The sequence below is a fragment of the Sus scrofa genome, chromosome 13, assembly GCF_054392235.1.
Source record: "Sus scrofa isolate SSC_HxYL_T2T_F1_AM1 chromosome 13, Sscrofa_HxYL_maternal_Yorkshire_Landrace_v2.0, whole genome shotgun sequence".
Lineage (NCBI taxonomy): Eukaryota > Metazoa > Chordata > Mammalia > Artiodactyla > Suidae > Sus > Sus scrofa.
Window position 1 is genome coordinate 112,485,669 of NC_139395.1, and position 72,089 is coordinate 112,557,757.

At 38.2% G+C, this 72,089-nt stretch overlaps 1 long non-coding RNA gene across 1 annotated transcript; it reads right to left on the reverse strand.

Annotated features, from left to right (window-relative positions):
• Positions 1 to 7,369: 7,369 nt before the first annotated feature.
• LOC110256535 (uncharacterized) lies at positions 7,370 to 59,513 on the reverse strand. Its single transcript, XR_002338149.2, has 3 exons — positions 59,245 to 59,513; positions 53,328 to 53,540; positions 7,370 to 9,637 (listed from the first exon to the last, which is right to left on the reverse strand). It is a non-coding gene; the product is annotated as an uncharacterized LOC110256535 (long non-coding RNA).
• Between the last annotated feature and the right edge of the window lie 12,576 nt (positions 59,514 to 72,089).

Below are 72,089 nucleotides of genomic sequence, written 5' to 3' on the forward strand. Positions count from 1 at the left end.
AAGGATAAAGAACATTTATTTAAAATGTAGAGCATATTCATTTTGCACCACTTTTGTAGTCAATAACACTTTATTAAAAGCACAGCTATAGGAGCAAAACCAAACCAAAAGGCAAAGACAAATAACCATATCTTGAGTATCATTAGATCATTTTCATTTAGCAGCAGTCGACCTAGCTCTGAACCCTGGAGGTCCATTCACCCTCAGCCATTGCCTTTCCTTTGGAAAGCTACAGCTTTGCTCAGCTTGTGGCAAAAGATGCTAATTTGATCACACTGATTCCTTTTAATGCAAAGAGTGAATTGTTTTTAGACCACTGGTGATTAATGTGGGTATTGATTAGCTGATCAATAAGGCCACAGTGTCTAATTATTGATAATCCCTCTCCAAATGAAAGATCGAGTGTTAGAAGTCCTAGTTACAGAGTTCAAAATATAAAGTGATTCAATGTGATGCCTGGTAATTGAAAGTCAAACTAATCCCATAAATTAAATCACAACAATCCATAACATTTACCTGACAAATCCTTTGGAAGCTGTATTTAACTTTCTCTATTCTCTACTTTTTTTTCCCCTTACAAAGCCCTCTGAAACGCACCCAACTTATTGAAGGAGGTAAAAATCATTCTAATGTGATTTATCTTTATGAAGTAAGGGGTCCAATGACACCACCACTGAGGTTACATATTTTAAATAATGGCTCCATCTCTGTATCTTATCATAGAATGAAAAATAAGAAAACTTACCATGAATGCTCAAGAGAATGAAGGCTGCCCCGAAAACATAGGCTCACAAACATGGAAGAAAATTCAGAGATCACATAATTACCTTCCCACTCTGCCACAGTTTAAGGGACCTGATGATTGTCATACAGCTAGTCTGAGAACAGGACAGCATTGAGGATCCAGGTCTGTTACAACTTCTGCCCTTTTACAATGTGTATGTGGTACGTAAGCATTAGTTTGTACCAGGGTCAAAAATTTACTCATAAAGTCAACTGCTACGATGTTCAATAAAAAATAAAGCTTCTTTTATGTTCTGAGACAGATCTCAGCTTGCTCCAGAGTCCGTGCATTTCCACTGGCAAGAGGAGGGAACCATGTTAACAAAAAATGACTAAATCTCTTCCTATTTGGGGTTACCTTAGTCTCCTTCAGATAAATACTCAATTTGGAAATTTTTCTCCTTCTCCCTTGCTTCTCCTCAAGATGATATCTGATCTATGAAGGGCTTCTGTGGTCCCACGGAAATGAGGGAGCAAAGCCTCAAATCCACATGGTTTTTTTGGCTGGCCACTGGAATTCACTGAAATCTGCTGGGGACGGCTGGGGACTGGTCACTACTAATTCACAGCTGTTCCTGCCTTTATTCTTTTTTTTCCTTTTATTTTCCTCCTGCATTTTTTATTTTGACACATTCGATCCGTGCAAAGTAACGCACATAATAGATAGGTTAAGTTAGCATAACAATGAATACTCACAAATTCACCAACCAACTTAAGAAATAGAATGTAATTATTACAAAGTCCACTAACTGTCCCTTCCCAAATTCTTCCACCCACTTTCTTGAGTTTTCTCTTCATCATTCCTTTCCTTATCTGTACGAATTTAGGATGTGGGCAGATGTGCCTGAAAATATAGTTTTTTATATTTTTTATAGTTTTTCATTTTGCTTGTCTTTGAATATGGTTCCTCGCTCATGTATGCCTTGTGGCTTTTTTTTTTTTTTCATTCAGCATTCTAAGATTCATCTATTCTTATTTCCATGAATTCTTAAGCCAAAGTTCAAGATAGTGAGAACAGAGTCTCTGAGGAATCAAGGCTACATTTTCATCATGCCTTTGCTCCTCAGAAAAATCCCTCTTCCTCCCACAGTGGTAAGCTTTCTACATCCTCTTCCTATCTGGTGAGAACATCTCTTTCATCATATTTGGCCCTCTCTGCATTATGGGTTATAGTAAAACTCTATTATACATAGATTGATCAAACTGGCTGTTGATATGTAAAGAGAAGTTTTATAAAGTTTAGAAAGCCTTTCTCTTAGGCAAGAAAACCAAGCTTTTTGGACTTCTTTTTCCAACTAAGACAGAGTAGCTTGTATAAATCCAACCCTCACACCAAAAATAAATCTAAAAACTGCCTCTAAAAAAATTTTGAGGCCATCATAGAACAACCAACACATCCTGAACTTGAGAAGCTAAGATCTTAGAGAACAGACAAAAAGCACTGAGGTGAACTTGACTTTCTCTACCTCTTCGCCTCGCAAGGTATTTACCAATTTGTAAGAGATTTAGGCAAGAAGCTAGAAAAAAAAAAGTGGCACCTGGAACCTTCTACTCTCTCACAGGACTGAGACACTTGACAGTGCCTGCCAAGGCAGCCAGGACTTGAAGGATCAAGACCTAAGAGAGAAGGGGAACTCAGGGATGTGAGGCTGATGGTATGAACTGCTCTTTTTTCTCAAAGTATTTGCCTATTGGTCAAATGTGCAGGCAGAGAAGTGGGGAATCCAAGCAGAAAGAGCTGAGAGACTGAGAAGCTGCACAAAGCTATCCAGAGCCTTCAAGGTTGGGGATATAAAGATTTTTTTAATAATTTTATTTATTTTTTTTTCCACTATACAGCATGGGGACCAAGTTACACGTACATGTATACATATTTTTTCCTCCCACTGTCGTGTTGCGATGTAAGTATCTAGACATAGTTCTCAGTGCTACACAGCAGGATTTCATTGTAAATCCTTTCCAAGAGCAATAGTTTGCGTCCATTAACCCCAAGCTCCTGATGACTCCCACTCCCTCCCCCTCCTCCTGGGCAGCCACAAGTCTATTCTCCAAGTCCATGATTTTCTTTTCTGTGGAAAGGTTCATTTGTGCTGTATATTAGATTACAGCTATAAGTGATATAATATGGTATTTGTGTTCCTCTTTCTGACTTATTTCACTCAGTATGAGAGTCTCTAGTTCCATCCATGTTGCTGCAAGTGGCATTATGTCATTCTTTTTTATGGCTGAGTACTATTCCATTGTGTATATACACCACATCTTCCTAATCCAATCATCTGTCAGTGGACATTTAGGTTGCTTCCATGTCTTGGCTATTGTGAATGAATATGCGGGTGCACGTGTCTTTTTTAAGGAAAGTTTTGTCTGGATATATGCCCAAGAGTGAGACTGCTAGGTCATAGGGTAGTTCTATATATAGATTTCTAAGGTACCTCCATACTGTTCTCCATGGTGGCTATACCAGCTTACATTCCTATCAACAGTGCAGGAGGGTTCCCTTTTCTCCACAACCCCTTCAGCACTTCTTATTTGTGGACTTATTAATGATGGCCATTCTGACTGGTGTGAGGTGGTATCTCATGGTAGTTTTGATTTGCATTTCTCTAATAATCAGGGATGTTGAGCATTTGTTCATGTGCTTGTTGGCCATATGTATATATTCCTTGGAGAAATGTCTATTCAGGTCTTTTGCCCATTTTTCCATTAGGTGGTTGGCTTTTTTGCTGTTGAGTTGTATAAGTTGATGGTATATTCTAGAGATTAAGCCCTTGTCAGTTGCACCATTTGAAACTATTTTATCCCATTTTTTAAGTTGTCTTTTTGTTTTACTTTTGGTTTCCTTTGCTTTGTGGATAAAGATTGAATTTAAAGCCTAAGGAAGGGATGAAAGACACAAGCTTTCAGTGTGGATCCCTGAGGGACTATCTGTGGGAGTATGAGTACATTGGAAAAACACATGGCCTTACAAAGTGCAAAGTCAAGCCCTGAGACATCTCAATCTGAGACTTTAGGGCAATGTGATTTGACTCCACTTAAGCTGCCAAGAAGGCAACAAAGGAGTTCCCTCATGGCACAGTGGGTTAAGGATCTGGTGTTGTCACTGCAATGGCTTGGGTCGCTGCTGTGGTGTGAGTTAAATCCTTGGCCCCAGAACTTCCACATGCCACAGGGATGGCCAAAATTAAAAAGAAAAAAAAAGCCAAACAAAAAAGGCTTGATATGTGTATATGTATAACTAAATCATTCTGTTGTACAGCTGAAATTATCACAACATTGTAAATTGACTATACTTCAATAAAACTTTTTTTTAAAAAAAGGACTTTTAGCATTTCCATGAGGCCAGAAAGACAAAAATCGAAGGTCAGGGTTACTAATCCTGAAGACAGGATTTAAGGGACTAGAATCCAGGAACAAAGTGACCTTTAGATAAGTGAGTTCTTCTTGAAGCATTTTCTAGTGTCTAAGCCCTACAGGGCAAGAAGCCAAGATGCCAAGAAGAAAACAGCAGCGAAGTGGCTAAAAAGCCAAGTCAGATCTAACAAGGGGGAGAGGACTTAGAAGACATTCCAGGATTCCCCTTGAGACCCCTAAAGCCCAACCCTTAGTAGTGATGACAAATTCAAAATCAGAGAGTTCTTTACAAACACTGAAACCCACCTTCAAATCATCTCAATTCCTGACTAGATCAAACTGCCCACCAGAAGAAAATTAAATTTTCCCGGGAAAATACTGTCACTCAAAGTCTCTACAAATTTTCATTTACAAAATCTAACATCCAATCAAAAGTTACTAAATATACCACTATATGAAACAACAACCACAATCCAAGATATTTTTTAAAGACAAACAAGCCCACAGGTGATTCAGATATTAGGATTATTATAGATTTTAAATATCTGTAGATTAATATGTTCAAAAAAATAGACTACCAAGTAAATAGTATTACCAGAGAGCCAGAATCATTAAAAGAGAATTAAATGGAAATTCTAAAACTGAAAAATACATTGATACTAAGAATGCAATAGATGGGCTTGATAAGTAATAAAAGATCAGACATAGATTCGATGCAGAAGATAAGAATAGGAAGAGAGGTCATTACAAAATGTCCAGACTATGGTGGACTATAGTGAGAAAAACAGAAGGAAAATAAAACTTATAAGAGGCACATGAGACATGATGCAAAATATGTGTATATTTGGAGCTCCAGAGGGATAAGGAGAGAGAATGTGACAGAAGCAGTATTTGAAAAGATAATAGTTGAAAATTTCCCAAAATAGAAGAGAAACATCAAGCCACAGATTCAAATGTGTATATGAATGATCCTAGATAAAATTACAGAGGGTAAGAAGGAATGAAGAACACAAAAAAAGTAAAATTTATGGGGAAATAAGGATTACAGAGCATAAAAATAATAACGTTTGATGATTTTAAATATATGTAGAATTCAAATATATGATAAATAGCAATTACACAGAAAAGCTAAGATGAATATATGGAATTAAAATTTTCTAAGATCCTTGCATTTTCCAGGAAATTATTTTAAAATTCTAATTTAATGTAGGATGATGAAAGGTAATTCAATAAATTCAGAGTATTCAATAGTTGTTAAACATGTGGCTCAATATTGGAAACATAAAATTATATCTTACCATACATCTTCACAGAAATCTAAGTTCTGCAAGGCTTAAATGTGATAGCTAAATAATAAAATTTCAATAAAATAAGTAAGAGTTAATTTTTTTATTTGAAAACTGTTCTAAAAGATTTAATATTTAAAATTCTCATTCATAATAGACACTAATGAGTCAAGGACACATAGTGTATTCTCTAATAAAGGACTAAAAATGACTAATAAAAGAATAGAAAGGAAAGACAAAAATAATGAATCCAAAAGACAATGAGGGAGGAAAAAAAAAGCAAAGGACAAACAGAAAACAGAGTAAGACAGCAGATTCAAACAAACATAGAAGTAATTATATAACTCATAGGCTAAATAATCAATTAAAAAAAAAACAAGCTTATCAGACTGAAAGTGGGGGAAAAAAAGACACCTGTAAGGCAGAAAGTAAAAGAATGCAAACACACACCACACAAACATTAGCAAAAAGAAAACTGAAAGTTTTACTGATAAACAAATTATATTATACTTAGGGCAAGAAGTCTACTTTAATCAAATAAAAAGGCAATACACATAAATTAGCAGTTTTAGCGGTTAAGAAGAGGCATTTCTTAATAATAAAGGGTCATTCATCAGAAAAACATAGCATTTCTAAAACTGTTATGTGCCTAAACACATAGCCTCTAACCATATAAAGCAAAAACAGACAAAACTAAAAGGATAAACAGACAAATCACAACATAGTAGATTTTAACTAATATAACAAATTGGTAGAACAAACGAACCAAAAAAAAATTTGAAAATATAGAAAATTTGAACTAAATGACCAACTCATTTGACCTAATTGATTAGATGTAATCACATATATGTGTATATGTGTATGTATTCAAATACATATGTAAGTATGTACATATGTACATGTATCACTGTGTCCAATGCATATTCTTTTCAAATGACCATATACATTTATCAAAATCATCTAATCATTGAGGCAAATGAAGTTTCAACAAACAAAAAAGTATTGACATCATTTGAAGTAGTTTCTTCAATCAGTAGAATTAAAATAAAAATCAGTAACAAAATGATAACTAGAAAATCCCAAACTCTTTGGAAATTAAGCAGTATGCTCTTAAACAGCCCATCAATTAAAGAGAAAATCACCATGGAAATTAAAAAGTATTCTGAACTGAGTTACAAAAAAAAGTAACTTTAAAATACAACATAACTTGCATGATACAGCTAAGTGAAACTGAGGGATATGCATAGTATAAAATGCATATACAGGAAAGGATGAAAATTGATGGTTTTAGGATTTATCTCAAGACCCTTTAATTAGGAAAACTACATAAAAAGAAAGTAAACAAATGAAATAAATATGAGAAGAAATTAAATGAAATAAATATAACAGAGAAAATCAAGATAAAATTTGCTTCTTTGAAAAAATTAATATAATTGATAAACTACTAAAGATATCTTCAGAGGGAAAACGAATAAATTAGCAATATTAGAAACAAAAAGGAACGTTGCTACAGAATCTATTAATATTAAAAAGGTAGTAATAAGATTACGAACAACTTGGTGCAAATAAATTTTAAAATTTAGATCAACTAGATAATTTCCTTGAAAACACAACTTACCAGATATACACACAAGAAGAAAAATGGTAATGTGTCTATCAAACAATTTTATGTTAATCTTCCCCAAAATAAAACCCCTGGCCCAAATGTCTCTATCAGTGAATTATTTCAAATATTTAAGAAGAAAATAGTGTAATCTTACACAAATTTTTCCACAAAACAGAAAAGAGAAAACATTCCCCATTTCATTTTATGAGGTCTATACAACTTCGTAAATGAACATAATAAGCCAAACTATCTCATGAACACAGATGCAAAAAAAAAATCTAAACATAACTTAATAAACTAAATCCAACAGTTTTTTTAAAAAGGATAATACATTAGAACAAAATTCAGTTGTAATACAAGGTCCATTTTATTTAGAAATCAATCAGTTTATCTTAATTAATCTATAAAAATATAATTCACTGTAGTACTAAAAAATTGTTACATGATAATCTTAGTAGTTTCAGGAAAAACATCTGATGAAAATCAACACTTATTGCTAATTTAAAAATAAAAACTCTGAGCAATCCAGAAATAGATTTTTATTAATCTGACAAAGAATACCTTTAAGTGATAAAATATTGGAAATTTTCCCCAAAAGATCAAAAATGAAAAAGAATCTCACTATTATCACTTGTAGTCAACATTTTACTGGAGATTCTATTTAATGTAATTAGAAAGGAAAATATTTAAATTCATATAAATCAGAAAGAAGAAAAATAAAACTCTCATCATTTGTAAATGATTGTGAAGGTAGAAAATCTAAATAAATCTAAAGATAAACTTTAGAATTAACATGTGAACTTAGGAAAGTTCTGGATACAAGGTCATTATACAAACATCAAATTTTTTTATTTTGTAGCTGTATACATTTGAAGATGAAACTTCAAAATTTGTATTATTTAATTATAGCACCCCCAAAATTTCTAATGGCAAATATTTAAGAATAAGTCTAATGGAAAATGTGAATTACTCCTCCACAGAAAACTATTAATATTTCTCAGGGAAATTAACATAAACCCTAAATGTAAAGATAACCACACTTAGGACTTGAAACAGTCAATGAAGATGTCAATTCTCCCCCAAGCTGATCTGACTCAATATATTCATCATCAAAATCATAATGGATTTTTGTGTGTGAAAATTAACAAGCTGGTTCTCAAATTCATATCAAACTGCAAAAAGCCAAGAAAAGCCAAAACAATCTTCAAGAATAGCAAAGCTGAAAAATTTGCATTATCCTATGTCAGGACTTAGTGTGAAGCTACATTAAGAGGACAGGGTGGTATTGGTCCAGTACAGACAAATAGAACAGAAAGAAACCAAAGAAACAGACCTCACACATGCAGTCACTTAATTTATAACAAAGATGGCACTGCAGTGCAGTGGGGGGAGAAAAATGATCTTTTCAATAGTGATGGATCAATTAAGTATCTATATGGGGGAAAAGTAACCCTGACCTTCTAACTTGCACCATTGGGAAAAATAAGACAATAAAGTTTCTAGGAAATAACAGAAGAATGTCTTCATGACGTTGTGGTGGGCAAGAAGTTCTTAGACAAAATATATCCTAAAAGAAAAGACTGATAAATAGGACCATTTTAAAATTAAGATTTTTTTTCATGAAAAGATACAAATGAGAAAGTAAAGCTATACACTAAAACACAATATTGTAAACCAATTATAGTCAAATAAGAAAGAAAGAAAATGAGAGAGAGAAAGAAAGGAAGAAAGAGAAAGACAAAGTGGAAGAAGATGATTATAGCATCTAACAAAGGACTTATATCTAAAATATATATCTAAAATATACAAAAGAACTGAAAATCAACAAGAAAAATACTGACAACAATTTTCAGGGACAAAACAACAAACCAAAAAAAACCCCACCTGAATAAGCATTTTATAAAGGAAGATATATAAATGACAATAAATATGTGAAAAGTGGTCAACATCATTTGTCACTAGGGAACTGCAAATGAAAACCACAGTAAGATACCATTCACTATGCACCCAACAAAATAGCTAAAATGGAAAAAAGTCACAATTTTAAGTATTGCCGTCTGGAATTTTCATTCACTGTTTGAGAAATAAACTGTGGTATATTTATAAAATGAAACATTATATATTAATTAAATTGTACAAATTGAACACTAATAATATGGATAAATCTCAAACCTAATTTTGAGAGGAAGAAGCCAGACATTAAAATCACATACTGAGTGAGTCATTTTATGTAAAGTTCAAACATAGGCAAAACGAATCTATGGTGATATAAGTTAAGACTAGAGGTTAAGTTCTATGGAGAGTAATGACTGGAAGGGCCAGGGAAACTCTGGGGTGCTGGTAATGCTCTTTATCTTGATCTAGATAATGTTTGCACAAGTGTGTTCACTTTGTAAAAATGTATCAAGCTGGACACATGATTTGCGCATTTTTTTGTCAGTAAGTTATACTCAATTCAAAAGTTTATCCAAAAAAACCCCATCTTTTGAGACAATTATCTTACTGCAGATCAGAAGTCCTATTTTGGAATTCAAAAGCTGAACATTGGATCTTTCTCTTTTCATTCTGTTTTAACAGTCCTAAGCTTCCCCAAAGCACTGGATGCCTCTGGCTGGATAGCAGAAGATCATGTAAAAGGAAATAGAAAAAAGAAAGAACATTAACATATTTCAAAAAAATATTATCCCCGCTACACTTTTCATAAAGCCTAGAATCAAAAGAACAAACAGATGTAAATTAAAACTGTGATATAATTTTTCAAGATAATGGCAAAAATATCTTTGAGAGGATATCCTTCATGGTAGAGAGGATGTTTAGAAATACCCATTCCTTTGGGGTTAGTAGATGCAAACTGCTAAATTTAGAATGGATAAGTAAAGAGGTCCTGCTGTATAATAGCACAGGGAACTATATCCAATCACTTGGGATAGAACATGATGGAAGATAAATATGAGAAAAAGAATGTATATATATTGTACTTTGCTGTACAATAGAAACTGACAAAACATTGTAAATAAACTATACTTTAATATAAAATTTTAAAAAAACCCTATTCCTTATAGTAGTGGCACATGCATTCTGAAGGAAAATTTACAGAAAATCTGTAAACAGTGCATACTATTTGACCTAGCAATGCCCCTCCCAAAATATGGCTTAAATTTAAAAGGATAAGGGTTGGTCTACAGGGCTCTTCTTTGCAACTTTAAGATATAGAGAAATGTGGAAAAATCCAAATGTCAAAAGGTAGAGAAATTATGATACATTCCTATATAAAACTGTAGAAATAACTGATTTAAAAAAGAAGGATATTCCTATTTTAAGTGGAAAAAAAAAGTCGTAAAACATAGGTAAACACCATAGAATTCCATTTAAAAAATATATATTGAATTCCAATGGCCAGGAGGAATTTGCTCTGGATGATGGAGCCACTCATTAATTGACTAATTAAATGTTTATACACCAGGCCCAATGTTAGAGAACAGGTGTACAAAGACAAACATTCTTTGCCATTGTGAAGATTAAAGCCACAAGCACTCACGTGTCTCACCTCACTAGAGGCCTCCTGAGCAGAGACCCCTAAACCATCAGACACAAGGGTCGTTTTTGTTTGAGAATTAATTTGTTTTACATGTCAAGGCAAGCATCAAAATACATAAAGAGAAAGCCAAGGCATAATGAAAATGAGAATTTCACACTAAGATTCTTCATGATCTGGGTAACCATGGACTAATATTTCTATACCTTTAAACACACTAGAATGATAACTTAGTGACTGAAAGCAGAGATACTGGAATTAGGCTTCCTGGATTCAAATCCTAGTTCACTTTTTAAGCTTTGTGATTGAGGGCAAGTTGCTTAATATTTTGAGCTTAAGTTTCCTCATCCATAAAATGGAGATAATAATAGTAAACATGCTGTTGTGTGGATGAAATGTAATGATTTAAATAGTTCATGATAGGACCTCATTTAAAAAGTAAGTTCTCAGAAACTACTGCTTATTATTGCATCTGAAATATAAAGTGACTCACTTCTTTTAACAGAAATAAAGGATTTCTGCAAACACTTTAAGTTCCAACAGATTCAAATTAAGGATTCATATGAAGGAAAAAGTGTCACTTTGCAGCACTATCTACTAGGTTACATCTGCAATTACTTGATTAACCTGTTCAACTTAGATAGCCAATACAGATTATTAAAATACTTTTCCTCAGAAAAAATATCTTTAGTTTCCTTAAAAAAATACAAATTCCGTCCTCCAGTTCATATTTACCACTGGAATGGCGATTTCCAGTATCCTGTGATGCTCAGTATCCACCGAAGCCCATACTTTCCTGGAAACTTCTATCCAACTGTGGCTTCAGAAGAGCAGGATAGTGCAAAAGACTGCTTGGAAGTGATGCAGACACTGAAGAGGTCATGTTTGACAATTATTTTTGCCCTGCCAGTCTCTGAGCTCATGGATTATTTACATAGTGCTTTACAATTGCTATATCAGATCATATAATTCTCTCTCCAGGTTTCATGGTTGGTTAGATAACTGTCATAGCTTCATTCATTGAAGTCACAATAATTTCATACGCATAACTTACACATGGCAAAGCAATCCCTAAATCCCCTCAGCCCCACATTGCCCCCATGTAAATTCTTAGAGCATCAGATTTATTCCTTCCTTTGGATCATTACCTATTGGCACACATATGTGCTTTTATAGCTATTGACACACATATGTGCTTTTATAGCTATTGACACACATACATGCTGTTGTATCTTACATCTGGAAGGAATCTCCTGACTCCATATACCCCTCTAGATCCTCTCCATTATGTTTTCCTTTACAGTAAAACTCCTCCATGTAAGTTACTCAACAGCCTTTCTTCCCATTCCTTCTTGAACTGCTTCCAATCAGAGCTTCATTCCTACCATGCTATCAAAACGGCTCCCTCCATATTGCTAAAAGCAATGATCAATTCTCAGCTACTCTAACCTCTCTCTCAGCCACAGTTGATATAGTTGATCACTTCCTCCTTCTTGAAATGCTTTCTTTACAAGCACATTCACTTGGTTTCCCTCCAACCTCACTGCCCACTCTTCCTCAGGCTTCTTTTTTGTCTCTTCCTCCTCTTTCCAACATCCAAGTATCAGAATGCCCCAAGGCTCCTGGGTGACCTTCTCTAGTTCCATGGCTTTAAATACTATCCATACACTGATGACTTCCAGACGTGTTTCCAGCCCTAACCTCTCTCCTGAGTTGCACCTGCCTACTCAACATCTCCCCTTTCTTTCCATCACCGCTCAGACTGGTTCTTTTGTCAGCCTTCCTCATTTCAGTAAATAGCACATGCCATTTCACCCAGGTGCTCTGGCTTAAAACTTTGCTGCCATCTTGACTTTTCTCTTTCTCTGAAACATCACATCCAATTTATCCTCCAATACTCACCATTATTCTTGAAAAATACGGCCCATAAATAATCACTTCTAGGCCTCCACTGCTAGCATCCTAAGCCAAGCCTCGTTCAAACCACCATCATTTCTCCCATGAATCTCAAGAGCCTCATCCAGCATCCTTGCCTACATTCCTGTCCCTCTACAGTCCCTTCTCCACACATTGTAATCAATTTAAAATGTCAATCGTATTTTGCAACTCCTCTGCTTAAAAGACTCCAAAAGCTTTTAATTACACTTAAGATAAAATCGGAACTCCTCACCATAGTCTCTAGAGGCCCTGCAATATCTGGTCCTCGCCTCTTCCTTCCATATGCCAAAGCCATGTTTGCCTTAGGACCTTTGTATTCACTGCTCACTCTTAGATGCTCTTTTCTGATATCTACATAACTGACTTCTCTTTGACATTCAGGTCTAAAATCAGATGTCATCCCCTGGCCTTCAGAAAGGCCTTCCCAATCAGCCCCTCCCTGCCCACCCCTACCCCCATCATTTTCTGTGACATCACCCTGTTTTCTTATTCTCACCACTATCTAGTGCATATATTTATTTACTTGTTTCTTGACTAGTTCCCCACTAAAATATTAAATTCTTTGTGAAGAGGAACTTTACCTGTTTTGTTTGCTGCTATATCCTTGAGTCTAGAGCAATGGCTTAAATATAAATTTATTGAGTGGATAAATGATCAATATTTAGCTTGATTGACTATGGAATGTATAGGAGAGTGGTTGGAAATTCATTCAAGAGGTGTTTCTTTGCCCTATGAGAAAGCTGAGATGTGAAAAATGTGTGGAGTATGTGTTCACTTCCTACTTCCACAAGCTCTGACTCCATCAAGAGGGAGAGCCTCTCCCGGGGGCTGCTGCTAGGGAATGTGGGAGTTTGCCTGGGGGACACAGCTCATGACCTGTGGACCCATGCTAGCTTCAGAGGTTTCACAGTCAGCCCAAACCAGTATTCAAGGGTTCTTACACAGGTTTCTAACCTCAGTGCAACTTTTGAAAACACCTTCATCTCTTTCTCTCATCCTTCCTCACAATTTCTGCCCCCTCCTCCCTTTATTCTGCAGCTTTACTGCCTCAATATGAGCAGGCTTTTTGTTCACCTGGAACACTGAGGCTGTTTGCCACTGACTGGACCTTCTGCTCCTGAACCAAAGGGAACCGTGTGATTCTGAAACCTTGTAAAAAATATACATAAACCCAACTTTCAGTCAGTGGCAAATCACCAACACATTGGTTCCCTCTCTCCCACAAACATAAAAAGCCTGGTTTGAAAGCAATCAGGCAATAAGAAACTCCTGAATAGATCAGTGCTGGGAGATTTCACCTTCTATTGGCTCAACCACTGGTTATAGGTAACTCAATGATCTTAGTAAACAAAGATAAGAATATAAATGATTAGCGCCCATTGAGAAGTAATGAGACAGAACTTGTTTGTTCACAATAGTTCTCTTCTCTCTCACCCATTAATGAAGATAGAACAAGTGTATCAGGAACGAAAACTAAATTAAAAAGGGAGGAAAATTACTTACTGGAGGTCTGCTGAGTGTGTTCTAGCTTCTCTTTCTTTCTCATTCCTATATGCTCAAGTAAAACTTAAATTTCCAGATGGGAAAAAAGCATATAACATCTTATAAAAGTATCTAAATTTCCCAATAAACTCCCCATTTGTGGTCATGGACATTGTAAATTTCTATATGTTAATTTGCCTCACTAGCTGTTTAGGAAATGCATAATGAATGAATTTCAAAAACAAGCTATTAATGAAACTTGAGAGGTTTTTTTCGTCAAAGTAGAATGACAAAATTTGATCTTAGAGAATCACTACAGTAAGGTGAAGCATTTTTTAAAAAGTCAGTGAACCAATTAAAAGTCAGCACTGATTGATCAGTGTCTCGTTTTGATAGTTAATTCATCCCAACAATATTTATTGCATCCTAAAGTCCAATAACCTAATCACTCACATCATAAGCACTTAGAATCAGATACTTTTAAAGATAGAAAATGAGGAGTTCCTGTTGTGGCACAGCCAGAAACAAATCCGACTAGGAACCATGAGGTTACAGGTTCAATCCCTGGCCTCGCTCAGTGGGTTAAGGAACTGGCATTGCCATGAGCTGTGATGTAGGTCGTAGACGTGGCTTGAATCCTGCAATGCTGTGACTGTGGTGTAGGCCAGCAGCTGTAACTCTGATTCCACTCCTAGCCTGGGAACCTCCATATGCCACAGGTGAGGCCCTAAAAAGCAAAAAAAAAAGAAAAAAAAGAAAAGGAGAAATAAAAAGATGCAGCTCCCACCAAGGCCCAGCAGTTGTAGAACCCCAGGCCCTCACCTGAAGCAATGAGATGAATGGAAGCCATTATGTATGAACTTAAACTCCAAACTTGAACCTTTGCTAACATATATCAATTCATCCTACTACAGAACAACAAGAGCAACCCAACTCCTTCTTCTGGTGGTTATTCACTTATAAATTTGAGCTAGTCAAGGTCAAAAGTTTCAGGGCTAGTAAAAGGGCTGCTTTATACTCCTGTAGAAAAACTCATAGATGTTGTCATACCTGCAGAAAGTATCATGTGAAAATATTGAATAGGAGCTTTCATTTAATCATAGATTGAGGGTAAATCCCTAAACCTTTTTAGCTCATGTCATGGAGAGCAATTGGGTTCCTACTAAACAACTCTAGGTATCATTAAAAGCCTAAACAAAGTTTGGATCCAGGAAAATAATTTTTATAAATTATATTTTATGAAAAAAAAATCACTTCATCTTTAATCAATATCCAAAATCATCTACTTTAGCAGATCAAAGTAAATTTGATGTTGCTAAATAACATTTTCTTCCCTCATTCTACAAACATTTATAAATTTCTCTTCTGTGTCAGGCTACATGCTCAGCTTTGCATAATGCTGTATAGTACATATAAATGCATCATCTCACTTGATTCTCCTACCAGCCCTTTGGGGCTACTGTTATTATTATTTCTACTTTATAGTCAAGTAAACAGAAGCCTTGAGAATTTAAGTCCCCAAGATCAGTAAATAAGAATGGAACTCATTCTTAACCCATATATTTCCCATGGAATTGGATATCTTGCTTAAAAATGTATAAGTACTAAATTCTAAAATAAAACAGTCACCAGATTTTAAGTTTCAATAATATAGATTTTCCAAGTTCCTTTCAACCAATCAAAGCCTGAAAGATTCCATAATAAAACCACAACTCTTCAGAGCATTTTTTTTTTTTCAGTTGTCCCTCTCTAAGTGAGACATGTTATTTTGGGCAGTCTCGTGTGATGAAAGAGATAATGGCCTCTTTGGGTGGTAATAAAAACAAAATCACTACTCTGACAGTAAGTAACACAGAAATTGAAACTTTAAAAAAATAGGATTTTCTGATTTCACAAATGAGCCATCAAGAACTTTGGGTTTAATTTCTTGGTGTTATTTTCTGTCACTTAAAACAATAACATGTCAATTTATGAAGTCCTTTGGGCTCACTTTAACATGTAAATGAACAACTCAAATTCTATTTGAAAACCTAAGCTTTCATATATAGGATCAAAAATAGAAAATCATGGGAAGAAAGTGTTCTGATCTGGGTAGGTCCCCAAGCCCAAAGCAGCAGGCTAGGATGGGCTGAAGGAAGGCCCAGGCCGCAGGGGAGCTGGGGCTTCAGGGTCACAGTCAATCAGGAAAGCCTGATTATTTGAGGCAGAGTATCCTGGGGCCGTGCTTTTTAGCTGTGTGGTTTAAAACTGCATAGGTTTAAAGTGGAGATTAAGGTGGCATATGACCAAGGAACAGATACCAAGAGTGGAGATCTGAGGGAGAAAAGTTCACATCCAATGGGTCAGTCAGAAAACCTTGCTCTGCCAGATTCGGCAAGATAATGAGTAGAACAAGATGTCCAGCAGAGGAAAAGACCCACCAGCAATTCTTGTGCAGAAGAGTATCAATAACAGTGAAAAATCTGATATTTTATGCTATTTTCAAACTAAGAAGTTCACTTGCCACAGTGTCATGGATACTGGCAGGAGACACAAGATTCCTGAATCAGAGACAAAGGACTTCCCACTCAGAGGACAGCAAACAGCATGAGCATCAACATGTTTGCATCAATTCCTCTAGTTCTCAAGTTCCCTGGAGCGACATTCATGGACTTCCTTGCATGCCTGCATATATAGTGGGTTTCACCACAGGAAAGAAATCCTGACCCTAGAAATCATACATCTTTTATAATGAGCAGTAAGCTTGCTGGCCTTTTGTTCTAAAAGGAGACACAGACAAAAAAAAAAAAAAAAAAAAAAAGGAGTTTCCGTCGTGGTGCAGTGGTTAACGAATCCGACTAGGAACCATGAGGTTGCGGGTTCAGTCCCTACCCTTGCTCAGTGGGTTAACGATCCAGCGTTGCCGTGAGCTGTGGCGTAGGTCGCAGACGCGGCTCGGATTCCGCGTTGCTGTGGCTCTGGCGTAGGCTGGTGGCTACAGCTCCAATTTGACCCCTAGCCTGGGAACCTCCATATGCCTCGGGAGCAGCCCAAGAAATAGCTAAAAAAAAAAAGGCAAAAAATAATAATAATAAAAAGGAGACACTATCTTCCAAGGCTGCTCACTATACAAATAACTTGAACAGAAAATCTAGAACCCAAAGAGTGATCAGTGTCTCTCTTGCAAGACAAATAGAGATGCAAGAGAGATGCAGGGAGACTTATCTCTTTAAAAAGCTGCCTCCTGCATGGTTCTACATCCAGTTCCTCAGCTGTGGTCACTTAAAAGGACAACTGTGACCCAATCAGAAGGCATTATCTGAAAATCTGGACAAAGAGAGGGAAATCTGCCTTATGTTGGGCTCTCCAAAAGCAGACCTTGAAATGAAGATTAATATGTGAATGATTTAGGAGTTTCCATTGTGGCACAGCAGAAACGGATCTGACTAGGAATCATGAGGTTGCAGGCTCGATCCCTGGCCTTGCTCAGTGGGTTAAGGATCCGGTGTTGCCCTGAGCTGTGGTGTAGGTCACAGATGTGGCTCAGATCTGATATTGCTGTGGTTGTGCTATAGGCCAGCAGCTGTAGCTCCAACTGGATCCCTAGCCTAGGAACTTCCATATGCCACAGGTGTGGCCCTAAAAAACAAACAAACAAAAAAGAATGATTTATTAAATAAATTATCTCAAGACAATCCCGTAAAGGAATAAGGGGGGAGAAGGGGAGATTTTAGGTAAAGTTCTATGATAGCTTCAGCCTAATCCTGAAGGAAAACTCTGGAGCATAGATTATGCCTTACAGTTGTCCGGTCTGAGCAAAGGGATCCAGGCTTTAAAACTCCTATCCCTTTCAGTCATTGGCTAAGGCCACTCCAGGAGAATGTAAACTCTCAGGCAGCTATAGCTGTATTTGCAGGAAAAGCAGCTCCAGTACCCTGAAGGAAGGTTCCTAAGGAAGAGATACAAATGAGGACTATAAAAAGCAAAAGTATACTGAAACAAGGGTAGAGGCATTCAGAAATGATAAAGAGGGCTGAGGTGATCTAATTGCTTAGATTCACTTACATCTCACGTTACGTTCACTTTACACTGTTATGGTCTCTTCAAAATGATGGATGGTCAAAATTTCTAGGGAAAAACTTATGAGGAGAGTTAGTGGGATGAGTAAAAGCCCACTGCTAAAGTTGATCTCACGTTCATAACTGATATTCATCATCTCATTCCTTTACCATCCGTTCTAGATTTCCTTTATCATTAACCAGCACTGCTGCTGGTACAGGCAACTTGCCTGATGGAATGAACTAGACCTTCATCTTTGAGGGACCTGAGCTCAGTTACAACTCTTATATCATACTTCAGTTGCTGTAATTGCCCATTCACAGATAAAAATAACCATGGGAGCACCAAGAGAAAGCCCAGTGGATCTCTTAGATCTCTTTCCCATTTTGTAGTAGCAATGTTACCTCTTTATGATACTCAGGGTCAATTACCCCTGCCAGGATGATAGCTCTTTTCTTTTCTACTGTTACAAGGAGCCCTAAATGAGTAGGCGGAGGCCATAGCTTTTTTTTTTTTTTTTTATGGAATTCTTATTGTGTCCCTTGGAGGAAGCAACCTCTAAACCCACAGATGCTAAAGTTGTATGGCCATACGCACATGGACCCACTTGCATTCCTATAAGTGAGTCCCTGGGTCTGAGCTATTCAGCTTTCTGACTCCAGAATAGCTATTCTGAGCTATTTCAGCTTTCTGACTCCAGGAGCCCAGCAGCAAACTTTCAAAGAATCACAGGTTCAGATCATTGGATGAAGTCAGAAGAGAGGTACAGAGAAATGATAAAAGAGGTCCAAGGGACTGTGGGTTGGGAACCAATAGTGTTTGCTATGGAATCAAATAAGAAGGTTCCAGGCAAATTATTGCCTCAAGACGATTGCAATTTTCTATCATTATTTCATCCAATGAGTACCCACAATGCACTCAGTATACTCCTAGGTGCTGATTAATATAGAGATAAATAATACATCATCCTTCATGCACAGAGTTCACAGTTCATTGTGGAAGACAGACAAGGAAGCCAACATTTGATATTCTGGTGATAAGGAGCACAAGAGGGAAGCAGAGGTGACCAAAAGTCAAGGGGGTTCATGGAGGAGGTGCCTTCTTAGCTAGGTAGGCAAGATGAATACAAGTTTGCCAGCCCAGAGTATGAGCACCAGGAGAGGTATGAGAGAGATGATGTCTTAGTTTCAACTGCTATAACAGAAGATCATGGACTGAGTGGCTCATAAACAACATAAGAAATGTATTTCTTATAGTTCTGGAGGCTGGGAGTTCAAGATCAGGGTGCCAGCAAGATCAGGTTCTGTCGAGAGCCCTCTTCCAGGTTACAGACTGCCAATTTCTCAGTGTATCCTCATATGGTAGAAAGAGAAGGAGAGAGCAAACTCGTTTGTTATTCTTATAAGGTCACTAATCTCATTCAAAAGGGCTCCACCCTTGTAACTGCACCTGAATCTGATTACCTCCCAAAGGCCTCACCTCTTAAGACCATCATACCGTGGGTTACGGCTTCAACATATGAATTTGAGGAGGAGGAAGGGCACAAACATCCAGTCCACAACAGAGAAGGAATTTTCATCCAAATCCAAAACACATATACATAGCCCCTTTCAGAAGTATGGCAACAGTGGTGGGTAAGGCCACAATTAATAATTAATTCTCAACTTCTAATGGGATCTCAGCTCTTGTGCTCATGCCTAATTCTGCCATGCAGAATAGAAAAACAGCATGAGTTAAAGTCAAGGTTATTTGGAGACCTTTATACTAGGGAATAAAGTATTCAATGGAATGTTTGAAAAAGTTAAAAACTGTTCCTGCACTTAATTTTCTTAAAAATGGGAATAACATTTGCAGGAAACTGTCCCTTGGTGTTTTGTTTCCTAGGTTTACTCCTATCTCTATTCTATTGCTTTTTTTCCTTCCTGCCTTGAACTCTGATAATATGATGGAGACCTCCAAATCTTAAGGCTAAGTAAGAATGGGAACTAGGACTAAGGGAACCCCAAAACTTCGCTAGAGCACCTTGAGAAGAAGGAAGCTAGATTTTATAGAAATCACAAAAACTCTTTCTCCTGCTCTGGCCCAATATTTAAACTAAAATCAATCTGGGAGTTCCCATCGTGGCACAGCAGAAATGAATCCAACTAGGAACCATGAGGTTGTGGGTTCGACCCCTGGCCTCACTCAGTGGGTTGAGGATCCGGCGTTGGGGTGAGCTGTGGTGTAGGTCGCAGACGCAGCTCGGGTCCCAAGTTGCTGTGGCTCTGGCTTAGGCTGGCGGAAACAGCTCCAATTAGACCCTGGCCTGGGAACCTCCATATGCCACGGGTACAGCCCTAAAAAGACAAACAAACAAATAAATAATAAAAAAATAAAATCAATCTGCTTGATTTATTAAATTCACATTAATCTTGCCCAATTTATCGATATTCTATATAAGTCAGGGTTCCAACTGAAAAATATACGGCACATGGAGACGGCACATGGAGACGGCACATATTCAGATATTTGATGCAAACAAGGCCACTGTACCTCTAATAGGAGATACTAATTCCAAGCAGCTCAGGCCATCCCCCGACCAGTGTAAAAGTCACAAAGAAAAATGTCATATTTAGACTACACACTTCCTAGACCCTGTCTGCCTCCCACCATGGAACAATCTCAGGAGTACAGATAAAATACTCTCTATGACCACCAATTATGCCCTAAACTTTCACAATTCCTTTGTCCACAGAGGCACAACTCTGTAAGTCTTACCTGAAGTTTGTGCCTCAACAAAAAAAAATGGACTTATTGAATTTGAATGAACAGATATTACAGTCAATATTTTCAACAAACATTTATTAATTAACTGCTATGTGCCAGTGATGAGCTCTATGATAATTATTCAGTGGTCAACAAGAGAGGCATGTTACGCTCATGGAATTTAGACTAGGGACAAATAATAAACAGATATACAAATAATCATGATAACAAGTTATGATGTGTTATGAAGAAAAAGGATAGGATTTTACGAGTGACAGCTGCAGTGCATACAGTGAGGTCATCTACTTCAGACCAGTGATCAGGAAAGGCCTCTCTAGCTGAAGCCTGAAAGGTGAGTGGGAGCCAACCAGACCTCAAGCTGGGAGAAGGGCATTCACTGCAGAAAGAACAGATAATGCAAAGGATAAGGAATAAAGAGCTTTGGGAGTATTTGAATGGAATAAGGAGCAGTATAGCCAAGAAATAATAAGCAAAAGAAGACAGGCTAGTAAAAGAAGATGAAACTTTGTCAATTGTGAAAACATAGATAGAACTTGAGGGTGTTATGCTAAGTGAAATAAGTCAGATGGAGAAAGACAAGTACCATATGGTTTCACTCATATGTGAAATAGAAATAAATACACACATAAACAAACAAACAAACAAAAAACAAACACACAGACACCAAGAACACAGTAGTGGTCACCATAGGGGAGGGGTTGGGGAGAAGGGTAAAAGGTAGAAGGAGTCGGCTACATAATGATGGATGGAAACTAAATATTTGGTGGTGAGCATGTTGTAATGTACACAGAAATAGAAATAGAATGTGTACATATGCAACGTCTATAATGTTATAAGCCAGTGTCACTTTAATTTTTTTAAAAAAAGAAAGTCTAGAAAGGGTCAGCTGTGGTAAAGAGAATTTGCTCTGAACGGATCATAATGTTTCAAGAGAATGGTGACATGATTCAATTTAGGTTTGTGGTGGAAGGGGAGAGATTATTATCTTTCTAGCTGATGAATAGAGAATAGATTTTCTTTTGGCCACAACTGTGATATGGGAAAGTTCCTGGGCCATGGATTGAACCTGTGCTGCAACTGCGGCCCACACCATAGATGCAGCAACGCCAGGACTCTATGCTGCACCACAAGGGAACTTTCCCCATTTTCTAATTTCTTTATCTTTACTCTTCTACTTTTTGCCTGAGTTTTATCATTTTTAATTTTAAAAGTGGGTTGTGACCTAGTCTGGGGCCATTAAAGACAAGTTATCCAAGCTTTTTCCATTTGTCTGAGATTGTTCACACCCAAAGACAGAATGTAAGACCAGAAGCAGTGACTTTACTAGTCGTCTTTTCCCAAAGTAGACTTGGAACCAAACAGAGTCATACACATGAACGCCATGTTCAAGCCTACCATTTAAAAATGAATGGCTAAGAGTTGACTGAATAGACCCTCTTTTATTATCCACAAATTAATTTCTGAATCTATCTGGGTAGGGTATGTGGGGTGGGGGTGCTGTTAATGCAACCAGAATCAGGGAATGGTTTTGACTTTAGCAATTGCCCCACACTTGGTACAACATAAATTATCAATAAAGTGTTTTTCCACTGGGAGATTGTATTTTACATATACAAAACTCATAATTTGTGTTTATTGAAAAGATTTAGACACTGGAATGTTATTTATGTTTTTAATTTGTCGGTACCAGTAAATAACGTCCCACTTAGCTAGCAGTTCCTGGGGAGAGCATTTACTTCTGAAATACACTGTCTGCGACCTGTTCTGGCCACCTCCACGCTTGGGGCTGTGGATCCATAAAACCATAATCAATGTGCTCAATAAATATTTATAGAGTAGATGGATGAATGAGTGAATCCTTATATCTTTTCTATTTACCAGAAGAATCAACCCAATTCAGATCTTCTTTACAGATTGTTGTACCATTTAATTAACATTGGTACCCCTTTGTATTTTGTGACTTTAACTTCACTGCCACTACATACCCGTTTGTCATCTTTAATATCACTGTACATTTAATACGCACTTTTCACGTTACAGTTTCATTAAGTGTATTTAATCAACGTTCACATTCATGGTTTATACTTATTTCCTTTTAAAACCTTTATCTCTGAAAAGGCCAAATGTGTACAAAACAAATTTATAGACCCTGAGGGTAGCTATAAGAATGAACAAGGTTGAGCCCCATTTTCAAAGGCCTTTAACTGGGAGACAACCCAGCTGGCGACTAAAACCTATTGATTCTGCTCGTTAATATTTCTCCAAACCATCCCTGGAGCCAAGGTTCAGTCCAGGCCTTTAGCATTGCTTACCTGGACTATTGCAATACTCTCTTAACTGTCACTTTAAAAAGAAAGCTGTCTTTTCTTTCCTCTTCCCTTCACTTAAGACTAAAATATATTTTGAGAAAAGACAATATCATCAATCCAGGGCATACAGATTTTAATAAATGGGCTTTTGACATGTTACATCATAAATGAAACTTCCAAGTTTATAAGTGGTCCTTTGACAGGATGCATCATGTCAATCTATAGCTCAGAACTTTACTGATTTAATCCATAATTCATATAGTAATGGATCCTGAAAATTCCATTGCTTCCTTGCTTCTTGCAAGGGCAGCTCTGCTCACACAACTTGAGACTGATCAGTTGGTGCTATGTGGCTAAAACAGCACAGTGTCCTCTGAATGAGCTAATCACTGGACCCTCACCCAGTGTTTCTCAAACAGGTCATTACTGGACAACCTTACTACTTCAGCTATACCCACTTACCTTTTGTGGTATTAACCACTTCATTTTTAAAAATTCAAAACATTTCTTGGAGTTCCCATTGTGGCTCAGCTCTAACGAACCCAACTAGTTCCATGAGGACATGGGTCCAACCACTGGCCTCCCTCAGTGAGATAAAGATCCAGTGTTGCGGTGAGTTGCAGTGTAGTTTGCAGACATGGCTCAGATCCTACATTGCTGTGACTGTTGTGTAGGCTAGCAGCTACAGCTCCGATTCGACCTCTAGCCTAGAAACTTCCATATGCCTGGGTGTGGCCCTAAAAAGACTAAAAAAAAAAAAAAAAATTTCTTGATTTACTTATAAAGGTAATTTTATACTATTAGCACAAATGGAAAACCAGTGTCAACTGCTATTAAAAGAAGCTTCCATAATTTCATAAAGGTCACGGCTTATTCACATAGCAACAGCAGAAAGAACATAATTTGGGAAAGACTCAACTAGCCCATTCCATCACCTCCACTGATCAGGAAGGGAGCTAGGGAATAATAAGAGGACATTATAGTAAATTCAAGACTGGCCTGACTTAGCATAAATAGTCTAAAATTGAATTGGGCGTGTGACCCGTTTATCATCCGTATCTCCCATGAGTCCCATGGTATCCGTTTTGGCCAGACCTCCCAGGCTAGTCTGGGCTTGGAAGCATTTGTTTCATTGTCTGCTTTTTAATAGAATCAGATGGCTTTCTTGAAAAATTGAAATCCTGGGAGGATCAGGGGAAGAATAAGGAGAGAAAAAAATGATTCGGGGTGTATAATATTGAAGATATGGAAAAAGAAGGAAAACACAAAGATATGGCAAGGAATCATAAAAGTGGAGCATGTGTGGCCAAGAGACAACTTGATAGCAATTACACTCTGCTGTTCCAAAACAACTGTGGCTTATTGCACAGGCACAAACCTGGAAATACTATTCATACAGAAGAATATAAAAAATCTTCTGAAATGTTAACTGTTCTTCGCTATGTTAACTAAATCCTAACAGCAACTTACTTATTTAAGAAGAGATAAGTGTTCTTTTGTTTGGAGGGTCTGGGCAGAGTCAGACTAAATTTTAAATCCTATGAATTTCTTTTTGTAATTTTGATGCTTTTAAATAATGTTTGAAAATGATATTGATACATTTACATTGTTATTATATTGACAAAAATAATAACAATTTCTAGCATTAGATAACTTTATATAACTCTAATCCCTTTTATTGACATTTATGAGGGCACTCAACAAAATCTCTAGTTTAACCTGTATCTCCTCAGCTAGCCGAATTTTATTCTTCTTTCTTTGGCTTCTTTCATCATTTTTCTACCTAGCATATGTTTGCCCCTTCAACTATGTTTACTATTGGGAGAATCGCCGACAAAAGCATTCACACACTTCTTCTACCACTTCTCCTGCCAAAAGACCTGCAATATTCCAAGCCTGAAGCCAGGGTCTTCCTGCAGATACTCGGTCTTCCTCCAGACAAATCCACCTACAAATGGAGAGAAGCAAGGACCTAGAGGGTGTAGCACTCTGCAACACGGCACCATATGGCTACCAAGCATGGTAGAACCCCCCAAATTTTGGACCGGAAACCCACCTATAGGCCTCTCATTACTTCTTTTCTGGGATATGTGGCTCACAACACTAGCCCCAGGTCATTTGTTTTCTTGCTTGAATTTCTGATGGAACTGAATGAGAAGAAACCCTGTCCCCATAAAACTACTGACAGCTCCTTGGCCAATGGCCATCACTGAATCCTGTTTAGAGGACATTTTTCAACATGACTCAGAATAATCTTCAAGAACAAAGTGTCCTATGAATAATATCAACCTCATTTAAAATGAAGGTGACTAATGGCACTTGTTTTTGGATTAGCAACTAAAATGCCTCATAACACAATTAATGGTTGGATTTGTAGACCTTGTTTTAACTAAAGAAATGGGAATTTTTTTATTAGAAATAACTCCAATAACCATGCTAGACAAAAAAGACCCAATGAAGAGATATTTTTCACTTTTGTTTTATTCTAAAGAAACTTATTACCCTGGGATTTCACTTAGGAAATCTATTAATAGAGAGATTCAACTCATTCACACTAAAATAGGACAGATTTCAGTCAAATAACATCAGCACATGTTTGAGTGCCTTCTACTGGAAGACACTAATTGAGGTACTGGAAGAACCGAAAAGAGGTACAATACCATATGGTGCCTGCCCTCCAGCCATTGATAACTTAGATTCAGGTTGTCAAATACAATACAAGATGACTAGATAAATCTGAATTTCACCTAAACAAAGAATTTTTTTTGGTATAAATATTTAATATAAGGATGTCCCATGTAATATATGGAGCACACATATTTTTAAAACTGTTCATTGTTTATCTGAAATTCAAATTTAACTGAATGTTTTGTATTTCTATTTGCTAAATCTGAAGGCCCTATCTAGAGCAGAATAATTGTTTAACAAATAGTTATGAGTGCCAACTGTGTGCTGATGACTGTTTTTGATGCTGAGTAGTTTTACAAAAAGTCAACATGAGTCCCTGATCTTATGGACTTGAGTATAACAGCAAATAAGGAAATAAAGAAATAATGACAAATGCTGTATATCACAAATGCGCACTATGAAGGGAGTCAGAAGGGAACTGTATAGTGAGTAATATTTGAGGGGTAAACATCAGCATTGTATAAATTTGTCACCTGCAAGATGAAGAACTGCTAACCAAAAAAGACTGGAGGAAAAAGCCTTCCAATTAAAACAACTTTGTGCATCTGGGCTCCGATGTAGGATAAAGCTTGTTGTATCAAAATTCAGGGATGCACAATACTCATTCATTGCTAGACTGTTCTGTACGTTATAGGACAAGAGTCTCTCTGGTACTTCCCAATCACTGAGACAACAAAAAATTTTCTCACACACTTTCAACTCTCCCGTCTCCCTACTAGCATTAAAAATCACTGAGTAAGAAGAACCAGGGCCCAATCACACCAAGTAGTATGGGCCACACTATTGTATCAAGCTTTAAATGAGGGGTTAAATAATAATTCTCTCAATAATTAGGACACAAGAACAGATGAGAAACAGGCCACCTAAACACTAATTATTGGCCAAGTTCCTGTTTTAGGCAGCAATGCTTAGAGGCCAGAAGTAGATGAGCTCACACTTGGCCCCATAGCTTAGGAAGGTCATCTAGAGAAAGAGAATTCAAGACTTGAAGGATTTATCTCAGCAGAAGAGATGCATAGAAAAAACAGGCCACTGCCAGTTGTAGGAAATGGTGTGAGCCCAGGCTCAAAGGCACAAAAGAATGTGTATCTGCTTTGGGACCCAAAACACATCAAGAAAGCCCTCTGCTCAACACATGGCCATGGCTGAGTGTTATGGTTGGCACAAGGCTGATTCCCCATGGGTCCCCAAAGTGAAGAAAGAGGAGAAGGGCCACATACTCTCCTACCACCAATCTGGTGGGAAGCAGACCTCCTTTGCATCTCACTATGGGATGCAAAGTTAATAGGCACTAAAAGCCTGCTTTAGCCAGTCCAATGTTAAGACCCCATATGTACTGAAAAGATGAATGGGAAAGAGGGATACAATTTGGTTTAGATAATAAGCCTTGCCTTATGACAAAATTTGCCAAGTGGTTTACTGACATTAGAGCATGGGGCACTCAAGATCCCAAGTGATCTTCTCTCTTTGTCTCCTGCTGCTCTCCATGTGCCCTGGTCAGCTCATATCACTTGCTGTCATTCCAATCACATTTTACACATTTGTTCATGTTGTTCTCTAGGCCCAGAAGGCTATTTCCCAATAGTCTGTCTGGAAAACTCCTATTCATCCTTCAAAGCTCAACTCAAATATTCTCTTCAATGTGAAGTCTTCCTTCCTGCTTTAGCCCCACATCCTATTACCACCCTCATGCCCTAACATGCACATTCACACAGGCATGAATCCATGGCCTCCTCCTTAGGGCCTAGCACTATTTTTTACATAGTCCTCTATTATAGCACCCACCATATAGTATTACCTGGTTAGCTGGTTACATCCCACCATATCGTATTACCTGGTTAGCTGGTTACATCCTTCTTCCTTTACTTAACTGTGAGCTCCTAACAGATTAACCAATCCATTCCTGATCTTGCACTAACATAAACACAACACACAGTATATGCTCAATAAATACTGGAAGAAAGGGAGACACAGAGAAAAGGAAAAAGGGGAAAGAAAATGAAAATAAGGGAAGAATAACTTTTCTATTGAGTTTAGTATATTATTGAGAACCACAAAAAAACTTAATTAAGCCTAATTTAAAGAATACATGTGTAATTTTTCTTTTTAGGGCCATACCTCCAGCATATGGAAGTTCCCAGGCTAGCAGTCAAACTGGAGCTACAGCTGCTGGCCTATACCACAGCTATAGCAACACTGCACCCAAGCCACATCCACAACCTATACCACAGCTTGCAGCTATGCTGGATCCTTACCCACTGAGCAAGGCGAGGGGTCAAACTCACATCCTCATGGATACTATGTAAGGTTCTTAACCTACTGAGCCACAATGAGAACTCCCTATATCTGTCCTTTAAAGGAATACACAATTGTTGATTATTCTTTTTGTTTGTTTGTTTGTTTTCGGCCACATCCATGGCATGCTAAGTTCCTGGCCAGGGATAGAACCTGAGCCACAGTAGTGACAATATCATATCCTTAACCACTAGGCCACTCCTGAACATTCTTTTTCAATATATAAGAAGTATGTTGCCAATGATTATCACAGATTGGAGATTCTCCAACTAGAAATGAGTCTTAACCGGGGACTCTGTTCTGAAGAGAATAGAGTCTAAACCAGGGACTCTGCTCTATTCTCTTCAGAGCAGAGTCCCCGGTTTAGACTCATTTCCAGTGGAGAATCTCTGATCTGTGAATAGTCAGGAGAAAGGAAGGAGGAAATTTTCTTTCCCATATGAACTTGGGGAACACATATATATCTCAGCATGCAAAAAAAAACTGGTAAGCCTCTGGAGTAAATTCCAATAAAATTTATATTTTTTGCAAATAAATTATAACAAATTTTAATATTCATGTACTTTATATTTTAAGTCACAAGATAACTGCTTTTTTAAATTTTTTTTTCTTTTTTGCCTTTCAGGGCCACACTCATGGCACATGGAGGTTCCCAGGCTAGGAGTCTAATCCACGCTACAGCTGCTGGCCTACGACACAGCCACAGCAACATCAGATCCTAGCTACATCTGCGACCCACACCATAGCCCACGGCAATGCCAGATCCCCAACCCACTGAACGAGGCCAGGGATCAAACCCACATCCCCATGGTTCCTAGTCGGATTCGCCTCCACTGTGCCAGGATGGGAACCCATAAGATAACTGCTTTTATGAGCAACACTATTTTTAACCTAGTTCTGATTTTTTTCCCAGCCAGCTATGGTCTGCTGTTACTAAAACCAGGAAGGACTTAAAAGAAAATTAAGAGAAAATGTAGTATAAAACAACTGGCAAAAAATAACTTAATCTTTTCTACCAATTAAATGTTGGGTTGTGTTATAAAAAGATCACATAGAGCACGCTTGACAAATATAACTAAAAAAATAATAATTTCATTTTTCTTGTTGAACAATCAGCAGTTAATGATGAGGTAAAAAAAATGAAGGTACCTAGTGAGGGTGGAGTTCAGGAGGTCTTATTAGTGGCTTCGTATTACAATCTAGAAACGTCTTTATGTAGACTAATTATATTGTGGGTCCAGAGGAGATTTACAATCTGATTTGCCACAGAGAACTCCATGTAATCTTCGTTGAGGACTGACACCATTTTATCTTTGCACGATTCCCTGTTTCTCACACAAGTAATTCCGCCCTTTCTACATTGTCAGCTCTGACAGGCTGATTTAATCTGCAGGATTCTGAATGCCTCTGACCACTGCAGCGAGTCATTAACCTTGACTCGCATAATTGAATTCAAGGTTGATTGCCTGTGACCCTCTGCGCTGAGGTCTTCTAAATGTACATATTCATTACGAGCAGCCTCGCTAAACGGATTGCACAGGGAAAGCTGTAGCAGTCGGCCTGTTTGGTATGCAGGGGGCGAAAAGGGCACTAATTGCATGTTAGAGCTGAGGATTAGATTATGAAACGAGTGAGAAAATGAAGATAGATCCTCTGACACTGTCAGATTAGGGGCAACAACGTGCGGGAATATGACATCAAAATTTACAGTGACATTAACAGAAAGAAAATTAGAAATAAATAGACATTGGGCATTTTTTAAAATCTTCATATTTTCTACCAACACCTAATAAACAGGATATGGGAGCAAGGGCCTGTATCTTTTTTTCATTTGCACAATCACAGCAGAACAATAGAATTTTTTTAGGTAGATTTGGAGACTAGGAAAGTACTTTATGGTCGCTTTAACATTACATGTTATTCAATATCTGGGCTTTACACACCACATGCCATTTTGGGTTGCCCAGAAAACATGTTCATATAACTTCAGTAAACCTGGAGAATGTACAAGTATTTAAATGTTCAAAATTATTGTGAACAGTTCTGTCAACCAATACTATCAGGCTCAATTTTAGTAAAAAGCCAGCTTGTAAAGGTATCACTATTTCTACTTTTTTATTCATTTTTATGTCACTTCATAGTTAAAACAAGCATATAAATATTCAAATCAATCACGTCTTCCATACACAATCAGATGCTTAAGTCAATATCAAATAGCTGTACAAATCACTTCTATTTTCCAGAAGCAAATGCCCATAGTGTAACAAACACAATAAATAACTTGGTCAGAGGTGAAGCTATGTCTGTATTTCAGGAAACTTTTTCTTTTCCATTTAGGTGTGAGATGCTACTTGGGCAACCTTTCCTTGTACTTTTGCTAGTTGTTTTATGATTTATTTTAGAGGAAAATGACAGCCTATCTTTCTTAACAAAAAAACATACACAACTTAATGGCATAGGACATTTAAAAACAAAAAACCAAAGACCTTGGTGTTAAATCAGAGCTAGAAATGAGTGTTAAGTTAGATAAAAGTTAAAAGATTCTATCTCTGGAGAAGCTGAGTTCAGTTTTGATTTGATTTTGCTTTGTTTTTGAAACAAGCCACAGAATGGTCCCTGTGGTACCACAATATAATTCTCCAGAAATGTTCTACAGCATTCTTAGATGGTTAACTTGGCTTGCACTGATCTTTCAAAATGAAACTTATTTTTGCAACTTCAAGAAACTCTACATGAAAGAAGTAACTTTCTAATAATTATGCCTTTTGGAGAAGTCCCTCCCAGTGTAAGCAATGAACTCATTGAACCAAGCCTCATAGTAAAAAGAAAAAGCCATGGATGACTTCAAAGACTAAGAACACTCCCGCTTTTCAGAGGCTGCCACAGATGGTTTCTGAGGCACCTTTCTGAGACATTTAAATGATTACCTACCAATAGTTGTATTTACTACCTGTTTTTCAAATCTTTTAAATACATAATTAAATCAACTTCCAAATGAACCAGCAGTATATTTTCTTAGATTCAAAGGAAATAAGGAGTTCATGCTCCAGTATTTGACACTTAACATCAAGAGCCAGGTTCCAATACCAGTTCTGTTACTTTTCAGCCACGGGGCATTGAGCCAATCACTCTCCATCTCAGACTAGCATACCTCAAGCTTTCTAAGAAAAGAGCTGTGAAATGTTACATAATTTTAAGTATTATTAAAATCACCAAACTATTATCTCATTGCATAACAAACCACCCCAAAATGTACCAGCTTAGCACCATAGGGATTTGTTACCGATCATGATTTGGTGAGTTGCCAACTTGGGCAATTCCTCTGCTGGTCTTGCCTGGATCATTTATGAGGCTGCCACCACCCATTCGGTGGCTTGACTAAGATTAGATGGTCCAGGATGGCTCTATTCACATGTTTTGCAGTTGGTGCTAGAGACCTCAGTCTATTCTTCAATCTACGACCTCCCATCCTGTAATAGTCTAAAATGGACTCCTTCACAGCTTAATAGTCCCAGAGTTCTAAGATGGTAAGAGCAGATGCCATGAGGCCCCTTAAGTTCTCAGCTTGGGAGCCCACACAACATCACTTCCACCATACTCTACTGGTCAGAGAAAGTCCCAAGGCAGCCCACATTCAAGCAAGTAGAGAAACAAGACACCACTTCTCGATGGGAGAAGTGGCAAAGTTACAAAAGGGCAAAACACAGGGAGGATTGATTCATTCAGGGCCATTATCATCATATCCTACTCACTAAAACACATATGGGACAATGCCACATTAATGTAAAAAACACATTCATTAACATTTAATTTGTGTTTTCTTGCACTGCTATGGTTGATGTTCCTTGCCATCCTCCTCTCCTCCCTATGCCTCATTCTGTGTGTGGATTGTTGACCTTTGCTCACTGAACCATAGTGCTTGATCCTGCTTCTGATTCTAACAAAATCTGAAGCCAATGAAGATTCCCCACACACGCATACCACCAGCTTTACCATCAGCATTTGACTGAAGGTAATCATATAGCACAATGATTAAGCATGTTGAGTTTGATTAAAGTCTGGAAGCAGAGATTTAAATCTCAACTCCATCAATTAATGCCTAGGTGGCCCTTAATAAATTATCTAATCTCTCTAAACTTCAGCATCTCCGTCTGTGAAAGAGAACCAAGGATTGTAACTAGCTTGGAGTTACAGTAAAGATTAAATTAGCATAATGCTTGTCAAGTACCCAGTGCATTGTCTGACACATCATAAGTTCTCTAAAGGAAAGCAGGTTTTTGGTTGTTGTTTATGTTTATTGAGGTTTTGCCCAAGTTTTACTGAGATTTAATTAACATGGTATGAGTTTAAGGTGTACAACATGATGATTTGATATATTTATATGTTGTGAAATAATGACCACAGTAAGGTTAACACATTTATCACCTCACATAATTATCTTATGTGTGTGTGTATATGCATGTACTAAGAAATTTTAAGATCTACTCTCTTGTTAACCTTCAAGTACACAACACAGTGTTAACTACAGTCATCATACTATACATTATATTCTCCCTAATTTATTCATCTTATTTTTTTGGTCATGCTATTCATGACATGTAGAAGTTCCCAGGTCATGGATCAAACCTGAGCCACAGCAGCAACAACACTAAGTCTTTAACTTCTAGGCCACCAGGGAACTCCTTTTTTTCAAATTTATTCATCTTATACCTAGAAGTTTGAATCTTTTGACTTTCTTTCCTCATTTTCCCCACCATCCCCAAGGCCTATCTACCAATCTGCTCTATTTCAGGAGTTAAGATTTTTTAAGATTCCATATATAAGTGAAATGACATCGGTATTTGTATTTCTCTGTCTGTCTTATTTTACTTAGCATAATGCCCTTAAATTTTATCCCTGATGTCACAAATGACAGAATTCCATTCATTTTTAGGGCTGAATAATATTTAATTGTGTATACACCACATGTTCTTTATCTATTCATATGGTCATTGTCATTCATGGTACTTGCCTGCATCTGGACCCTGCATGGACATTGTTTTAGAGAACCAGGCTTGTCAGTTCATCATCCAAGGATATAGGACAGAATCTGAGTTACTTATTCCATAACTTAAAATATGCTTTTGGAGTTCCTGTCGTGGCTCAGCAGAAACAAATCTGACTAGCATCCATGAGGATGGGGGTTCCGTCCCTGCCATTGCTCAGCAGGTTAAGGATCCAGCTTTGCCATGAGTTGTGGTGTAGGTCACAGACACAGCTTGGATCCTGTGTTGCTGTGGCTGTGGCATAGGCCGGCAACTGTAGCTCTGATTTGACCCCTAGCCTGGGAACCTCCATATGCCATGGGTGCTGCCCTAAAAAGACTAAAATAAAATATGTGTTTACCAACCTTTTACTACTTATCAGATAGTTAATAACAGTGATATAAAAATACAGAGCTCCTGGAGCCGGTTAAGTATCTGGCATTGTTACTTCAGTAGCTCAGGTCACTGGCATTGTCACTGCAGTAGCTCAGGTACAGGTTTGATCCCTGGCCTAGGAACTTCCCAATGCCACAGGCATGGCCAAAAGAGTAAAAAATAAAAAATAAATTAAAACACAGAGCTCTCTGTGCCTGCCCTAAAGCCAAAGGTGCTGTGATAGAGCAGCCCATCCGTCTCAGATCATATCCAACACAGGGGCAGCTTCTGTTTCCCTGTCTTAAAATTGCCTCAATTTATCCAAGTACATACCCACTTAGAAGAGATAAAGAGAAGTCATTTTTCATCAAAGGCATGAAAACTAGTTTTTTTCTTTTTGTTGAATTTAGTTGCCTATATACCTGGCTCTTACCCATTTAATCTCTGGCTTCTAGTCTCCCCTTTATCATTCCCCGTATAATACAAATAAACAAAAATCAAACAATAATGATAACAACCAGAAAAACAAAACCCCTCACACAAAGTAGAAGCAGCTAGTGATTCATGGTGACAGGAAGGATGGTAGTGAGTGGGTATAGAAGGAACTGCCCAGAGCTGACTTTCTTCAGGTATCAGGTTTTGGTTGTAGGAGTGAAGATGTGGGTAGCCTATGGGAGGAAAAGAGAGGAATTCTTGGGAGTGTCTGTGCACATAACCATTTTCTTCTTCCTCGGTCCATTCCAGGCTAGTGGTTAAGGACTACTGGTAGAGGCCCAGGTCCTGAACATACATTTTATAACGTTCTCTGGATCTTTTTGAGTTCAGAATAGGTGCTGGGTAAATCCAAGATGGCATTATTTAATCCAGATGGGTACCAGGCCTTTTTCTTTTTAACTGCCTTAAATGCCATTAGCATTTGTTGAAGCCTGTTAAGGGCATAGTAACACTTGATGCCTAAGTTGTCATTTCAATTAACTTTAGCACTTAACACCCCCCCCCCCCCAACAGTTGCCTTTTGTAAGTATTTTGCTAGTTTCTTTGTTTTCATGAGACGTGACATTGCTTTCGGGATGACTCATTTTCAAAACATAGAGTGGTAGAGGCTGTGGATGTGCCAGTAAAGTGAAAACCATGGATTTGCCCTGTTCAATTTCAGGGGGAGATGAGGCTGTCTTAAATAAGAGGTAATAATAATCATATACTTCATGTGTATACAGCACTCTTAGTTTTCAAAACAGTTTCACATTTTTTAGTCTGCCTGGACAGGAAATAGAATAGTAAACAATCACGATGGGTGATCAGTAAGATGAAGGCAAGACATTTTAGGCAGGACTGAAGAGAATGTGGATGATCTAAGCTGTTAGCTGGACAAGTGTAGAACTTATATCATATTCAATTAGTGAGTGGTAGGAGAGATTCTAGGAAAGGTGTGTCTTGAACTAGGCTTTGAAACAAGCAGAAATTGATGAGCAGAAATTGACGAGAAGAAAAGAGAGCTTCTCACACAAGAAATAGCATTGCACATGTTTACATTTGCAAAATTACGCAGTTAATAGCCCTAGAACAGAGAATTTTCAGAGGAGAGTGAAGGGTTATGAGACGATAAATTTTTTAAGCAACCCAGTAAGGTATTTAGGTCATATTATCTCATTCAGGACTCACATCCTTCTGAGGCAGAGAAGCAACACATTAAGAAATTAGATGATGTGTACAAAGTCATCAGTCAGTAAATGGCAAAGACGGAACAAAAATCCAGGTCTTCTGACTCCCTTTATCATAGAGTTTTTGTGAGGTTTCAGTGAGGTAACCTATGCAAAGTGCTAAGAACAGTGCCTGGCACATAGTGAGCCCACAGTGAATGCTAGCTATTCTTACTATTTTAATCCTTTTTATTAATACAGATCTGACTACAAGGAGAGGAGTATGGACTCTGCTCTCTAAACCTGGGATTCCTAAACTTGAGACACTGGAGTCCTGCCTTCTTCACTTTGGCACATATGCCCTATTAGGACACTTTCAGCTGCACGTAGCAGAAAACAAGACAATAAAGAGAATATATGGACTAGGATTACCTGAAAATTCCTAGGCTAGAGTCTGAGTGGGGCTCTAGCTCCCTTTCCCTACAGTTCTCCAGAGTCTGTTCCCCTTGATATGTCTTCTTCATCCTGAGGATGGCTTTCCTGTAGAGGGGGAAAAATGACTGCCTGCCTTCCTGCAAAGACCTCCCCTCCTCACATAAGATGGTCCGGAAGGAATGAGAGGGTTCTTTCCCTCAACCACCTCAACCACTGAGGAATAGTCCTGAGTTTCACTCTAATTGGACAATCTTAGGTAACGTGCCCATGCCTGGACCAATCACTGTGGAAAGGGGTTGGAACTCCACTAATAGTTTAGGTCATTCAAGGATCCTTTCCTAGCCCGCCCCCATCAGCCTGGCTGCTCAGAATGGGAGAAGAAGAAGAGTTCTGGGGACACCGCACAAAGTCCCACAACTGGGCACCACCTAGAATATCATTCTTATTTCAAAGATTATTTTTCTATAAAATAACTCTTTTAAAAAATATCATTGTCTGCATTCTAATCCTTAATATAGCTGTAAAATTGCAGGTGTATATAACAGCTGTTTTTTATTTAAAATAAATACATAACTATAAAAAAGTTTTAAATTGTTGATCCAACTATAAATATCATTCCACTTATATCACTGCTGAAGGCTTATGTTCTGAGTTCAGTCTTCAGATTTCTGTTCCAGAACTCCCTAATCTGAAGACCATACTAAAATCCACAGCCCATTTTTTCCATTCTTTTCAAGTAATATTTTCTATGCTCTGTCTGTTGAGATGGAAAAAAACAAAACACTGATCACACTGCAGAGCCAGCATAACCGTTGCCTAGTTGACTTTGCAAACAAAGGAAGGGAAAAAAAAAAAAAAACAGAATACCCATTACATTAGTGAAGCCAGCATCACTGCTGCCTGGTTGACTTTGCATCCATAGAGGGCCATGGCTTAAAGGGCTAGAGTCACTGGCAGAACCTCAAGCAATAGCCCGCAGATTTCCCTGGCCTATGCAAACACGGTCTTGGCCAGCACTTGCTTTATGGTTCCAGTCTTCTAATAAAAGCATTCCATGTGGCTGCTAGTGAAGATGACAATAGGAAAGACAGAGGAAAAAATTGGGAGAGGTGAGCCTGGAGGAAATTCTAAAACTGTTATACTTTAAACTTTCCACTTTTAAAAAAACGTGTTGTCCCTTCTCCTGGGAGGGCATGAGCAACTCAAACCCTCCTAATCAATTATTTTCCATTGATTTTTTTAAAAAATTTATTCATTTCAAATTATTAAATTACAACGCTAAATATGCCTTGTTTTTCAAGCTGCACATACACTCCGTATTTTGGTATAGTCCCCCAGGGTGGAAGAACGTCCACAGTCACACACCAATCACTGTCCTAGAGCTGGAAGATGAGCCCAGCCCCCACCCCTCCCTAAGTCACTAACTAATGGCCACCCAGTCTCTGAACACCTGTTGAGAGGTGCTGTGGGAAAATCCAGGCCCCTCTCCACTACTTACTATAGCAAGAAGCTGAAACTTTCCAGACCTCAGGGGTTTGCAGAAGGATTTCACCCAGTTGAAACTCAAACACACACACACACACACACACACACACACAAAACCTCTCCAAACAATAATGGATAACTTTCATAAACAGACAGGGGCCCAGGATAAGGATAAGGAACCCAGGATTAAACTTATACCATTCAACTGCATCTCGGAATCACTAGCAAACTTCTCCATTCTCCTTGCAGCTGTCGTTCAGGACCAGCTAGAGTTTCCCAGGCCAAAGCAAGCAGCTGCAACTCCACCCAGAGAGTACTTTCTTTAGACTGCTAAGGAAATCTTTCTAGGGATACCAGCTGTAAAATCTACATCAAAGGGATAAGAGAGCCAAACTCAGCCTTCACACCCCAGAAAATAGCAGATATACCAGCTTTACCCTAGGGGAAGCATGCTTGATTAACCTAATTCTAGGCTCAGAATCAAGACAACTATTATCCTCACTCTGCCACTTAAGTGCCACTGGTATAACATCTTGTCTATTGGTGGCTCACAGTCCTGTCTCTAAAACAAGATTTGGCATCATCTGAGCAAATACAATATGAATTGGGGTATCAATGAGGAAAGTTAATATACAGTGAGACAGGCTAATTGTATTATTGAAGACTATAACCAAAAGTAGATTTTGAAGAAATGTGTGACAAGATGCTTCCCTTTAACTAACATTTTAAAAATTGGCAAGAATTTCACATCGTCCCTGTGGTGTAGGTGCACCAGCATACATATAAATACATCTACACACACACACACACACACACACACACACACACCTGTCACCAGCTCCTCTCTCATAATCATCCTATATATCCCTCTCAGGACTGGACCTCTCCAATGTCTCCTCAGGATAAGAGCATCTTCCCTGCCTCTCTACCTCTGGTTCCACTCTACTACAGACTGGCCCCCCTACTGCTTCCAATGGAATCTTAATAAGATGTAAATATGATCCTGTCCTTCCCCTGCTTAAACCCCTAAGTAGGTCCAAGAGTTTCCAAAGAAAGTCAAAATTCCTTAGCCTAATACCAGAGCCGTCTGTGATATCACCTGTTGTTCATCACTCATCTCCCACCTCTCCTCCTTCCATCCCAAGCACCCTTCCATTGCACCAAATGAACTGTAGAAAGCCATGTCGTGTTTTCAAGCCTACATCCTTCACACATGCTGGCCTCTACCAAGAATATTAATTCTCATTTGTTTTTCAAAATTCAATTCCAAGAAACTGTCACACACATACACACACACACCTGGTTTGGGTTCCATTTCTTAATGAGTGTCCATAATACTTCCTACATGCTTGTTCAGTGTACCCACCATAGTGTCTCATAAGCGGTGACATATTCTCCTCCTCTTTCATTAAACTACAAACTCTTTGAAGGTAGGGATTTTGTTCCATTTGACTTGGAAATTTAGTATCTGGCCTACCATAGTATCTGGCACATACGTATTCAATAGATATGGTTCTCTGGTTCTACACGTATTTTACAGAGTGCTAGAGTAAGGAATTTGACATCTGACTTTAAATAAATTCCTCTGTATGTGTTTGCTACCACTTCACACAAGGTGCCATTTTGGTCGGTCATTGTTTACTGAAAACATGGGAAGGATTTATTCCACCTTGAAAGACAAAAATGTGGTTGTAAATTTACCTACGATGGGGTCTTACTCTAAAATAGAAGCCAAAAAAATGCTTAGGAAGGAGGTAAACATCTCTTCCTAAACTCAAATAAAGTGATAGTTAACATTACACAGGTTAGAAAGAGACATTTCAGGGACTTATTGGAGGTCATAATTAGGACAAGTGCCACAATCTAAAGTATAACTCAATGGCCCTTGAGAGTTTCTGCTCACAGATCAGTCTCCTTGCCTTAGACCCAAGGCTTCTCGCTCAAAGAAAGCTAGAGCAAAGCACTTTGAGCTCTTAGGATGAAAATAACTTGGATTCTCCTGCAGCCTTGTTATGCCTTTACTGCCATATGATTCCACTTTGGACTGGTATCTGTCCCATCTTTCATGGATCCAGCATTGTTCCATTTCTAGCCTCCAGTCCTTCTAGAGACTCTGAGGTCTCCCCAGTGGGCCTCCTTCTGAAGTCGCCTGATGTGCCAAACCAAGATGGTTCCAGTGTCAGCCCTGACATGCAGCCCTAAATCTTTAAGACATCTGTAAACAGTACTCTGAGCTTTCTGTCATCATTTTATTTTGTCTACAGCAAAGAGTAAGCACAACAGTGAACATTGTTGTTAGGCTTTTTTTATATTTGAAGTCTTTTCTAAAGTAGCAAATGGAATTCATGGTTTTATCCCTTCATAATTCTCCAAAATCTAAGTCATGAAGTTTTTTTGGAAAACAACTGCTCTTAATATCTGCTAGATTTTCTTTAGTGGGAGTTAAGGTCAAAATCTGAATTCTAAATACAGAAAATCACCAGGTTAGTAAATTCTCAATGATATGTGGCATTTTCAGTTTCTGTTTCAGATGGTTCCATTCAACTTATTCACATATTCATTCACTCAACAAAGATTTATTGGGCAGCAGTGTTCAGGAGTTATGTTTTATGAGTTGTAGATACCCAGAGGAAAGATGCCCTCCCTGAACTTGGTCAGTTTATAGCTTATTGGAAAAATAGACATGGAAAAAATTATAACATAACCTCCTGCTTGACTACAGAGAGGACACTTCGTACCATGGAAGCAGAAAGAGAGGCCTGAATTTTTGGGAGAGGAAACTGCGGGAGCAGAAAAGAGGTCAGTCCAGCATTTCCAGAAACAGAATGATGCTTGAAGAACAAACAGATGCTGAACATGAGAAGAATGGAAGAAAGGGCAAACCAGAAGAGAGAAAAGAAAGAACATACACAAAGGCTCAAGGGTGGAGGGTTCCAGGTAGCTGCTTTAACAGAATGGCAGTATCAGGTGGTCATGGGCCAAGTCAGAAAATGTTTGATAGCCATATAAGGGGTTTCAATTCCCTCTGGCAAGAGATAGAAGCCATTGGAGGATTTCAATCTTGAAAATGATCCAAGAGGACCTCTGAGATAAAAATATCACTCTGATGGCTGAGCAGAGGGTGACTTGAAAGTAGGTAAGATTATAGACATAAAGTCAAGGCAGTTGTAGTCCATGAAGGAGAAGACAAGGCTGGATCCTAGGGAGCAGCAGTGGACTGGAAAAGAGAAGCAAGAAAGGAGAGACTCAGGAAGTAAAAGGGGCAGGATTGTGCAGTGAAATAACTTCGGGGATTCAGAAGAGGACCCATTAGAAGATCACAAAGTGGAAATACCTAGACAGAACGCAACCATATGAGGGCACTGGCTAACATCACCTGGATTTGGCAATCTTTAGGAGAGGAAATTTAGGAGGGAGAAGTGAGTCTCAGCCCTTCTTTTCTTCACAGGAGTCATAATTTCCTGCATCCTTTCCTGGTTACACAAAAATCAGGATTAAGCACTTGTATATACCAAAACCCAGATCAACATATTTATCTATTTATCTATTGTTTGTGCAAAACAAATAACACAGAATTTTGGGGGGGGGGTAGGGTTGGGAGTGGTGGTTGGTATATCCATGCCCTGTAAATCAACTCAGTTTGATTAGAGTTATTTTACCTCCCAGTTCTTTTCTTTCTAACAGATACTGCTAAGAAGTAGGTCACACTGAAATGCTTCAGTTGTCCGAAGATGGCCATCTTGTCATTGTTTTAAAAATACATATCCTTTTTTTGTCTTCATTCACCAGCATAATTTAGCTTCCTTGCACACCATCGCATATAAACAGGCAAATCTTACAAAGTTTACGTACTCTTCAATCCTTGAAATACTTTAGAAAATTTGCTTTATCCCTGTGCGATGACTTTAAAATTTTGATAACCCAGTTAGGAAGTAGGAATGTTACTTCCCCTTTCCACTTTTAATAATACTCTTGCATAAAGAAATCAAAATTGTGTGACCCCAGAATTGTTCTGTGTCTTTGATCTCCCAAAAGGGCAGTTGACATTTTTTTTCTTTTTTGGTGTAATTTAATTTTTTTTTTTTTACTCAGAAGTAATGGTAAATCAGAGGCACCAAATAAAGCAGGTAGCATATTAAGTTTAAACTGGCTGAGGGCAGAAACAAGGTACAAATATTGGAAGTAATGTGTTCATGGACCAATTTCAAATCATGGCAGCACATTATGAGTTGGATATATAAACCCAAGCTCAAAAGGCTTGTACCAATTCCGCTAGCACCCATCAGTTTTTTTTTTTTATTCCCTGGAAAGTGGTGATTGCAAGGAAGATGCATGGATTTAGAGAGAGATGCCTAAATTATAATCCAAACCAAAGATCTTCATATTGAAATTGGGCCTGAAAGAAAAATTTAAAGCTTGCCTTTACTTTAAGCTAAGTAAAACACATGCTAACTTTAATTTGCATTTTTATACAAATAGTTTGAGGTACAGAAATAGCATGATTTTGCATTGGCAAATTCTCTCTATACTCTTCTTTGATAATTTATTCTCTTGAAGGTATTTTTCAACTCTTACCATTTAATTTTTTTTAGAAGAGTAATTCTACCTTCCATACAAAAGACAGGCTTTCCATTTATAAGCCTGTTACCTAGAGGCACAATTAAAATGGAAACATTAAATAGAAATAAAACATAATTCTTCGGCTCTTTTCATCCACCAGCTGGCTCATTTCATAGACTCCCTCTTCAGTGAGTTCTAAATACATTAGTAGTTAGTGGATTACCTATTTGCATATCCTCCTTCAAAATAAAATTTAATTGTCCGAGTTCCAATTCAGGTAATCCTAAATGTTTTCATTTTATAAATAAAGCTTTTCTTGTGACTGTGAACCGGGACTTTAGACCAAATTTCCTAATCAATGTTTTCTCCAGATAGAACTTCCCATCTCCCAGTCTTTAAGAATTCCTTCACCAAGCCCTCCTGTTCTCTCTCTGGCAGTGAGCCCACCTCAAGATTTCAACCATCACTGGAAATTTCTCATTAGCATCTCAGAGAAGGCTTTGAATTGTTAGGAACAAACTTAAAATTAAAATGTCCCCTTTTTTGTACATAGGAAGAATAATACTGATTGCTTTTATATATTTTTATTATTAGGCACCTTGATGTGCTTCTGATGAGACTGCACTGCATTGATTTAAATATGTGGTGTTGTGATAGCTGGTTATGATTTTCTGATGTTTTTCTGCAACTCTAACCATATGTAATCTTGAATTAAATGAAAGTTAAGTACTAAAACATTTTGCCCAAAGGGAATTCGGATTCTCAATGTGCTTTTAATAACTGTTTGTAAAACATTTAGGAAAATCTATGGCAACACATTTTAGGGGAAAAAAATCAAATTACTATTGCCTTAAGATGTTATTCTAGTGTCTAAACTTTATGAAACATCCTGTGTGGCCCAATTGTTGAACTAATCCAGTCAGTAATACTTTAAAACATATTGTGTATATGGGCTCTAAATTTGATTTATATAATATTTTTTAGTAATACTTCTTTATGAAATTCCTTTAAAACTCACTGAAAATGTTATAAATAGTGCAAAAGACATCAAATATTTCTGGAAAATTGAAAATAGAGTCTAATTAGTTAGCATTAAAATTAATTAGTGGAGTCATATTAAAAATCATTAAATGAACACTTCTTTTATTTAAAAAAAAAGAATATCAAGGTCTCAACTCTTCTACAAAATCTAAAATAAAACATCATGGCATACCCAGGGCCTAAGGTAAACAAACACAATCTTCAGTGGATGTTGGGACAATGGGAGAGGGCTTTCTGGAAGGCTAAATCTGCCAGTTGGTTGTGTAAATGTTCTTCTGACGGTGCAATGTAAAAAGTGAACTCAAGTTGAAATGTGACCTGAATTTCCATTTTCTTCACAAAGAGAAATGGCTATGTAACTAATTTGGGAAAAATTCAAACCATAACCTTCAACGTACAGCTCAGAATCTGTGCTAAATGTGAATACTGGAATCACCTTTTATCCAGAAAGACAGTGTCCTTGAACCTAAGCAGGAGATAATGAGCCTTCTTTTTCTCACATTTGTAATCCCTTACCCAAAGCATCATTAGAATACAACCATCCCATAATACAGGTGTAGTCATTTATTTTGCTATTTACGCATGTCTTTATTTGCCTCTGTAGCCATTACAGAAACGTGTAAAATCTGTCATCCATATCTATCAAGAAACAAGTGAATTATGGTGATCTAAAACAGAATAGCAGCTAAAGGGCTTTAATTCTGAAAAGATCAGATTTTCTAAGTAACTGATATGTCAGAACCATCTCCAGCAATGATCTGACCAGAATTTTTATCCATCACCCATTAAATTATGACACTGTGTGACTTTATAAGCCCTGTCTGAAACAGCATCCTTATTAAAGGTTCATTTTAAAAATGATTGAAAGTATGGGCATTCTGTTTTGTATTATTTGGATGTTTTTTAACAACAAGAATATATCACCCTAGTGTAACTGGAGTTCCTTTACCTTTCAGTTATATGACACTTTCAAATGTCTGCCATGCCTAAGCATTGTTAATTGTGGAAGTTGAGCAGTGAACACATGTAGGTTCATTTGCTATTCTCTGTGACCTCATGGATTATGGATTGTTTGACAATATTCATAAGAAAATTTTTATAGAAAATATCATTTTTAGTTTAATATATGCAGTTCTAGGGAAATGTGTTCACTGCAATCTGTACAAGTTTATTACTTGATAGTACACAAGGTGTTAATGGCAATTCCATACTTAGTTTTAGAACCTAAAAGTTGTATGAAATGCTTCCTTTCATATGCTCTGTATGGAAGGGAAAATCAATAACACAATGATGAAAATAAACTCCAAATAAATTTTTTTATAAATATTGACATTTCTTTGACTTGAAGCAGGTGTCTAAAAAATGTACCCTGAGGCTGGTTGAATTACTACCCAAGACTTTAAAATCCCTTAAAATGGGCCACTCAGGGTACAATTGTCCTTTCAACCATTACCCAAAAATATCTAATCTGGCTGGATTTTTTAAGCACCCACTCTATCTATTAAGAAGAAAAACTAACAATTCCTGAGTCTCCAATACGTAAGGACTGTGCTAAGTGTTTCACAATCGTTACCTCTTTTACTTCCTTTTTTTTGGGGGGGCCACACCTGCAGCATATGAAAGTTTCCAGGCTAGGGGTTGGCCTACACCACAGCCACAGCAACATGGGATCCGAGCTACCTCCGAGACCTACATCAATGCCAGATCCTTTAATCTACTGAGCAGGACCAGGGATCGAACCTGCATCCTCATGGATACTAGTCGAGTTCTGAACTCACTGAGCCACAACAGGAACGCCCCTCTTTTAATTCTCAAGAAACTATGGGGTAGGTTTTTTTATGTTCATTTTACAAAGGAGAAAACTGAGGTTAAAGGAGGATAAGAATGGAAGGTCCCAGAGCAAATCAGTGCCTGGGCTGGGATTGCCCTCAGGCAGTCTGGCTCCAGAACCAAAGCTCTGAGCCCAATCAAAAGAGGAAAAACAAGATAAAAATGAACCCCAATTGTACTTGGTAAAGTGAGGCCAGACAATCCTAATAAAATATGATGAAAATAAATAATTAGCAGATGTAAAATGCTCTGGAAAAAAATATTTTAAAGTACTTCTAGGTAGATCATCCCTTTGATCTTAATACTATCACAAGCAACAGTAAGCCCCTAAACTACAGCCTGGAAAGGCCAAGCTGGGAGCAGACTGTTCATGAATATTCATCCAGGACAGAGTCTGAATCCTTACCCTGATATCCTGAGTCCAAATCCAAATCTAATTCCAAAATTTCCCAGCTACCTCTAAAGTATGGCTTTCAGGATGTGCTTTTTTACTTCCTGTTATAATTATTTTGGCCTGTTACTTTCAATATCTTTATAACCTCAAGTATTAAATTTTGAAAAATCTATTTTGGGAACAAGAAAGAAGGCCCTCAGCCATTTTTGCATTTCCAAAGTCATCTGAGGCTCTGGCCTAGGGTGGGACTAGAACAAGGATATTGCTCAGGAAGCGATTCTAATGGGCATGCAGAGTGCGGAAGTCCTACTCCCAGAGGACACCCACCCTACAAAGCTGATATGATAAGTTAGGTCTGGCACCATGCAGAACCCAGAGAAACTCAGCTTCACAGGCACAACCTCAGGCCATGAGGGCAAAACACTCGGGAGAAAAACAGGAGAGAACACAAGCATAAGTAAATCTGCCCTCTTAACCAAAGGAATACAAGAACTCTACACTGTGAAGGGTGTGAAGGAGATGGTGAGCACTTCTAGGTGCCTGGAGGGAAATGCTCAAGGTGTGACTATCATGTCATTAAACTCTGATTGTTGAGCTAATTCTAAACAAATATACTTTGTGGTCCTAAAAGCTGTTTGTTCTACTCTATGACACAGGAAACCAGAGCTTTTGCTAGGAACACATAAACATCTCTGAAGGATGGATTGCCAAGGGGATTAATCTTTGAATCTACGTCAGCATTATTTCTTGACTATTTGCAAATAATTGATCAGCATTAAGATTGATACAAATGAATATATTTGCAGTACTAGCCCACGCAGCTAAAGGCACAAGTTGAGAAGAAAAGTAAGAGAGTAAAAAGGAAGTGGACATTTAAAAGAGAGAAAGTAGGGAATTACCACTGTGGCTTAGCAGGTAACGAACCCAACTAGTACCCATGAGGACGTGGGTTCAATTCCTGGCCTCATTCAGTGAGTTAAGGATCTGGCACTGCCATGAGCTGTGTGGTATATGTTGCAGACACATCTCAGATCTGGCATTGCTGTGGCTGTGGCGTAGGCCGGCAGCTGCATCTCCAATTCGACCCCTAGCCTGGGAACTTCCATATGCCACAGTTGTGGCCCTGAAAAGCAAACAAAATAAAAATAAAAATAAAATAATAAAAAGGAGGAAGTACCTTTACACCCATTAGGTAGTCTATAATCAAATTTTGGTAAGGATACAGAAAAATTGAAACCCCTATATATATCGCTTGTGGAAATGTGAAATAGCAGAGCCACTTTGGAAAACTGTTTGATGGTTTTTTTTAAAAGTTAAATATACAGTGACTATACAACCCTACAATTCCACTCCTAGGTATATATGCAAAGAAATGAAAACATTTGTCAACACAAAACTGAGAAGCAAATATTCATAGCAGAACTATTCATAAGCACCAAAAAGTAGAAGCAATCCAAATATCCAGTACCTGGAAAATGGTAAACAAAATGTATGCTATGGACCAAATGTTTGTGTTCCCCTAAAACTCATGTGTTGAAATCAAATCACCAGTGTGGTGGTGTTTGGGGTGGGGCCTTTGGAAGGTGATTAGGTCATAAGGGTAGAGCCCTCATGAATGGAATTAGCACCCTTATAAAAGAGACCCCACAGAGATCCCTCTCTCCTTCTGAGTGTGAGGATGTGGCAAAAAGACAGCCATCTATGAATAAGAAAGTGAGCCCTTACCAGGTACCAAATCTGCCAGCACCTTGATCTTGGACTTCCTAGCCTTCTGGAATAAATTTCTGTTGTTTATAAGCCACCCAGTCTGTGGTGCTTTGTTAAAGCAGCCCTAACAGACTAAAGCAATTTATTACATTCATATAATGGAATACTACTAGGCAACATAAAGGAATAAACAAGTGATACACATATGTGGATGACTCTCAAAAGCATTATGTCAAGTGAAAGAAGCCAGACACAAAAAACAACATACAGTTTAATCCCATTCACATGAAATTTCTAGAAAAGGTAAAGCTGTGGAGACAGAAAGCAGATCAGTGGTTTCAGGAGTGGGAGCAGGAATTGACTGTAGACAAACACAAGAGAATTTTTTTGAAGTGAAAGAAGTATTTCAAACTTGGATTGCAATGATGGTTCCACAATTACAGAAATTTACTAAAAATCATTGAATTATCCATTTATAATGCGTGAATTGTACAGTACATAAACTATACCTCAATAAAGCTGCTAGAAAGAAAGAGAGAGGGAGGGAGGGAGGGAGAAAAGAGGGGAGAAAAGAGAAAAAGCATAGGAAGTATGAAGAGGGTAAGAGTGTTCATGGAATAGGAAAAAAGAAAGACATGCACAAATTCATGAAGAAGCCCTATCACCACAAACTGGATGCAGGCATAGTATGTCCTTGTTTTCCACGTTTTATCCTTTGTGGCAATATTTTAGACTCAAATTGCACACTACCAGAGTTTACAAATTTTTAGAAATATTTGGTATGAAGAGCATGATTTCAAACGCTCTAACAGCTCGAAAATAGGTGCAATAGAACACCATCTGTATATATATCATTTACTGCTTATTTGTATGATGCATTTACCTGATAATTTGGTTTCTTAAGTCATATACTTAATATTGTTTTTGCACCAAATGAATCATATCAATGTTTTACACTGTTTTCAGTAGCTTGCAGTACCTGTGGAGTTAAGTTGAATTGCTGTGTCTTGTTATTGCTGAGTACCATTTCTTATGACTTGAATATCTCCCTTTCCAATCACTTTTTGTATCAGTTTCCCCTGGTGCTCAAATATCCTCTCCTTTCCTTTGTCAATGGAAAAAAAATTAAAAAGATGGAGAGACTATATAATAATAGAGAATTTACTCTGTGTTAAGAAACAAAACTTTTCCTTCTTCTATTCATGAAAGTGAAGACAACAGCAGCCCCATCAAAGAAAGTTTGGAGAAATACAGTTTATTCCCATTGCCTTACTCTTCCTTTGGTTGGGTCTCCAGTAGCTCACCTGCCATGTTCTTGCTGGGCAGACTAGCCTATGAATCATCTCCCTCCAGGATTCTATGCTTTGTATTTCTTGCAAGGTACATTGTATTGTTGCCAGTTGCTGTGCAACACGGAAAACATGATGCTTTAACTTTTTCACCCAAGCCCTCATATAATTCTTCCTCCACTTAAAAATATATCTAAGCTAGACTAAAGAATATTTTAAGCATATAAATATTTTTATTTTTTATTGCAATATAGTTGATTTATGAAATCATGTTAGTTTGATGTGTGCAGCAAAGTGATTCAGCTATTTTTTCCCCAGGTTAAATTCTTTAAAATATGGGACATAAAAATATTGCCTCTTTAATAATAGTAAATAATAAAACCTCTCAATTGTCTCTATGAATTTTTTAAATAAAATTATCTTGCTCTAAAAAAGTTATTACAAGATAATGACTGGGAGGGTGATAAATTAGGAGTATGAGATTAAAAAGTACCCTTTATATCAAATAGATAAACAAAAAGAATTGGCCTATAGTCCAAGGAACTATATTCAATAACTTGTTACTTATCCACCTTATACATGGTTGTACCTCTTAATCCCATACTCCTAACATGCCCCTCCCTCCTACCCTCTCCCCATTGGTAACCACTAGTTTCTTTTAAATTGAAGAGTATCTAGGTGACTGACATTTGGTACCAGTCATGTTGGAAAATTTGTCATTTGCTGAAAGTATAACACTATGTTCTCTGTGCCATTGACCTAAGGACTTTTACAGAGGGATGAATTGGAAATGCAATTTTTTTTTTAAGGAGAATAGGGGAGTAAACAGTTATCTCAAAAGTCTTTCAACAACAAGACTAGGAAGTCTTTGGATTGTCTGCCTACATTCCAGTGCGTACCCATCTTGCATTCTGTGGGGATTGCATCCATGCTGTGTTTCTGCTCATTCAGTGCATGCTTGGTGCTGATAGGACAGGGCCCTCAACATCAGCATTATTGACATTTTAGGTCAGATTGTTCTTTGCTGTGTTGGATGTTTAGCAGCATCCCTGGTCACTACCCAGCAGATGTCAGCAGTCACTCTCTCTCCCCCAACCTACATTTGTGAATTGTGACAACCAAAACTGTTAATATCCCTCATGGGACAAAGTCACCTCCAGTTGAAAAACTGCTAGAGGGTATCCCCAGTCTTACCAGTGGACCCCAAAACACTGCAATCACGGCTAAACTGTGGGTATAGAGGACCCAGCCAGTGCATCCCAGGGTCTCTATAGAAAGGTATGAGCCCAGATTCAAACTTCTAATAAAATCTAGGAGTTCCCGCCGAGGCGCAGTGGTTAACGAATCCGACTGGGAACCATGAGGTCGAGGGTTCGATCCCTGCCCTTGCTCAGTCGGTTAACGATCCGGCATTGCCGTGGGCTGTGGTGTAGGTTGCAGACGCGGCTCGGATCCCACGTTGCTGTGGCTCTGGCGTAGGCCGGTGGCTAAGCTCCGATTCGACCCCTAGCCTGGGAACCTCCATATGCCGCGGGAGCGGCCCAAAGAAATAGCAAAAAGACCAAAAAAAAAAAAAAAAAAAATCTAAAAGTATTTAAACACCCTGGGGAAGGATAGGGTATCAAATCCTACAGCAGTTGCCAAATTATCATTCCTTCCTTATGAACATATCTGAAAAACTGCAATTTGGCTATTGTTGGGTCTCTAAATTATCAAGCAGCAAAGGTACAAACATCCACCGTGGTGACTTAAAAAAGAAACACGAACCACAATTTAGCAACTGACAAATAAATGTTCCAAACTATTCAATATACCTATTACTAGATTTTGCTAATCTGGCAGAGTTATTTTTTTAAGAGAAGTCTGATCAAGAGTTATAAATGGTTAAAAAAATAATTAAAGGACTTGACAAAAGAAACACGTGAAACCAAGCAGCTTAGCAGACAAATGAAAGCCTCTCTCTCATGGGAGAAAATTGGCTTTTGTTTCACTCACCCAAGCCTAATATACAGACATTTAAGAAAATCTGTCCCCAAATGGCCATTTCTTTCCTCATGACAAAGATCCTAAATATTTTTATTTGTGGGGGAAAAAAATACCCCACTAACAAAAAACAGTTGTAGACATTTTGTGTTCTTTTTAGAAAAAATAACCGAAGACACAAAGTCTAATTCACTGCAGCTGAAATTTCATTTACTAACTAACCACAGTAATGAGCAGCTGCCCAGGGACTTCTAATTAGAGTCACTGTATTTCTGTCACTGACATTAATTTCCTTACTTCAGCTTCTAGAGAAAGTTTGATGTTCTTTGGATTTCTTAAATAGCTAAAATTTAAGGATTTCAACAATTTTTAACTGCTGAAGTTTGATGGCAAAATATTTCTGAATTGAAAAAGCACAACATTGACATTCCTATACATGTTAATACTCATTTTATCAAGATAGCTGGTAAGCTTGTATTTAAAACTGTTTGTCAATATACTATTTTTTGCTCTTTATGTGTACTTAAGGGTTAGGTCCAAAGATTAAGTTAACACGGTCACCAAATCATTTCCTCCAAATCAAAATTACATTCAAAAGACTTTCAGAATATCAGCTTCCAACTAGTTTTCTACTTACTAATTCCACAATTGAAAACAAAATGTTGTTTTGCTACCATTTTATTATAATTATATTATACTGAACTTCCTCAGCATGAAATTGAAAGGCGTACTTTTCAAATGACTCTTCTGTGCATCTTCTATTACATGATTGAACAAATAAACACAATGCGAGCACCACCTAGTTTATAAACACCAGATTTACAAAGCACTCATCCTTTTAAATGGCCACAGCTGCCCTAACCCAAACCCAAGCCACGTGCCATCCCCACTCTGGAAGCCATTGTAGAAAAACTCAGAACTTTCAGAAAGAACATGGAATCCCAAATCACAGGCATGAAGAGATGACCCCGCCCAGAACCTATGTGGTGTCCATTCCCTTCTCGAAAGTAGCTTGCACTCTACAAGTCAGAAGTTCTGTATATCTCTTTATCACAGTGTCTAATATTCTTCAAACTACAAATCTCTTTGAATTAACAAGCTTCTTTAAAATGCAAATGACTCCCAAAGAGGTAATTATGTTCTTTAATTAATTAAGGCAGATTGCATTGCTCTTAATACCTAACTAACGTTAACCAGAATGAAGGATTACCAGGCAGTAGCAGCAGCTGAGCTGCTGTCCTGATGGCCATGATAGTGGCAGCAACAAACATGGACTCTGTGCCGGGCTCTATGCTAAGACCTCTATGTGGATCTCCTCATTTCACCCTCTCAAAATCCCTGGTGAAGAATTTCAGAGAGGCAAAGTAGGGTCATGGTCTCTGAACGAGCAACATCCACATCACCTGGGAATCTGTTACAAGTGTAAGTCTTCAAGGCCCCACCACAGACCTACTGAATCAGAAGCTCTGGGGATGAGCCCAGAAGTCTTCATTTTAACAAACCCTCCAGGTGATTCTGATGCATGATAAAGTTTGAGAATCACCAGGGGTACAGGTTTGTAGAAAAAGGCCATATGAAATCACAAGTGCACACATTCACACACGCAAACTCACACTAAGTTTCCAACTTATGTCTAAAAGAATAGAGTCTAAGCAGATGATTGGTTCCACAGAGCAAGGTCAGACTACACATCCCATAATTTGCTTCCCAAGACCCAAAAATCCCCAACAGCAATTAACAATGTCTGTGCAAGTCAGATCCAAGGAGTTAACTTCATGCTGTACCAGAGTCTACTCTTTCAAAGGAATTCAAACAACCTCTTTTATTAAGGAAAATGGCGGGTGATGGCTAGATCTTGGGATAAACCACATTCTCAAACAAGAAGGAAAAGCCAAGTCAGCTCTCACAGACTGACTTGTGATTCTCTGTCCCTAGCTGGGTAGAGTCCCAGAAAGCTAGTATCACCACAGGAGTCCTAGTAGAATCCCTGTTTCACAGGTGCATAAACTCAACTCAGAGAAGTTAACCAAGTAGCCTAATAGCACAGACAGGAAATTACAAAATCTAGACAGAGAAACTCAAAGTCAACACCAAAATCCAAACTCTAAACATCTTATGATGGAGGAGAAAGGATAAGTAGGTAACTGGGGAGCATGAAGCATTTCATAGGGAGAGCAGGTAATTGCCACAGCAATTATTTTAGGACAGAATAAGAAGTATACCTAGCAAGAGTGAGGGTGGGATAGAACAAATCATCTGGTTCAAAACTCATTAGGGTCACTCTCGTGACTCATCTTTTTCCTTCTTTCACTGTATGACTCTGCTCTTCAGCCCTGTCCTACTGGTATGAGATTTCAAGTAAAAGTGAATCTCAGCGCTTTAGAGGAGTAGGTAGAAATGAGAATCAGTATTTAAAATGCATCTAGGAAAAATGTTCTCTGAGTTACCACTGAACAACTGAAACACAAAGCTTTCCAAATATTCCATTCTTAAAGTATGAACATTTAATCAGTCATTAATCTTCTTTTACATTTAGATAGTATTTATGCTGGCCCTTCTCATAGTCTTGAACTGGTTCTCCCCAAGCTGACCTTACCGGTAGACTCCACATTGCTCTGTATTCTGGGAGACTGACCCCTGCGCTCCCTGGCCCTCTGGCTTCTGGTTGGGTTTAGTGAATGAGAGGCCAAGGCAGAAGATCAAAGAATGGGAGGAATCTGAATATTTATTCTCTCCCATCCTCTCTGCTGTGCCAGCTTGACAGGAGCTGCCTTCCCATGGTTATAGCTCTCATGGAGGTTTGGTGACAACTCCCTCTTCTTCTGACTTGGGGTGCTAACAGCTCTCCCTGTTCCCAGTTCCTGGGTACTGCACCATCTCCTGGTGATTACCTACATCCTGCCCACCTAGGGCAGGACCACCAAGTAGCTGGATGGAACCACCAAGTAGTTCCATCATTGAACTGTTTCCAGAGTGAGCTGTTAGCTGCTAAGACCCTGAGTAACGCGGACCACAACCATTGATTCATAGCCCTAATATTTTCTATCAGATCCCTATATGCTTTTTTTAAAAATGAATCTTCTTTCAATACACCAGCTTACATCAATATGCTTCCAAAGGCAAGTCATATCACTCCATAAAGATCATGTGAGCAATTAATGTAAAACACCTTGTATAGTAAGTGTTCAATAAATGGCAAATGGCATTATTATCACCACCATTGCTGCTACAGGTAATTAATATTTATTGCTGGAACTATACTCAAGGGATATAATTTAGAAGACGACGGATTTTGAATGAACAAAGATAAACTTTTTAATCATTACAAGGTCCAGCAATGAAATTGCTAGCATTATTAACAGAATTTATTAAGTACTTTCATGTCTGTGTTCTCATATCATTTTCACAACAACCCTATGAGGCAGATGATCTCTCGGCTTTTGTTCAGATGTGGAAACTGAGATTTAGAGGGTTTATTAGGACTTACCCAAAAGGAGAGCTATTGAATGTTGGAGCCAGCATTGAAATCTTGCTGTAGGGCCAGGTTTACATACACTATCCATCTGGAAGTCACAGGGGGCAGCTGATGAAGGAGCAGTGTGGGAAGAGAAACGAGGGATGGCATTCATTCCCTCTGCCTCAATCTGCCCACCTGAGCCCCAGTTAGATGTACTCAGGTTTGCCATGTTGTAAAATCTTGCTGTGACAAGAAAAGGGAAAATAAAATGGATGTAGGTTAGTGCTTCAATAGATCATCAAGTCTGTGATGACTCAGGCTAAGAAGGAATGAAGGCACTGAGGTGAATGTATATGATAAAGTCATGATGAAATACATACTTCTTAAATATTTGGCCAATGCTGAGAGCCACCTGGGAGAGAATGAGTAATCCATGGCAAACAACCCAGCAGAGTGGAAAGTGAGGGAGTACATAAAACAGCAGTAAGTCATGGCCTCTTTTCATCTTAAATCTTTCTACACAACAGTGGAAAAGAGCTTCATGGGTAATGATGCAAAATTGATCCTCTGTATCTGCATTTCTAAATGTTATCAAGAGTCTCAGAAATTATGGTGCATATCATGAAATTTATGTTAGGCAAAATGAAGAAGGGCAATAGCCTTAGTAAACACAGTATTAGTGGGGGAAAAAAAACTTGGTGCTCAGCCTAACATTTGATTTTGTTAACATAAATAATATATTAACAAGTGAACAAGTTGGATTTGATCCAAACCACTCTAAGTGCTTTGCTAAAACTTACCAATGGTATTTACTTCTATAAATAACAGCCATAATTGTAATAGTTTTCTAGATATATCAGTTCATATCTTATGACAAATACCCCTTCAAAGATCTTTATCATTACAAGCATTTTAGAGGAAACTTTGAATTAGATGGTTTTGGAGTGGTGTCTGACCACCCCTCATGTGGGACGAAAGATTTCAGAGTTTAGACCTGAGCTGGGTCTTGAAGGATGCATAGGATTAAGGCAGGTAGATAAGAGAGGGATAAGATCTTGCAGATTAGACGTGGAGAAATGCTGATGATGGGGTCTTAATGTAGAAATGGTGATTGAAAGCCAGAGTTCTCATTAATTAATAGACTCAGAAGGTGAGAAATTCCAGCCTTTTCTTCTTCCCAGGGTGAATTCATCTCTAGGGGTCACTCAGATGCCAAAGAGCATTTTCTTCTGATTGGTGGAGAGACTGAGACAGAAGAGAGAGGCCACTGGAAATCTGAAAGGATGTGAGCTTGCTGGCAGAGGAACTGGCCCTAGTGCCAGCTTCCTGCCCCTTCCTGACTGAGTGACCATAGGTAATCCCGTTAGTCACGTTCCAAATGGACTGTGAAATGGAACTAATCCTAAAGTTGTTTTGAAGATTAACTACAATTACATATCTGAGTATAATTTATGAAGGTCAAAATATTATGTGAATGTTAGTTGTTATTCCACGTGGGTGGAAAGGGACATTCTATTTCTTGGGAAACTCTTTCAATGCTAGGAAAATGACTAGAGAAGTATCTTAAACTTGAGATGAACAGGACAAAATGATTAATGTAGCCAGAAACTGCAGAGAGAATAACATTAGCAATGACTGCTATTTATTATGCACCTAGTATAAGCTATTCATTTTATACTCCTAAAATATGAATCTAGTCCCACAAGGTACTTATCATGCTCATTTTCCAGAAAAGAAAACAAACTAATAGGGGTCACTTGACTCTCCAAAGGGCACGTGTAGAAAGTAGCAGCTAAGATTTGAACCCAGGGATGTTTGACTCAAATAGAGCATATCCTTTAAATTTAGCGTAAAATCCAATGCACAGAAGAAACAAATCTCCCAAGAATCCTGTATTTTTATTAGTTGTCCTCTAGACATTTAGAATATAATAATAACTATGCCCACAATATAATGAGGACAGGAATAAACCATAATGGAAATGAATACATATATGTATGTATAACTGAATCACTTTGTTGTACACCAGAAACATGACACCCTAAATCAACTATACTTTAAGTTTTATAAATATGTATGTGTGTGTGTGTGTGTGTGTGTGTGTGTGTGTGTGTGTGTTTTACAAAACCTACAAAACTAGGAGTTCCTGTCGTGGCTCAGTGGTTAACTAACCCGATAAGGAACCATGAGGTTGGGGGTTCAATCCCTGGCCTTGCTCAGTGGGTTAAGGATCCGGCATTGCCGTGAGCTGTTGTGTAGGTCGCAGATGCGGCTCGGATCCCGTGTTGCTGTGGCTCTGGCATAGGCCGGCAGCAACAGCTCCGATTAGACTCCTAGCCTGGGAACCTCCATATGCCACGGGAGTGGCCCCAGAAAAGGCAAAAAGACCAAAAAAAAAAAATCTACAAAACTTAAGAAACTTACTAAAGGACCCTGAACTACTAGGCAGAGATGTCAGGATTTAAAACAAGCTTGTCTTACTCTGAATGCTGTGTTTCTTCTTCTACCCCACATTGTCTCCCTTGACGCCTCTACCAAACCTTTTCATGTTTGGATAGATGCATGCAAGTTAGAGGCAGACTAAGACATCCAGCAGCCTCTTGCAGAATCCACACTGCTCCGGTCTCCATCACTAGCATTTCTCTTATCCAATCATCAGTATTTCTAATCTCAAAGGTCTTCTCCCTCTCTGTTGCACCTATCCTTCAAGCTCAGGTTTCACTTCTCCAGGAAGCCTACTTTACCCACTCTCAGCCAAATACCTTTTGTCCTTGACCTACTAAATCATTCTTAGCTGTGCACATATACTTTAACACATACAATAGGACATAGTCTTTTTTACTTATTACATGATGAAGTAGCATAGTTCAGTGGAGTTCTAGCCTGAGTTGACCACTAACTAGAATTGTGACCTCAAGTAACTCACTATAACCTCTCTGAGCTTCAGTTTTCTCACCTTCAAGTAAGTAATCTCTAAAGTTCTAAAAATGCTGTTTTCGTGGCCATAGATCTTTACTCCTTAAGAAAAATGTAAGTTTCTCATATTTTTGTTTTTCTATATAACATCAGATAGAAATCACTGCATAAATACTTGTCAGTAGTTTCAAACGATGATCAAATAAACAAAATAAATAATAACATCCAATAGCAAAGGGGTATGTGAGAGACCTAATGTAAACACTGTAGTTCTAAATAGGCAATCAGCAAAACAGAATGAAATTATTTTATCTGCAATGAAAAATAAACTGAAAATTATTCAGTTATCATAAATAACTCCCCCACAAAATCAACCATTTTCAATTGATAATGCAAAAAAGAACCACTGACATAGATTTCATAGGAAAAAAGATATACATATATTTGGGTCATATGCTTATTACCCAAATGTACACATTATCTCTCAAAAGAGAACACGCCTTTGTGATTTGTAGTGAAAGAAAGCCAAGTTGTTCAAAAAAGTGCCAGGGGTTTTTCACTTTTAACATTCAACCAATGCCAAGGGGGAGAGGGAGGGAGTGCGGTGGATGGGGAGCTTGGGGTTAACAGATGCAAACTATTGCCTTTGGAATGGATTAGCAATGAGATCCTGCTGTGTAGCACTGGGAACTATGTCTAGTCACTTACGATGGAGCATGAGAACGTGAGAAAAAAGAATGTACACATGTATGTATAACTGGGTCACCACGCTGTACAGTAGAAAAAAATTAAGTATTGGGGAAATAAAAAATAAATAAATAATAAAAATGCATTCCATTGTCAGATTAAAAAAACTGAGGCAATACATCAACATATAAATTTTTTGTCTAGCTGGACTCTATGTCATTGTCTTCACAGTGAAAGATGATTGAAATTGTCTAAAAAGGAATTATAGATGTACACTTTAAAACTTGTACAACGATCCCCTAGCCCAGGAACCTCCATATGTGGTGGGTGTGGCCCTAAAAAGACAAAAAAAGACAAAAAATAAAAATAAAATTTGCAGTGTTATATGTCAATTACATCTCAATTTAAAAATTTTTTAAGAATGTAAGAATGTACAGGTAATCAGGATCCAAGTCTTTTTGTGAATCAAGTTTATGTCAATCTGCTACACAGCCCAAGAAAACTAACACCAAGAAGTTCCCATGTGCCCCAGCAGGTTAAGGACCTGGCACTGCCACAGCTATGGTGCAGGTCGCAACTTCAGTACAGATTCATTTCCTGGTCCAAGAACTTCCATATACTGTGGGGGAGTGAAAGAAAGGAAGAAGGAGGAAGAAAGGAAGGGAAAAAGATGTGCATTTCCACGCTAAGATCAAGGTGATGGCAGGACTACATTCCTTTCTGGAATCTTTAAGAAAGAATCCCTTTCCTTGCTCTTTCAGGTCATGGACAGAATTCAGTTCCTCCCAGTCATAGGACTGAGTTCCCCGTTTCCAGCTTCTACAGGCCACCCACATTCCTTGGTTTGTGGCCAGCATCCTCCATCTTCTAAGCCAACAATTATGGGTCAAGCCCTTCTCATACTTCACATGTCTCCTGCATTTTCTTCTGTCCTCAGATATTTCAAAGCCACCATCTGCCCTCCTCTTCCACTTTCAGGGACACTTTAATCTAGGGTACTCTCCCTATTTTCAGGGAGAATGGTTACCTTAATTCCATCTGCAAATTTCCTTTTTTATGTAACATATCACGTTTTAGGGATTCAGACCTGGACATTTAACTGGGAGCAAAGGGAAGTACATTATTCTGCTTATCACACTGGAGCTCACAGAGCTTATGTGACAAAGCTAGCAAGTGGCAGAGCTGGCCTAAAATAAAGGCCCTCTGACTTTTTTCTTCTGTGCTCTTTTCACCACATTTCTGTTGCACAGTGATGTAACAGCCTAACTAAACAAACTGTTTGTATGATCCCTTTAGGGACATTCTGGCCAACCTGATCATTCTGAGTCAATTTGTATTCTACATATGTGGTACGTTAGTTAAGTTTCTTGACCATGGAAAAGGGGCCTTCTGTAGGCGATGTCCTGTGTGTCCCAGCAGTGCTCTTGCCACTCATTGCAGAGCTATATGTTCTAGAGCTTCCCCTTAAGAGGGCTGTGTGGGTCCCTATGCTGTGGCGGCTATGTGGGTGATCTGGTAAGTTTGGTTGGCCCCTAGGCTAGTTGGGGTGTCCCAAAGTTTGTGCTGGCCTGCTAGTGGGCTGAGGGCGCAGCTGGTTCCTGGGCAGGGTCTGGCCTGTATTGTGGGATCTTAATTTTCTTCTTCTTGGTGCTGGCCTTCTGGTAAGTAGGACGGTTGTGGGAGGTGGGGAGGGTTCTGGCCCTCTAGTGGGAAGGACTGTATCTAGGGGCACGTCTAGAGGCAGCTGTGAGCTCTTCAGGCAGCCTGGGTACTGATGGTTGTGGCCGTATTCCCATGCAGTTAGTTGTTCAATCTGAGGAGTCCAGCACTGGGGTCTACAGGCTGTTGGATGGGGCCAGGTCCTGGTGCTGCTGAACTAGAGGGAGGATTCCCAGGCCCCAGCACTAGCTCCCACGCAGCAGTAGAACCGGCTCCCAAATATGGCTGCCGCCCATGTCTGCATCCCTAGGTGAAAGGCAGCTGCTTTACTCCCTCCCACTCTACAGGTGACTTTTCAAGACCAGCAGATAGATCTAATCAAATTACTTATCAAGTTATTGCTTTTGCCTGGTCCTGGTATGCATGAGGTTTTGTGCACCTTTAAGAATGAAGTCTCTCCTTCCTTGAGGCCTGAGGGGCTCCAGCAATCAAGCTCTGCTGGCCTTCAAAGCTGAATGCTTTGGGGTTCGCCTCCCAGGGTAGGAACCACGGCCCGAGGGACCTGACATGGGGCTCAGAACTCTCCTGTGCAAGAACCTCTACACTATATCCTCCAGTTTGTGGGTCACCCACAAGGAGAGAAGGGGTAATGGGATTTGAATATATCACGAGTCCGCCCCCCTACCTGTCTCATTGTGGTTCCTTCTTTAGGTATTTAGTTATAGGAGATCGTTTCTGGTAGGTTCCAGGTTTTTTCCATGATGGTTGTTCTGCAGACAGTTGTGATTTTGGTGTGCTCATGAGAGGAGCTGAGCTGAGGGTCTTAGGGCTCCGTCTTAGGTGCTCTGAACCTCTATGGTGGCCAACGTGGGACTAAGAGCTGCAGAGACCCCAGTGCTTAACGGAAAGCAGCAGAAACACAAGAGCTCCAAGATCGGAACGGAGCTGATCCCCACCCTTTACATTCTCTCCCTGCGCATGCGCTGTGTGGAGGGGGTGGAGACCTTCTCTACGTCTGGAATCATAGAATGTTATAGCTTGAAGGCACCTCTTAGTCCAGCTCCATCATTTCACAGACAAAGAAGAGGCCTAGAGTTCCCCTGTGGTGCCAGCAGGCTAATGATCAGGCATTGTCACTGCAATGGCTCGAGTCATTGCTGTGGCACGGGTTCAGTCCCTGGCCCTGGAATTTCCACATGCCATGGGTACAGCCAAAAAGAAAAGAAAAGAAGGCCTGAGGAAACTAAGATCCCACCCTTAGTTCCTAAAACACCCAGAACTATAACTCAGCCTCCTCTGTCAGCTCCTGTGATTTGGCCATTACAAAATTCTTCCAGTTAAATATACATACTCACTAGATGCATCAATTACTCCAATTAACCTTATAATACTCAACTATTAACAGCCATTCAAAACTCTGCCCAGAGAGTTCCCACTGTGGCTCAGCCATAATGAACCTTACTCGTATCCATGAGGACGCCAGTTCAATACTTGGCCTCTGCTCAGTTGATCAAAGGATCCCGCGGTGCCGTGAGCTGTGGTGTAGGTCATAGACGCAACTCAGAACCTGTGCTGTTGTGGCTGTAATGTAGGCCGGCAGCTGAAGCTCCAATTCAACTCCTAGCCTGGGAATTTCCATACGCCACGAGTGCCGCCCTAAAAAAAAAAAAAAAAAAAAAAGCCCATAAAACTTAATTATCCCTTACTGTCAACAGCTTCTACTACCTATGCCTTTGTAACTTCTTCCCATTTACATTTTAGGGCTTACTTTTTCTTATATCTAAGCCTGCCTAGAAACACAGATTTTCACATAGATTCCGTCCCACAAAAGGATTAAAGAGACATACACTCTATTTCTTTTCTGTGTGCTGATCGATTTCTGTTAAATCCCACCCAGAGCAAGATTTCCTTTTATGATTCCTCTAAATGACATCTCAAGTTACTAATAACAAGCCAGAGAGAAAGAGAGACTCTTCACACTACTGCTCCACACTCCACCCTCAGTCAGTCCTATGGACCCTATAGGCTCTAAGACAGAGAGTCATGGGAATGGCTTAATTGAAGCGACTACATTTAGACCTGTCCTACTAGACCTGCCCTACAGTGCAGTCCACTCCAGTCACCTGCACTCACAGAACAGAGCAGTGTGGAACCCAAATACCACTTCTAATGGAATTCTTATGATATTTCACAATATATTAGCCTTAATGAGATTTTCTCTAGGCTGATAATAAAAATCCATGCTTACCAAATAGATGGCCCTGGTGGCTGCCCAGTCTCCCATCCTTGATCTGTTCAGCCACAGCCCTACCCATGACACCCCAGTTGTGAGCCTCTAAATATCAGGGAAATTTTATTTATAATTAGTTGTCCTCATTTTTTTGTTTTGTTTTGTTTTTCTCTTCTTCCTCAAAGGAACAGACATCTCTCTGTTCAAAGTTAATACTTCCACTTGTAAACTCACTTACTGCCTTTCCATTTCCCCTTTCTATGAATTTTACTTTTTCCATTAACTTCTACCTTGCCCCTGAGCCCTCTCTTTTGCCTTAAAACCTGTTCAATTCTCCCTAAATAAATAAATAAATCCCTTCTTTCCTTCCTTCCTTGTGTTAACAAGTTTCCAAGAAATAAATGGCAATCCCTTCTTTGTTCTTGCACTCACCTCTAATTCTTTATAATTCAGCTTCTGTCTTCAGCTATTTTATCAACATTTCACACATAGACATCAAAAATTACCTCATAATCACCAAATGCAATATTCTTTATCCATTTTTTCACCCTTCACTCCTTTGCCCCACCTCCACACCTAAGCAGTTACCAATTCCTATGCATTCTCTCTTCAAAGTCTCTAATGCTTAGTTCCTCCTTCCTGCTTCTACTACAACTGTCCTACAACCAGTCAAATATACACCACTCTCTCCAACCTGGAGTTTCTTTCCTATTTCTAACTATTGAAATGCGATCCCATGCTTCAAAACCTTCCAAGAACGCCCACAGAATGAAGGTCAGGGCTCTGTCTTCCACAACCTTGAATTCTCCACATACACCTATTACAACTTCCGTAAATGCCTCATGCATAAGGCATTTAATCAAGGTCTGGAGACTGACTTGTATAAGGGGAGGTCTCCTTGGAAATACTGTTCTCAGCAAGGAAAAGCTGTCCTGGGATGAGAAATCTGTTGTGGGACAGCCTTACAGTGGATAACCCACCTGCAGATTGTTAAGAATCATGTGGATTCCAGCATCTGCCTAGTTTATTGCCCTCATGCCCAGAACATTCTTTCACTCCAATACATAGCTGAGTTTGAAGAATAGTTCTGAGTTTTGAATACTCCAAAAGATTTCCAAATAACACAAAAGGTAGGTTTTTGGTTAATGTTACATCTTAAAAGCTGAAGACATTACTAACTAGCCCAGCACAGCACCACAGACAGCTAGAATAAATACAATTAAGCATTGGTTACAAAATGAGAAGAAACTCCATAAGAGTCAGATTGTTTCTGTATACTATTTCTGTTTAGTCCATTGATTTGCCTCATGACTATTCTGTAAAGTAAGTGGAACCGAAGTGACAAAAACATAGGAATTTGCAATTCTTCTATATAAACAAGTTTATACAATCTAGCTTTGCAAGCCTAAGGATAGTCTGATAAAAAAAAAAAAAATGAGGTGGTCCTTAACTGAAAACATGTTTTTGTTATTGAGGGCTTTATGTTTTGGCAATGAATTATTCAATGCCCAAAATAACATAATGAAAAAAAGGTGAATTTTTTTAAAGACGGCTACATTCTGCATATCCTCTAACCATGTCCCTATAGCTATCATGTAACTCTGTAAAGCACAAAGTTACTAGGAAACACCATCATAATATCCCTTTGCAATCATAATTCTATTCTGAAAAGTGGCTTAAAGCCTTTCGAATAATAATCTATAGACATTTAAACAAATAAAAATTATTCTTCAAAAGCCACAATTAGAATTATTCATTTTGTTAACACCAAAACCCTTAAGCATAAGAAAAATCAGAGGAGACCTGGAAAAATTTAAATTAGGTAGTGGGACTAAAAGAAATTAAATATATGCTGCTCCTCCCCATTTCCCTTATATTGGGCCATCTTAGGCAATCGGCTTAGGAAACTAACTGTATCTGAGTTCTATTATGCTCATTACAGAACAAAGAGTAGGAAAGAAAACTTTTTCTAAAAAAAAGAAAGAGGATTAAAAAATGGCATACGTATTGATAAGTTCTGAAAATGGAGTATATACAGAGCTATCTGGATGTTTCAAGTTGGCAAAAAGGTGTGAGATTCAAGGCTTAGCACCAAGGCCCAAGTCATTAGTGTCACCCACTGTGAAGATCATTCATGAGCTGCAATATTCTGGCACCTCCTCAATCACACACACAAAGCACTTTGGAGTCTACTGGCGTATGAAAGGAATGTGGGCTTTAGGGTCAGATGCCAAGATTCCAATCTCAGTTCCATCACTTACTACTTTTGTGACCTTAAGCAGAGCTCAGCCTTTTCACCTGCACAGAAGAGTTACTATCAGCTTCAGAAGGTGGTTGCTGGAATTCAGTGAGATCATGGATGAGGCACCTAAGACAATTTCCTCTTCTCTTTGGGAAAGTGGTAGAACTGCAGCCTGGGAAATGACAGCTCCCAGCATTAGAGGGTTAATAAGGAGAAGTTATTCTAAGCTGCTGGTTCAGGGATAGGCATCCTGTCCCAGACAGCCCATCAGCCCCACTAATGGGATTTAAAACATTTGCTGCCTCTTCCTCAGTCGTGTAATGATTTCTGGACAGCCTGAGAGGCCCATTATCTGCAGGCACTACTTCTGCTGTGTCTGGCGATAATGACTTCTTAGTACAACAGCAGGGCCGCGGTCTTCCACTTCCTGCTGCACCAGTTGTGCAAAGGACCCTTGTTGAAGTCAAAGACAAATTGTCATCTCACCACAGAGGCTGACAGTCTGTGAAATACTGCCCACCGACTGCTACAAGAGATCCTGGAGAGCTGTCCTCTAAGGCAAGGGTGCCCTCTGAGGGGTTTCCTGGGAGAATGTGAATGTAATAGATGAGTGCTTTCTGGTGAGAAAATGCCATCCCAGCATCCCCAGAGAGCCTCTGAGGTTGGTGTCAAGGTGCCAGAAACCTCCCAAGCCTCTGACTTGCTGTCTCATCCCACTCAGTTCTTACAAGCTGCCTGCAGAACCCAAGGGTGGGGGGAAAAAAAAAGGTGTGTAGAAAAATGCCACAAAACTCCAATTTAAAAATCAATGCCCGGATGTGATAATTAACTTAGGTTCCTATTAACATTTTTTCTTTTATTCTTTGTATTCTTAATCTTACTGTTTTTATCTTGTTATAAATAAGTCACCTCAAATCCAGTTTGGTAGTAGGCAAGATATAAATTCTAAATAAATAAAACAAATAGGATAATAAATTAAGGGCTTCTACCAGGCTTGAGCAGATCCCAAAAGAATTCTTGGCATTAATCAAGGAAGGAAACTTTCGCCCAAATTAAGGAAGATATTACATGTTCATTCTACAGTGTGATTTGTCAAATTAATGCTAATGTAGGGCTCCAAATGAAAGAAAAAGGATGTGCTTGGTTGTGGTTATAAAGTGGATGCAAATGAATTTTTTAAACTGATTTGAAAGTAGAAGAAAAAGTTTCTCCTACAGTTAGACCACTACCTAAAACTTTCACAACTGACTGATTTAAGGTAAATATCAAATTTATTAAATAGTATCACTTACTTTAATAAACAAACTTGTATAATTTAAAAACATTTACCTGGTGAAACTGAAAGTCATGTCAAATGCTGATTGAATTTAAGTCTACATTGTTATAACCATTCTGGAAAGCAATCTAGCATGATGTTTTAAATATCTGAAAGGGTTCATTCCTGTTGTTCCATTTCTGGAAACCTACAATAAAGAAATAATCCCAAATACAGGCAGAAATTATGTAGAAAGCTATAATAGGAAAAAAATGAAAACAAGCTAAAAATGTCTTATTATAGGGAAATAGTTACATAAATTATGGCATGCCTTTATGATGAAATAGCAGCAATCATTAAAATTTTTTAGGGATGTAGGAAAAGATAACTGAAAATAAAGCAGAATTTAAAGAATTTAAAGTGCGTATGCAGTATAAGATCAACTATGTAAAACAGACAAGTGTAAAAAATTCTAGTAATAGAAGTAATTTTAATTTTGTTATACATATTTCTCTAAAAAGTCCAAGTTGTCTACATGAATTATATTTATATTCTAGAAAAATAATACTACTTATTTGTGAAAAATAAATGTGGTTAATTTGCAAAAGATAAAAGTTATTTTTACTGACTGAAATAGCCTATGCAGTCTTGGTCACCAGGCATCCTGAATCCAGAAGAGAAGTGGCCAAGCAGAGAAGAGTGAAGTAAGCCAAGAGTATGAGGGGTCTGGTTGGAAGGACCACCCAGCTAGGGGACTGGTCCTAAAGTGGATGGTCAGCTCCAAATCACTGGGTCCCACAGGGTAGGGTGAACTGAAGTGCAAGCCAGAGTGTCTGATCTGGTCAGTAGAGCTGCAGCATTGCTCAGAGCCTACTAAGACCAGAAAACAAATCAACTGAAACTGATCCAGAAATGATACAGATAATATAATTAGTATATAGAAGTATTAAAAGTTATAATAACTATATTCTGTGTGTTCCACATTGAATATGTTTTAAAAAATGTGGAAAGTATTAAAAGGTCCAAGTCAAATTTTTAGAGATCAAAACTACAATGTCTAAAACGAAAAATAATGGAATAGGATTAAAATTAACATTAAACATTGAAGGGAAAAAAGATTAGTGAACTCGAAGACATAGTAATAAAAAACTATCCAACATGAAACACAAAGAGAAAATAAAGATGAAAGAAAGAAAGGAAGGGAAAAACAGAGCCCCCATGAGCTGTGGAATCACTTTAAATGACCTAATATACTCATAATTGGAGTCCCTCAAAATGAGGAAATAGTGGGAGGCAGAAAAATAACCAAAGAAATAATGACCAAAATTCTGTCAAATTTGATGAAATCTTTAAACCTCAGATTCATGTAATTCAAAAGCAGCTCAACAAAGCCAAAGCACAAGAAAACTGAAGAAAACCATACCAAGGCACATAATAGTTAAGTTATTTTAAGCCATTAATAAAAAGAAATTTTAAGCAGCCAAAAAAAAAAAAAAAAAAGACTATGTGTTATACACAGAGGAACAAAGATAAGGGAGATAACAGATTTCTTATTAAAGATATGCAAACCAAAAGACAATGGAGCAGTATTTTTGATGTATTTTTAAGTCAACCTAGAGTTATATACATAACATAAAATATTTTTTAGTATAAAAAAGCAAATAAATACTTTTTCAGACACGCAAAAGCTGAAAGAGTTTATCACCAACATTCCTTCAGGCAGAGGGAAAATGATACCAGATGGAAGTATGGATTTGTACAGGGGAAAGAAGAGCACCAGATATACAAAGGTTAATATAAAAGATCTTTTTCTTGGAGTTCCCATCATGGTACGGTAGTTAACGAATCTGCCTAGGAACCGTGAGGTTGCAGGTTCAGTCCCTGGCCTTGCTCAGTAGGTTAAGGATCTGGCGTTGCCGTGAGCTATGGTGTAGGTCACAGACGTGGCTCAGATCCCATGTTGCTGTGGCTGTGGCAAAGGCAGGTGGCTACAGCTCTGATTAGACCCCTAGCCTGGGAACCTCCATATGCTGAGGGAGCGGCCCAAGAAATGGCAAAAAAAAAAACAAAAAACTTTTTCTTCTTTCTAAACCTATTTAAAAGATAGCTAACTACATAAAGCAGAAATGATAGCAAGGTATTGTTAGGTTTATAATATATATAGAAATAAAATGTAAGACATGAATAACACAAAGTCTAGAAAGGGAGAAATGGAAGTATACTATTGCAAGGTTCTTATATTCCAAGTTTGATATCCAATATGTGAAGTATGGCATCTCTAACTTATCACTATAAACCCTAAAGTAGTTACATAACTAGTATGCCAACAAGAGAGTTAAAATTGAATCACAAAAAAAATTTCAATCCAAATGGAGGCAAATAAAGACAATAAAGAAGACTAAAATCAGATGAAAAAATAGAAGATCTACTGGGAAAAAGAAATTTTTCACTGTTAAATGGTAAACTTAAACCCAACTATAGCAATAATCACATTAAATATGAATGGTCTAAATATCCCAAATAAATCAGTAATTGTAGATTGAATTTTTTAAAGAGTCCAAAAAAAATAAATTAAATTAAATAAATAAAAAGAGTCAAATACAAAGGCACAACTAGGTTAAAAGTAAAAAGATGAGCAAAAATATACTATGCTAACACTGATTTTAAAACCTGGAGTGACTATGATATTACCAGATATAGTACATATTATTGCTTTTTAGAGCAAAAAATTGCCAGTGATAAAGAAGACATCTCATACTGATAAAAGGGTCAAATCATCTAGAAAATATAACAAGCCTTAAATGCTAATGCACCTAATGACAAACTTTAAAATATTAAACAAAACTTGATAACGCTGCAAAGAGAATTAGACAAATCAACAATTATAGGCAGAGATTTCAACATTCTTATTCAATAATTGATAGAACAAATAGACAGAAAATCAGTAAGGATGTAAAAAACCAAAACAGACTATCAAACCATATTGATGTAATTTAAAATTATAGACCATTGCACTCAAAAGGATTATTTTCAAGTGCACACAAAACATTCCGTAAAAGAGACCATAATCTGGGCCATAAATCATTTCAATAATTAAAAGGACTCTATACAAATTACGTTCTCTGTACAAAATTGAATTAAATTATAATTAAAACATAAAATTATCAGAGTTCCCGATGCGGCACAGTGGGTTAAGGATCTGGTGTTGTCTCTTTAGCAGCACAGGTTCAATCCCCAGCCTGTAGCAGTGGGTTAAGTGGTGTAGGTCACAGCTGTGGCTCAGATTTGATCCCTGGCCCAGGAACTTCCATATGCCATGGAAACAGCTCAAAAAAAAATCTAGAAAATCTCAACTATTTGAAAACTACACAACACACATTCAAATAACCAATTCATAAAAGAAGAAATCAAAAAGGAAGCTAGTGTTTGAACTGTCCCATTCAATACTTTCCCATTGTGGCTCAGTAGAAACGAACCCACCAATATCCATGAGGATGCAGTTCAATCCCTGGTCCTGTTCTGTGCATTGAGGATCCAGCATTGCCATGAGGTAGATTGCAGATACAGTTTCGATCTGGCATTCCTGTGGCTGTGGTAAAGGCTGGCAGCTACAGCTCCGATTCAACCCTTAGCCTGGGAACTTCTGTATGACACACCCGGAGCCCTAAAAAAAAATGGAGAGAGAGAGAGAATTTTGAAATAAATGAAAATTAAAACACAATGTATCAAAATTTTGAAATGTGGCTAATATTAGAGGGAAGTTTATAACATTAAATGCCTATAATAGAAAAAAAAAGAAAAGCCTCAAATTAATCATCTCATTTTCTACCTCAAGAAACGAGAAAAAGAAAAGCAAATTAAATTCAAAGTGATCAGGAGAAAGCAAAATAATGAAGATCAGAACAGAAAGCAATGAAATAGAAAAGAGAAAAACAATAAGAGAAAAATCAATGAAATGAAAAGCTGGTTCTTTTAGGAAATCAATAAAATGAATAAACCTCTATTCAGACTGATCAGAAAAAAAAAAGAATGTCAGAAATGTGAGCTGACATCATTACAGATTCCAGAGATACTAAAAAGATAACAGTGTGGAGTTCCCAGTTTGGCTCAGCTGTTTAAGAATCCAACAGAGTATCCAAGAGGATGTGGGTTCAATCCCAGGCCTCACTCAGTGGGTTAAGGATCCGGCATTGCCACAAGCTACGGCATAGGTTGTGAATATGGCTTGGATCTGGCATTGTGGTGGCTGTGATGTAGGCTAGCAGCTGCAGCTCCTATTTATCCCTTAGCCCAGGAACTTCCATATGCCAGGGGTACAGCCCCCCAAAATAAAAAGATAATAAAAAAGTTTCAATACATTTGATAACAGATAAAATAATCAAATTCCTTGAAAGATATAAATTACCAAAGATCACTCCAGAAGAAATAATCTGGTTTTTAATAGACAATCCCAAATCTACAAAAGAAATTGAATTTGTAGTGAAAAAGTTTCCCACCAAAAAAGCTTCAGACCCAAATGACTTCCCTTAATGAATTCTACCAAGCACTTATGGAAGATATAACACTAACTCATCAAGAAACTTGGAAGTCAGTAAAGATTTCTGCTTGTCTATCAGGCTGGCATTACCCTGATACTAGAACTATACAAAGGCAAGTCAAGAAAAGCAAACTACAGACTGATATTACTGATGAACATAAAATTCATGATACAATTTCGCTTAATTCTTGATAAAATTTAATAAATCAAATTCACCAACATATAAAAATTATAATACGGGGGGGTCCTCTGATGGTCTAGTGGTTGGGACTAGATGGTCTAGTGGCCCCTGGTCTAGGAACTGAGATCCCACATCAAGTCACTGCACGCCAAGGCCAAAAAAATAAATTAAAAATTAAAAGTATAATACATCATAAGCAAGTTTCATCCTAAGAATGGAAGCTGGGTTTAATATTTTAAAAATCAATTAATATAGTTGGCAATATCAATGGACCAAAAAACCCAAAAACCATATGAAGCCCTCAATAGACACAATCATTTGACAAACTTCAACTTCCATTTATTATAAGATCACTCAGAAAACATGGAATAGAAAGGAACTTTCTCAACCTGATAAAGGGAGTCTACAAAACAACCAATAGTGAACATCATAGTTAATGGTAAATATTTGAATGCATCCCCCCTAAAATCAGGAATGTGTCAAGGAAATAAAACTGTCTTTATTAGCAGACAACATGATAATGTATGGAGAATATCCTATAGAACCCATGAAAAAGCTATTAGAATAGGTGAGTTTAGGAAGATGGCAGGATACATGTCAACATACAAAAATCAACTGTGTTTCTATTACTTGCAACAAACGATTGGAAATAGAGATTTTTTAAAACAATATCATTTACAATTACACAAAAATATGAAATACTTGGGAATAAATCTGACAAAAAGTTATTTAAAACCTATACACTGAAAATCACAGAATATTGCCTAGAAAAATTGACTTAAATATATGGACAGATATTCCATGTTCATGGAATACTATGACTCAGTATCCTTAAGGTGTCAGTTCTACCTAAAGTAATTTATAGATTCAATGTGATCCCAGTCAAAATAAAAAGAGCACAGAATCTATCTTGGGGACAGCTGGGTGCAACCTCCATTCTCCAAGGGTGTGACCTTGCACAGCCTTCTTGAAGACCGAATACCCCAGCCTTCACTGCTGACTCCCATGACCAAGGAACAGAAAACACTGCCTATGAAAATCTTCATTGGGCTGAAGTGAGAGGGTCAGAGAATCCCTGGTAAAACCAAGATAGACATATGGTTCACCATGTCAAATTTCAGAGATAGCCTGGTTCCCAATTCCTATTGGTTCTTTTCAGAGTTATTACTGTAGAAAAGATTTTTTTTTTTTTTTGGTCTTTTTGTCTTTTTGCCTTTTCAAGGCCCTCACCCATGGCATATGGAAGTTCCCAGGGAAAGCGTCGAATCGGAGCTGTAGCCACCAGCCTACGCCACAGCCACAGCAATGAGGGATCTGAGCAGCATCTGTGACTTACACCACAGCTCACGGCAACACCGGGTCCTTAACCCACTGAACGAAGCCAGGGATCAAACCCGCAACCTCATGGTTCCTAGTTGGATTCATTAACCACTGATCCATGATGGGAACTCCCAGGAAAGACTGAAATAGGTGAAGCATAACACTTAATTCTCAGTCCATATCTCTATAAGAGTATTCCAAAGTTTTATTAGTTTGTGGCCAATTTGTTACCCAATAAAGCAGACTAAAGTCAATCAGTAAGTATTTCCTGAGGTCCTACTCTGCCTAGTGCTGACCTCAGAATGAGTAGAAAACACAACTTTTCCCCAAGAGCCTCACCTGTGGCCCTTTCTCCAGCTGAAAATCAGTTGCTGGTTTCTCTCCTGGCTTGGGCATTAGTGGGCATTAGTGGGCATTAGTGGGCATTAATGGGAAGAAAATCCAAAGTGCATTGACAAAGTCCCTCTTGCTCAGTTCTTCTGTATACATAAAAATTAGCATATTGAATGACAGTAAAAAATAAAAAGAGCAGACTGATGGGCATAACAACAAGGATGAATCTCAGTAATATTAAATGAGGGAATTCCCTGGTGGCTAAGGATTTGGTGTGTCACTGCTGTGCCATGGGTTTGATTCCTGGCCTGGGAACTTCCCCATGCCACAGACACAGCCAAAAATATAAATACAAAAATAATAAAACTAATAGGAAATGAAAAAACTGAGTCACAAAAAAGGAATACATACTGCATAATTCCATTTATGTTAAGTGTTAGAAAATTTAAAATCTATAGCTATAGAAGACAGAAAGAGGTTGTATGGGGATGGAAAGTGATGCAGAGATAAGCAGGACAGGGGATTACAAAGAAGCACAAAGAGTTCCCATTGTGGCTCAGCAGATTAAAAATCCAACATAGTCTCCATGAGGATATGGGTTCAATCCCTGGCCTTGCTCAATGGGTTAAAGATCCAGTGTTCCACAAGCTGCAGTGTAGGTCATAGATGCAACTCTGAGGTGATGTTGCCATGGCTGTGATGTAGGCCAGTGGCTGTAGCTCCAATTTGACCCCTAGCCTGGAAACTTAAAGGTACAGCTGTAAAAATAAATAATAATAATAATAAAAAGAACAAAGAAGCATATGGAAACTTTGGTTAGTGGTGGGTATGTTCATTACTTTGATTATGTGATCACAGGGTACATATATGTTGAAAAATGATCAAATTGTACTCTTTAGCTAGGGGCAGTTCATTTTATATCTATTATACATCAACTACAATTTTTACTGAAAGCCCAAAACATGGAACATTAGCCAAAAAAGACAACTCAGGTGAGGTGCTATAGGTGTGGGAGGGGGAAGTGTTGAGGAAACCTAAAAATGCCATCAAGGGGGTAAGGAAATCGGTGAGGATGCCTGTGGGGAGGGTCTCTGAAGACAGACTTTTATCTATTTATCAATTTTGCCTGAGCAGCAGATGAATCTAAACATCAAGTTTAACTAAATGTTCCTTTTAGCTACCATCCATCATTTTTTAGGCCTGTTTTAATTTTTTTTTAGCCTGTAAAACCATGCTGACTTGCCTGGTTGTTAAATCACTTAGAAAACGTAGAATGATGACGCTGACCATTAGGAAGAATTTGCAAACAGGCCCAGACAAAAATGTGATTACATACATGTTTGGCTCCCTGGGTTCAAGAAGAACAAGTGGTGACCAGCTTTTCCATTAGCTTTTGAAAAATATAAAATTATTGACACTCATATCAATATGG